General features: G+C 48.2%; 1 protein-coding gene across 1 annotated transcript; it reads left to right on the forward strand.

The window, feature by feature from the left end:
- The first annotated feature begins 7,649 nt into the window (after nucleotides 1-7,649).
- On the forward strand, nucleotides 7,650-50,809 carry LOC143809772 (uncharacterized). The gene is made up of 4 exons (XM_077292781.1): nucleotides 7,650-7,876; nucleotides 48,679-48,814; nucleotides 48,902-49,046; nucleotides 49,154-50,809. Exons 2-4 carry the CDS (start codon nucleotides 48,808-48,810, stop codon nucleotides 49,626-49,628), a joined length of 627 nt encoding a protein of 208 aa, XP_077148896.1. The 5' UTR covers nucleotides 7,650-7,876; nucleotides 48,679-48,807; the 3' UTR covers nucleotides 49,629-50,809.
- The last annotated feature ends 21,280 nt before the right edge of the window (nucleotides 50,810-72,089 follow it).

Raw genomic sequence — 72,089 nt, forward strand, 5'->3', positions numbered from 1 at the left:
GTCATGTGTGCTTTGGAACTGTGATTTATTGTGCTTGGACTGTACTTTATTGCAAAGACTGTGCTGTGCCACTTGCCGCCAAAATCCGCCGCCATTACAGCGCTAAGGGAGCGCAGGAGAAGAAGAGGGGCGTGGAGTGGGCGTAGACAAGCTGGAGAGCGCGAACAGCAATGACCGCCCAGTCTAAATATTGCTGTGTTCTGAGGACGTGTCCGTCAGCAGTCGAGACCCGCCTTCTGATTTTCTATGCTGGGCGGAAACCGAAGAAACGAAACTATGACTCAGGTGAGGTGGAACTGGAGACCAGGGAAGACCTGCAGAAAAGAATGGCCCCGCATCGACCCCCGTCACCAGCGGATTATTCCGATATGCCCCCGCTGGAAGATTTGAATCCTTGGGAGCTGCCGATGGGGCATCCCGTGCCTGAATGGTCCCCGGTTCGTACGCCTTCCACAGGAGAGGGGAGCGGCGCCGGAGGAGCTACCGCAAGTGAAGGTACCCAGTGCCGCGACCCCCGGGGAGGCCACCTCACCTCTGCACACGACCCGGCCACTGCTGCGACCAGTGGCGCCCCGATGTCCCCGCCGTCTGGCACCAATGCACCGGGGGGGCATGACCTCGGACCCTTCCCCTGGGGGGAATATCGGAACCACCTGATCGCGGAGTTCCAGCGAGAAGTGGAGCGGGAGGTGCGAGGAGAACTGCTGGAGGGCTCCCTGCCGAAGTGGGGCGTTGTGATTGTTTACCTGCCCCAGACGGGAAAAGGCTTCGTGCAGGAGATTGGGACCGCCCTGAGAGTCCGCATCACTCGGGATGAAGTGGAACCTTGCTTGTGCGGAGACGGCGCCAAGTCCTTCCTGAAGCCGGGGGATGTGGTCACATACCGCCGGCACCTAAAGGGGAACAGCTGGTGGGCCCGGGATATGCAGCGCTGCACCGCCGTTCTGGCGGTATCCCGAACCGAGGGGGAGGAGCTGGCCGCTGAAGCCGCTGCTGCTGCTGCCGCCGCTGCCAGCATGATCCATCGACCCACGCAGACACTCATCGCAGCGCACGACCTGGTCGTGCAGGAGACCCGAACCCACAGGGTGCACCTGGCCGCGGGAGTGAACTTGGAGTCCGACCTGTCTGGGCCGCAGAGGGCCACCTGCCAGGTGAAGCCTCGGTGGGGGCTACCGAAAAATGAGTAAGATACTGCATTATTTGTAAATAGTTCTTCAAACTGTTTGTTTCCCTGCTTTTTGCTGCTAAACCCGTTTAGGGTTAACTCTTTAAGGGATCCCTTTGCTGACCCGGGATCCCTATTGCTTTTTGGTTATTTTCTATTTTCTTCTTTGTTATCAAGAACTGCCGCAATCATGAACAGTGCATGATACAAACTGCTTGTAAATAGTTTGCACCTTCTTAAAGGTGCTCCCTACTGGTTTTACTTAAAGAAGGACTCTTTGTGAAGATACCGCACCGGAGCCTTTGTTGAGTACGGACTGGTAGCTTGAGAAGATGTGCTACCTCATAAAGACTTGGTCCCCTCTTAAAGGGGATGTTCACTTGTTGTACTTAAAGAATGGTATTGCTTTAAGACCGATAGAAAGCAATAATGTCTTGACCAAAAGAAAGTGATGATGATGCTTACATGAAAAAGTTATGTGTATCCAACCAGTTGATTGTAAGAAATGATTGATAATGTTGATAAAAAAAAAAAAAAATGAGGACAGAGAGTGAACCCGTACGGGGTTAGTCAGTGAGTCCTCTTGGGAGCTATGTAAGGATGGCTCAGTAATTTCAAACTGAAAGTAAATGTTATGTTCTATACTGTGTATAGTAGTTGAAAAGGCAGAAGGCCCGGGCTGAAAGGGGCGGCAGTAGGCCTGGAGCAGTTAGGACAGGCGGTCCTGCAGATTTAATGAAGGAGAATGAAAGAGAGAGTTAATTAATATCATAATGTTTTATAAGTAAAGTCTTTAGTGGATAGGAAGTGTACGTCCTTAAAGGCAATGTTAACTTATTCTTCAAAAGTTTGCACTGAGTAGAATACCCGGTTGGGTAACAGGAGTTATTTATAGCCTGTAATTTATAATGTTTAACCATGTTTGTAACGTTCAAGTGTCCTCACCTCCCATAAAGGGAAGCTCTGTTCAAGCTTACTTATTGTTATTGCATTTTCAAAATTGTATGTCTTTTTGCTAACCTGTATTGTTGTTTTCTTCCCAGTCCAGGAGTACTGGATTTAACCGGGGGGGAGTGCAGCGCCCCAGAGTCCTGGTCATTGCAGTACTGTGGCTCCGCCACTAAGGGGCGCTATGGTACGTCTGATGGCACTGAAGGAGTTCATCTGACCAGGTATCACAGACACCAATACATTTCACAGCCGGGCCACCAGGGGGAGCTAAGGGTTCTATTCATTAGGCCACTCCTCACATACTGGTAAAACTGGGGGTCAGGCAGGAAGTTAGAACAGAAAGCCGACTGGGTTGGAACCAGGCAACACCTTGTGGCAGAGGGTGTTGTGGGAGAAGATTCGGTAGGGTCCCTGTCAGGGGTGGGATCCTGACAGAGGCCTGGCAACTTGAGCGAACGTAACGGGACCGTGCCTGCTCAGCATAGCGGCGGTGCCCAAGGAGGGATTGGAAGCGAGATAGATTGTGCTGAGTGAGAAACGAGATCAAAGCGAGAAGGAGAATACCAGTAGGAGTCGTGCTGTGAGACCGAGGCAACATCCTACTGAGGCGCACAACCGGCGGCCGGAACGCCGAGGGAGTATTACAATATTCAGCTTCAGGCAATACTCTAAACCAACGGCAGGACAGTCAGTCTAAGGCGGGCTGTCTCACCTAAATCACCTATGCAGTCTTGGGGGGCAACTTGTGGAGAGGGGCGACTCTAGGGTCCCGGAAGAGCTCCGAGCCTACCCGTCATACGGGTGCCGTCCTAACCGTAACATCAGGGAGGGACGGAGGATTAGCAGAACATCATCTAATCGAGTTGTGAGGGAACTTAAGAAATGGACACAATAGTTGTGGGGACTTTCCGTAAGCACAGCAGGGAAGGACCGCAACACCTAGCGCTAGAAGGAAGGCACAGATTTCCACCTGCTAAGAGAACTCTAGAGGTGCCATTGATTATCCGGATTCCGGACTGAGGACCCAGAGATCTTCAGTAAAGAGGTAAAGAGACTGCAACCTGGTGTCCTCGTTATTTATTACAACCTACACTGCACCGCAACATCACCATCTACATCTATCACTGTACGCCCCTCAGCAGGGTCACGGACCGGGCCTAGCCACCGTGACAACCCCGGAGCAGAGACTCAGAGGCCCGGTACCGGGTACCCCTCGGCCCTGCGGCAGTGGGGGCGCTACACTATACCAACCCAGTCACAGGTCAGAGACAGACATGTAAGAATACTGTCCGACAATGTGACAGCAGTGGCATTTCTAAGACACCAAGGAGGTCCAAGACATCCACCGCTGCAACACCTAGCAGACCAGATCTTCAGATGGGCGGAGAGATCTGTCAAATCCATCTCGGCAGTTCACCTGGAAGGCGCCAAAAATCAGGTAGCAGACTTCTTGAGCAGAATGCCTGTGTTACAGAACCCCCCAGCACCAAGAATGTTATGCAGTATATGTATGTATAATAGGTTCCATGTGAAATGCATCAGTTCAGCAGTGCTTCCACTCCTTCCGGGTGTTCTCTTGTGTTACGGAACCCCTCAGTACCCAGAATATGTTGTGCAGTTATATGTATGTATAATAGTTTCAATGTGAGAGGCATGTCCCTAATGCATCAGCCCACAGGCTGCACCCCTGGGCAGAGGGGACAAGATATTCTCCTTCTGACCTTCCCCACCTTTGTAATTCCCACAGTAAATATCGGCAGGCTCCGGCAACCCTGCGGCTATTGTAATGTATGTCTGGCCTGCTGTTTTTCTATTGGCCTGCCCTCTGTATCTGTGCTATATATTCTGTGTGCTGTGAATAAAGTGGGGTTAGACTGGAAATACGTGGAGAAGCAGTGAGATTTTATATGCACCCATGTAACCAAGGAATTCCAGCCAGCGTCCTTCATTCAGAATCCGGCCAAGGCAGAGTGGACCTCCTGAAACACGGGGTGGTACCTAAAGAGGTACTACAGCACAGTAGACCCCGTTACAGCCTGTACATCCCGGAGAATGGGAACTAAATCCAGAAATATTCAGCAGTCTGTGCCAGCAGTGGGGAACACCTCAGGTGGATCTTTTTGCCACCAGGCCAAATGTGAAGACCAGAGCATTTTTCTCTCTCAGTCCTCTAGATGGAACCACAGGAGTAGACGCCTTGTCTCAGTATTGGGGAGAAGGTCTCCTATACGCATTTCTGCCTCTTCCTCTGATGCCGAAGACAGTCAGGAAGATACGGGACGAGAGAGCACCCGTAATCCTGGTGGTTCCTTTTTGGTCAAAAAGGAGCTGGTTCTCTCTACTATCCAGAATGTCAAGAGAAACCAATCTTACTACCGAACAGGCAAGACCTTCTACTACAGGGGCCGGTGTTCCACAGAGACCCAGACTCTCTACACCTATCTGCTTGAATCCTGAACGGCGCACCCTAAGATCCAGAGGCCTGTCAGAGGATGTCAATACCACACTTCAGGCAAGGAGGAAGCCGGTGACCTCAGCGATCTATAACAAAATCTGGAAGCGTTATTGTTCCTTCCCAGGAGAGGTTCCTGCGGATACTTCAAAACCCGACATTCCCAGAATCCTCGACTTCCTACAACTCGGTTTTGAGAAGGGCCTCTGGCCTAGTACTTTATAAGTACAGATTGCAGCACTTAGCGTCTTTTTTGATAGGTCTCTAGCCTCCCATCCTTGGATAGCAAGATTTTCCAGGGCCACACAGAGAATGTGACCACTTGTAAGGAAATCAACTCCTCCTTGGGACCTAAACTTGGTCCTTAATTCCCTGTGTAAAACCCCGTACTTGTTATCAGAAGATATGGGCATAGCCAATCTCTCCTTTAAAACCGCATTCCTGATTGCCATCATGTCAGCTAAAAGATTGGGGGAGATGCAGGCTCTATCCATTCAGGATCCATATCTTCAGATCTTTGACGACAGAATAGTATTAAGACTTAACCCAGCCTTCCTCCCCAAGGTAGTGTCCTCAACAAATTATAAATCAGGAGATAATCCTTCCCTCATTCTGCCAACACCCTAGAAACACAAAGGAAGGGGTCTACCATAACCTTGACGTTAGGGAGACTGTTCTAAAATACCTGGGGGCGACGGAAGGTTGGAGATGGGACACTAACTTGTTCATACAGTATGGGGGTCCAAATAGAGGTTGTAAGGCAGCAAAATCAACCATTGCTAGGTGGATCAAAACCATGATAAACCTAGCGTATACAGACCAAGGGAAAGATCCCCCGGATATTCTTAGAGCCCACTCAACTCGAGCTATCTCTACATCATGGGTAGAGAAGGGGGGAGCCTCAGCAGAGCAAATTTGTAGGGCGGCGATTTGGACCAGTCTTTCTACCTTTGCCAGACACTATAAATTAGATGTCTCATCAGATCAGTTAGCTTTTGGTAGAAAAGTATTATATGCAGTAGTCCCACCCTAGTTTACCATCCTTTGGTATTCCTCCAATGGTGCTGTCAGGTGGTGAACTGGAAAACGGTAATTAGACCTACCGGTAATTGTATTTCCAGGAATCCATCCTGACATCCTGGAAATACAATTACCGGTAGGTCTAATTACCATTTTATATTGCCCATACCTGTTACTTGCCACAAGTGAGTGTGAACGAGCATCACATGTTGGAAACAAAGTTGTTTACCCACAATTTTGGAAAGGTGGCAACAATTCGTCCTGCCCATTTTGGTTGTTTTGTGTGAAATGTCCAATTTGCTTTTTTTCTCTTTTTGTGTTGTCATAATACACACAAAGGAAATAAACATGTATAATTGCTATAATTCTCTGGGAGAAATATTTTATTTTCTGGAACACGTGAAATGGTGCAGATGCTTCCAGATTATATTATATTTGCCCTTTTCAGCTCACACTGTTGATTTTCCACATTGGTCGGCCCTTCTGCTGTATGGGCAGATAATACGATACATGGCAGTGAGCACGCGTGAGTGACTACATATTTTCCATGTCGTTTGGCTGTGCACATATCTCAATGGGTAAGAGTGAGTTACATTATATTTAGCCGGCTGCGACACATTGCCAGCTATAAGCAGCGAGCCTTTCTAATCACAGCCTCGCTGCTCATTGAACTTTCTAGTCTGTGTTCCAAAAATAGTGGCAGTTCAATACCTCCCAACCGAGGGGCGGCTATTAACAGGCCCTACTTAGCCCGCAGAGTCTTCTCATTGTTCGCTGCATTGGGTGCTTTTTTCCGTTTTACTGCTCGAGGTGTTGACTGCCGCCACTTACATACCAGGCAGATAGATCTACAGGCGGCTTTGTTGTTCCACCGAAGGCTGTGTGTCAAATCTGTCAAAATCCAAACACAGATGTAACTAAATCGATAAGACAAACACACGCTCAGCGGCCATAAAGCAGAACGGTAATCTGCAATTGTAAAACAAAAGCCAAAACACAAGTACGGTATATTATTTTATTTCTTTTTTCCACAAACAAGAGATGAGGTAATTAATTTAGTTCTTGTTCTTGTGAAATGTTAATGAATTATGCAATATGAAGGTATACCATTGTTTTTATTATACTGTGGCCACTGCTTTATCGTAGCCCTGCCCTTGGCTTTACTTTTTGTAGAGGCTATGTATGGAACAGCAGCACAAAGGATTTAAGGTGATCAGTTGTGTAGAGCAGATCTGGGCAAACTGCTGCCCGTGGGCCACATCCGGCCCTCTTGCAGTACCAGACTTGCGGACTGAAACAGCTGCAGGGCTGACAGTGGCCCATGGACTGCTCCATACCCTCACCCGCTGTCCTTTTGCCGACGACGACTGTCACCGCAAGATGCAGACGGCAGTGAATAAATTAATGGAGGATGGAGCCACCGGATCTTTTTTTTCCACCAATAACCATGTGCAACTGAGCCAGCAGACATCATTTCATTGTGTCTGTTGTGCAGAGAGCCAGGGGAACACGGTTAAGTGTAGTATGTGATGTTTTTTTTCCATATGTATATGGGATGTTTGCATGCATATATAAGGCTATGTGGAGCTCAAACTGTATATAGGGTGCTATGTGGAGCTCAAACTGTGTATATAGGGGGCTATGTGGGGGGCTCCTTAATTAAGTGATTCAATTAACATTAATATTGAGCAGAATTAATTTGAGCCTATTGGTTCTGCCTCCATAAGTCAGTCTCATGTGGCCCCTATGGGAAAATGTACTGCCCACCCCTGGTGTAAAGGATAATAACCTGTCATTGCTGATAATTGGGGCATTAAACAGAGGGGCAGCAGGGAAAATATCTAATTATTGGAAGTATAAGGATATATTAACGTCTGTGTCTAGGGCTCCATTGGGTCATCTTGGATCGCACTGAACACCTCTTAGTTTGTTATAAGTTGTCACGACTTATGCTGCACTTTAACTTTTTTATTTTTTTACTCATTTGGCAATTCTTGGTCAGACCAAGAGTATACATTGACTCCAGGCCATTGTAAGCACCAGGATAATCTGAACAGCTGCCAAGGCCAACTTGACCTTGGTTTCACCATGGCATCAGGGGCAAATATGCTTTGTTCTGGCCAAACCAAGGCTAGGATATTTTTTGTCACTAAAGTGTTATTTATTTTTGTATTTTAGATGCAGTCACACAATGAACATATATTGGAATATTCTAAGATCGTGTTCAGATCTGCATCGCAACCTCAGTCACAGATTCTGTCAAAACGATGGACAGACCCCCAAATGTAAGTCAACTGTGTCTGTTATGTGGTGGATCAATTGTTTTACTTTTTTGTGATATTACAGTGATGCTGTAATGTTTGTGAACCCTTCAGAATGTTCCCTTTTTTTGTATACTACAAGTAATTCAGAATTTCACAAAAGTCCTAAAAGTCAAAAATATTAGACTTTGTAGTTTTTCATTGATGAAAATAAATATATATATATAAAAAAAAATTTTTTTTTCATCAATGAAAAAGTACAAATATATATATTTCAGTATCTCGGGCGACAGCCTTGTGCAGCAATAACTGCAGGTAAATGGTCCCAGTAATTGCTCATTAGTCCTGCACATCGACTTGGGAAGTTTTGCCCATTCCTCTACACCTTTATTATGTTGGTGGGTTTTCTCCTATGAATTGCTCAATCTAGGTCCTTGCTCCACATTTGTACAGGACTTTTAATTGGCTATTCCAAACCTGTAAACCGGAGCTGTTTTAGCGATATTGGTGTCGGGTCTCCAGTGGCGTATCTAGGGGGGGGGGGCAGCCGGGGCATGTGCCCCGGGCGCAGCCGGCAGGGGGGGCAGTCGGGCCGCCTAAAGCGGCGGTCCGCAGTGTCTCCCCCGGCGGCTGCATTCTGCCGCCCCCCGCACTTGGATTCAGCTGTTCTCTGTGCCGACTGTCAAGCTGACAGCCGGCACAGAGAAGCTGCGGCGCGCCGGCTCCCAGTGTTCAATTGTACTGCATCTGAGATGCGAGTACAATTGAAGCTCTGACTGCCGGGTCAGAGCGACGCCAGCAGCGTGACAGGTCATGTGATCACGCTGCTGACGTCACTCACCTGCGCGGCAGAGCAGGAGATGCAGATCGAGCAGGAGATGCAGATCGAACAGGAGATACAGAGCGGTGGTAAGTGCTCCAGTGGAGCTGAAGACACCGAAGGTGCAGGGGGGGGATTTACTGTGAGTGGGGATGGGGGGCATATATTGTAGGGGGGATTTACTGTGAGTGGGGATGGGGGGCATATATTGTGGGGGGATTTAATGTGAGTGGGGATGGGGGTTATACTGTGGGGGGTTAATGTGAGTGGGGGTGGGGGGGATTTAATGTGAGTGGGGGGGATTTAATGTGAGTGGGGATGGTGGGATATATTATTGGATGGGGGATATTTAATATGAGTGGAGATGGGGGGATTTTTTGTGGGGAAGAGATTTAATGTGAGTGGAGATGGGGGTATTTATTGTGTGTGGGGAGAATTGGAGTGGGGATGGGGGATTGAATGTGTGTGGGGGGAGATTTGTCATGGGGATGGGGGGATTTAATGTGTGGGGGAGATCTAAGGACACAAAATGAAGAGCAAGGGGGAGATGGGCATATATGAGGAAACAGTATGGGGGATGGGTGCAGACAGTTTGGGGAGCAAACGGGGGAATGTATGCAGACACAATATGAGTAGCGATGTGAAAAACGTATGTGGACAGAGTACGGGGAGTGAGGGTGTTGGGATGTGTGCATGCGTAGCATGGAGGGACAGTGTAAGGGCACAGCCAGGAGGGGACAGTATACCAAGGAGGGGGAGTGTGATGAGAGAGTACAGTATAAATACTGGGCCCTATATGGGGGACACAGTGTGAGAGGACAGTATGAAGAGGGGGGGCCGGTATGGAAAGGGGAGGTCCGTGTAAAGAGCGTGTACCATAAGAGAGACAGTCTGGGGGTCATATTTTATGCAGACAATATAGTGAGGGGCAATTTTTTATTCAGGAGCATTTTAATGACACTTGTATCTTTAAGGGCGTCATGTGGAGATTTTCTGCAAAAGAGCGGAGAAGATGGAAGTCTGCAGAGACGGCTGTGGATGAGAAAACTCATCATGGGATCTGGACAAGATGAAGAAATGAAGGAGAACAACTCCAGAGGCGACGTCATCTATAAGGTACCTGGATGTAAATGTTATTTGCGATACTGACTAACTCTCATGTTTTTATTTATGTTAGGAGCATTAAAGGGGATGTCCAGGTTTGTGATGAGTCTGCAGTCATTCTTTGTGACTGCAGACTTCTGAATTCTCACAGTGCGCCCTGCACGCTGTCAGGATTCTCTCGTGCTGGCGATTTACATACATGCGGTCACATGCTGACTAGACATGTGTGGCCTCCGTCAATGAAAATGAACTGAGTGAGGCCGGGCACGTCTAGTCGGAATGTGGTCAGAAGTATACAAATCGCATACTTGAGTTGACCTGACTGTCCACCGGCAAGGGAGGATCCTAAAAGTGTGCAGTGCATGTGTTGTGAGAATTCAGAAGCTGCGATGTCAGGATTCAGCTCTGCAGGTTCCAGTGGTCGTCACATGGACACTTCACTCATATGCGACTTTCATACTCATGGTCCTGTAACAACAAGATTCTCTTCTGCTTCTCTCAGTTTTTCACTGAACATTGGGAGCTTAAGGGAGAAGAGCTCATCGGTACATGACTAAGTGTGCAAATCGCATACGTTCGGGGGGGGGGGGGGGGGGATGGGCGCCAAACTGAATTCTTGCCCCGGGTGCCAGAAACCCTAGATACATCTCTGCGGGTCTCCCAGGGCTTGCTTGACATTGTCACGTGAGCACTGCGGCCAATCACCGCCTGATAATGGGATGCAATTCTCACACATCCAAGGTTCGTCCGAAGGATGTGTGTGTGACCGCTGATTGTTACGCTATGTAAGTACTGCAGCCAATGTCACACAAGCCCTGGGAGACCTGGTATGGGAGGAGAGTATGTTTTCATTTTACACTGCAAAATACAGTATTTAAGGGAAACATGTGTGGCACCCCTAGGGGTATTTGCCACAAAAATAGTTATTGACACCAAATACAAATACTAAAATAGCAAGACTGCACTACCATCTCCGGCCAGAATGGGGAGCTCCAGAGACTCCCCTTGATCTATTCTGGTCTGAGAAAAGGACTGGCAGTTGGGTTGAGGAGCTGAAAGTGAGAGGTCGTATAACTGAACTCCTAACAGCCCTATAACGGATTATAGGCCCGTAATACCCACAGTAGGAAAAGAGGAATAGAGAAAAAGGACATTGTGAGAACCGGGTAGCAATAACCTCTACCCAGAATAGGCGCAGAGATGGATACCGGATCCGTGGCCATGTTCATTATATATAATACAGCAACCGGAAGGACGTGAGGTGATATCAGCTTCACTAGGGTAAGACGCAGCAACAGACACAGAGTTCAGCGGTACTCCCAGAGGGGGTAAGCCGACAAAAAGGACTCGGGTTGTCCGTCGAACCAGAGTACAGAAGAGACAGATTGGGTCGGCAGCCAGTTCACAAACAGCAGCAGGGCCATACAGAAACTACGCATAATAAGAGGTGGAAATCCTGACAGGGTCAAAGTAATTCAGAGTTCTTAAACAGACTCCGGTGACAGTATTGGTTGCAAATCCCTCTTTGTTGAAGTAAACTGGTTAAACGTTTCAGTGCCTCAGTCTTTCATTTGGACAATAGCCATCGATCCAGGATCGGGGTCATCACAGCTGAGAGGACCTGCTGCTGATCAAGTAAGTGTCTGTTCCTTCATGATACCCCTTATACTGTGCATTGCCTGAGGCCACAGCACCGGGTCAAGCCACTAGTGACATCCCCCTCAAGAGACGGACCTCATTGATCTGGTGCTGGGTACCTCGGTCTCCCGGGCGTCACAACTGGCGTCACGAACAGGATTGGGCCAGCCCGTACACCGGGTATTGTGTGCCGTAATTGGAGTCTGAAACTGTGAAAATTTGGATGAACAATCTTGGAAATTGACTTTATTAAAGAAAATCCCGTTCCCCATTGAAAACTATTGAAAGTGACTTTTCTCCATTGGTTATAATGGGGTAAAAATGGCCGCCATCCCCTGATGTAATCATCTCATAACCGTTAGGCACAAAACTGTTAATCGAGCTACGTCATTACCCAAGCCCCAGTCTAACTGAAAAACTTCAAAATCCACCATCACAGAGCGTGCGGCAGTTAGAGGCAGCAGGGGGCGTGTCATTGTCATCCTGCTGCACAGAGGAACGAATCTACATTATCTAGACGGAAGCTGGGACCGGAGGGGCCTGGATTAACTAAGGGGGTACAGTATGTCGCAGCACGGAGACGCCGCAGCACCCGGCGACGCTAATGCAGCTGAACGACAGAGTGTCGATAGAGAGCCTGGCAGCGCAGCAGTGCAAGGAGTGGCGCCCATCATGCCGGTGTTGATGCCATATACCCCGGGTGGCCCGTGGCTTCCAATGTATGAAGGTGAACCTAATACCCTTAACGGTTTCAGGGAAAAGATGCTGGCTCATTTTGATATGTTCCCCGTGGGTGAAGCTCAGCGTGTTAGTCTCCTGATGATGCAGTTAAGTGGCCATGCTAAGCGAGAAGTCACAGCATGGGCAACTGATCTAAAAGGTACTGTTGAACGCATATTTGCTGGATTAAAAGCTACATTTGAAACCACTACCAGCAGCAAAGCTAAAGTACGAATCTTTAATTGCAAACAAAAAGCTAATGAGGGCGTGAGAGATTTTGCCTTAAACCTGCAGGAAGCCCTTAAATCACTTACACTGGCTGAACCCATTTTTAACACAGGAGCCGATAAACTGCTAAGAGACCAATATATTGAGGGACTCTACACCCCTTCTCACCGGGGGCATGTGAGCATGCTTGTTTTTAAGAACCCTGAATTGACATTTGCCCAATTAAAGGAGAGCGCTATACGTCTCCAGCTGGCAGAGGCACCTCGGGATCAGGATCTCACACAACCCATGGCAGATGTACTTCAGCAACGGGGAATGCCAGTGACATCAGCTACGTCCGGTGCCAGTGCTAAGTCCCTGGGGCCCATTACTAATGAGGCTCTTCAGCAAAAGCTTGACTCTTTAACTGATGTTGTTGCTTCAATGGCTAAAACCATGCAGGAGATGAGAGAACCCAAGATGGAGTTGGCAAACCGTAGAGAGGATGTTCCATGGATGAGGTCCCGGAGATACCCGACATGGAGAGGACGACCCCGTGACCGCTACCAACCGGATGGACAGCCCATTTGCCGCCGTTGCCAGCAGCCAGGCCACTTTGCACGAAATTGTGATTTAAACGGGAATCCCCTGGGAATGCGGGCCGCTTCACAGGAATGAATTTTCAAGGCCCAACACCCTGGCACGACAGGTACATCGGAAGACGACCCATCATCCCTATCGTGCTGGACGGAATTCCCCTCAACGCTTTGCTGGATACAGGTTCCCAGATTTCATCCATACCATATATCCTTTATAAGAGGTACTGGGCTGAGGTAGATATTGATAAAGGACCCTCTGATGTTGAACTAGATATATGGGCCAGTAATGGTAAGTTGGTACCGAAACTAGGATTCAGGGAGATGACCATAAAGATTGGTAAAGCAGAATTGAAGAAACAGGGTATAATTGTCGTTGATGTTGACCGACAGAACTGTGAACCAACTGTATTGATAGGAATGAATGTGTTAGAGAACTGCTTTTCCGAAGTTATCTCTGTCTTACAACAAATTGCTGAAACTGCCCGATCCTGCCAGCAGAGAGTTCTCTGGAGGGAAATAAAAGTATTAATGTTAAGGCAACAGATAGAAGTTGCAGGTGGAGAAATCGGCAGTGTGAGGGCGAGTGATCCAACGTCTATTGTAATCCCACCAAAAACAGAAATGCTGGTATGGTGTAGAGCGGCCATTGGTACTAAAGGACGAGACTATCAAGCCTTAATAGAACCAGCGTACACCGACAGCAGGCCCACTATACTCACGGCACGAGGGGTGGTCGAGGTACACCGGGGACGGGTGCCGGTACGACTTTTGAACTGTGGAGAGGAAGAGGTCACTTTGCCAAGGTACGCTACAGTGGCAAAGTTATATACTGTTGACAACAATGCCATCACAACTGTTGAGCCCTTAGAATCGACCTGTCAGGTGGAAAATAACGGCTCAGATGGAGAATCGGAGGATTGGTGTCAACAGCTAGACGTGGGTGTAGATTCAACACCTACCCATCAAAGACAAGGGGTGTATAGATTAGTGACGGAATATGAACAGGTCTTCAGTAAACACCCATTGGACTTCGGACGGATAGAAGGGGTGGAACATACAATCCCCACCGGTGACCATCCCCCGATAAAAGAAAGATATAGACCCATACCGCCCGCTCACTATCAATGCGCGAAGGACATACTGAGAGAGATGAAACAGGCCGGGGTAATAAGAGATAGTTGTAGCCCTTGGGCGGCCCCTCTGGTGATTGTCAAAAAAAAGGACGGAACCATGAGAATGTGCGTAGACTACCGGCGGATTAATAACATCACCCACAAAGACGCCTATCCCTTGCCTAGGATAGAAGAGTCCTTGACTGCTTTGAAATCTGCTAATTATTTTTCCACCTTAGACTTAACAAGCGGGTATTGGCAAGTCCCTGTGGCTGAGAGAGATAAAGAAAAAACGGCATTCACCACACCAATGGGTCTAAGCGAATTTAATCGCATGCCGTTCGGACTCTGCAACGCATCCGGTACTTTCCAGCGACTGATGGAATGTTGCCTCGGACACAAGAACTGCGAGACCGTCCTCCTGTACCTAGATGATGTGATCGTCTACTCAAAGACTTACGAACAGCACTTAACAGACCTGGCAGAGGTGTTCGAAGCCTTATCCAAGTATGGTATGAAAATCAAACCATCCAAATGTCACCTTCTCAAGCCAAAGGTACAATACTTAGGGCACATCGTGAGTTCGGAGGGAGTAGCACCGGATCCCGAGAAAATAACTGCCATAAGGGATTGGCCAAGACCTACCAACGCAAAAGTGAGGCAATTCTTGGGATTAGTGGGTTACTATCATAGATTTATAAAAGGATTTACCAAATTGGCAGCACCCTTGCAAGATGCTTTGATAGGGCAGACGAAGAAACCTTCAAACCGAAACCCTCCTTTTCAGTGGAACGACGAAAGAGAAGACTCCTTTGAACAACTAAAGAAGGCACTAACCGGAGAAGAAGTTCTGGCGTATCCGGATTACCATCAACCTTTCATCCTCTACACCGATGCCAGTAATGTGGGATTGGGAGCGGTGCTGTCACAAAAGCAAGAAGGTCGGGAGAAAGTCATCGCCTTTGCAAGTAGAAAACTCCGGCCTACTGAAAGAAATTCTGAAAATTATAGCTCCTTCAAATTGGAGCTACTGGCAGTAGTTTGGGCTGTGACTGAACGTTTCAAACACTATTTGACCGGTGCAGAATTTATTGTCTATACTGACAACAATCCATTGACCCACCTAGACACGGCTAAATTAGGTGCGTTAGAACAGCGATGGATAGCCCGGTTATCTAATTACAACTTCGTGATCAAGTATCGAGCAGGTCGCAAGAATGGAAATGCCGATGCCCTATCCCGGATGCCACACTTGAGAGATGTAGAAGAAGAAACAGGGGAGCTTGAAGAAATTGAACTACCAGCCTTTCATCAGCCCAAGGTAAAACATCGTCAGTCAAATACCTATCAGAAACAACAAGAAGTGAATTTTAATCCGTTAGCACACCATAGATGGGCTGACACCCAAGATAGCAATCCGGCTGTGAAGCTAGTGAAGGAACTATTGACTGAGCAAAGTGCATATCCCGATGAGGATGCCCCAGAAGAGACACATCAACTCTGGAAAGAGAGAGGCAAAATGTTCCTGTATCAAGGGAAACTCTGTAGAAGATACACCAATCCGAAAACGCATGAATTGGTTTGGCAGATTATCGTGCCTAAACAAGATGTGAGGATGGTCCTCGAGGCTTACCACAATGGTGCTGGTCACTTTGGTTGGAAAAAGCTAGAAGTACTTCTGAGAGAAAGATTTTATTGGGTCGAGATGAGAAAATCAATCGAACAGTGGTGTAGAAACTGTGGCCCGTGCAACCTCAGAAGGAACGATCAAAAGAGCCAAAGAGCACCACTGCAGCCCATAATCACCAGACAACCACTTGAACTGGTAGCCATGGACCACGTGAAGTTGACACCGATGCCTTGACCATCGTGGATCATTATCCGCGCTTCTTGGTAGTAGTACCTGTAAAAGATCTGACTGCAAAAACAGCAGCCAAAGCGTTCCAAACGTACTTTTGTAGACCCCATGGATATCCGGAACAGGTTCTCACTGACCAGGGTACAGCCTTCGAATCAGAGATCTTCAGAGAATTCTGTAATATGTATGGTTGCAAAAAGATCCGGACGACGGCCTATCATCCGCAAACAAACGGCTTATGTGAGAAGATGAACCATATTGTGATAGACCTACTAAAGACTTTACCTGAAACGGAAAGGAATCAATGGCCAGAGAAATTGCCTGACTTGGTGGATCTGTATAATCATGTCCCGGTGAGCTCTACCAACTGCACCCCAGCTTATCTTATGCGTGCAAGACCCGGCCAATTGCCAATCGATCTAGAAATGGGAATTCTGAAACCAGACGCAGAAGTTCAAGACTCCAATTGGGATGTCGTACGACAAAAGCAGTATCGCCAAGTGCAAGAGAGTGTGGAAAGAAGCCTCCAGCAAACCAGAGAAAGACAAGAGCGAACTTTCAACCAGAATGCTCTAGCAACTCCATTAAGACCGGGTGACCAAGTACTCAAGAGGAATCATCGAACCAATAAACTGGATAATCAATGGGAAGCCGTACCCTACACAGTTTTACCAACAAGAATGGATAATCCTAAAATGTGTCTCATTAATAAAAACAGAGGTTTAACATCTGTACTAGTGTCAAGAGACAATCTTAAATTATGTCCGGAAACGTTGAAAGAGCCAGAAGTTGTCCAGCCAGAATCAGAAGTTATTCAACCTATACAGGTTCAACCAGTAAAGGAAAAAGAGGAGGAAATGTATCACACCTGTATAGGAGACTTTCCCCAAACCCTACTAACATACCATGGTGCAGTAGTGGTTCCCATGGTGGCCTTTTATCCAACACCGAATCCAATATTAGAAGTCCCAAGACAGGAAGAGGCTGACCCTGTACTACAAGAGGTTCCAGGTCAGGAAGAACAGATTCCTGATCAGAGTGATCCCATTCACGGTGGACTTGCCAACCCCATAGTGGTGGAATTATCTTTAGCAGAGAGGGCAGATACTATATCCGCAGTAGACAATAGTACACCACATAAAGAGACACCGCTATTACGTAGATCCCAGCGTAGTACCCAGGGTCAATTACCGGCCAGGTATGCGGATTACCAACTATAAGACTATAGTCATTGTTATCGTTCTGTAACGTTTAAGCCCAGTACCTACAGAGACTTACCTGTATGAACTTTTTGCATATTCTTGAACTTTTTATCAGCCCAGAAACACTAAATCAAAGCTCCGGAAAGACTGCTTTGTGAACTTTGCTTCCTAGTACCTTCAAGGATAGAACTGTATTAATGGACGCTATTTGAAGTGACTTTTTACAGAATTCCATTTTTTTTTTGTTTCTTTGAGTGGTTTTTGTAACTTTTCATTTTTAAGACTCTGTACATACCAATTGTTATTTCAAAATGTTATCGTCCCACAGTCCCGGAGTACTGTTCTTAACTAAGGGGGAATGTGGCGCCCCTAGGGGTATTTGCCACAAAAATAGTTATTGACACCAAATACTAAAATAGCAAGACTGCACTACCATCTCCGGCCAGAAGGGGGAGCTCCAGAGACTCCCCTTGATCTATTCTGGTCTGAGAAAAGGACTGGCAGTTGGGTTGAGGAGCTGAAAGTGAGAGGTCGTATAACTGAACTCCTAACAGCCCTATAACGGATTATAGGCCCGTAATACCCACGTAGGAAAAGAGGAATAGAGAAAAAGGACATTGTGAGAACCGGGTAGCAATAACCTCTACCCAGAATAGGCGCAGAGACGGATACCGGATCCGTGGCTATGTTCATTATATATAACTAGATGGCAGCCCGATTCTAAAGAATCGGGAGTCTAGAATCCATATATACTTTATTTATTCAAATGTAAGAATAATACAATTAATAAATAATAGTAAGAAAGAACAAAAAATGGCTGCACTCACCAGCTCTTGACAATTCTTGACAGTACGGCACATTTCTGATTGGTCGCTCGCGGCAGGCGGCAACCAATCAGAAAAGTGCCGCGCACCATGAAGGCATATATCTTTGTCCACCCTGAGCGGGTGTAGGACGCTGGTGACGTCACTTATCTCCAGACATTATCTCCGGACAAAGCCACGGAAGTTGGCACAAATTGCCGGAAGTAGTATTCTAGGCAATTATATATTAGATTTTAATGTTATCAGTGTTTACCTTTGAACGTTTATATTGTATTGTCCTGTCACCAGCCATGTGTACGATTATCGGCCGAAAGCCTCTCTGGAACCAATAATCACCCCATGTAAAGGTATCTTTATAAGTTAAAGATTCAGAATACTATGACTTATCATATCCTGAACAGTCAAGTTTTTTATGAACCGTTAAGGTTTTCTGGTTGAAGTAAAAAAAACTCTGAGTGTTTACAGTTTGAAACCATAAAATGTTGAAAAATTATGTCATTCTTGAGTATATCACTCAATGGTGCTCATAAACGTGTCAAATTTGATCTATAATATACTTTAATATACGTTACTTTAATCTTTAATATACTTAAGAACAGGGCCCCAGACATCACACAGGGGGTCTGAAACACCGCACAGTGGTCCAAAATATCGCTGTGCTCTGCCTGGGGCCCCATATGCTGCCTGGGGCCCCTGTGCTCTGCCTGGGGCCCCATATGCTGCCTGGGGCCCCTGTGCTCTGCCTGGGGCCCCTGTGCTCTGCCTGGGGCCACTGTGCTCTGCCTGGGGCCCCATATGCTGCCTGGGGCCCCTGTGCTCTGCCTGGGGCCCCATATGCTGCCTGGGGCCCCTGTGCTCTGCCTGGGGCCCCATAGGCTGCCTGGGGCCCCTGTGCTCTACCTGGGACCACTGTGCTCTGCCTGGGGCCCCATATGCTGCCTGGGGCCCCTGTGCTCTGCCTGGGGCCCCTGTGCTCTGCCTGGGGCCCCTGTGCTCTGCCTGGGGCCCCTGTGCTCTGCCTGGGGCCCCTGTGCTCTGCCTGGGGCCCCATGTTCTGCCTGGGGCCACTGTGCTCTGCCTGGGGCCCCATAGGCTGCCTGGGGCCCCTGTGCTCTGCCTGGGACCACTGTGCTCTGCCTGGGGCCCCATATGCTGCCTGGGGCCCCTGTGCTCTGCCTGGGGCCACTGTGCTCTGCCTGGGGCCCCATATGCTGCCTGGGGCCCCTGTGCTCTGCCTGGGGCCCCATATGCTGCCTGGGGCCCCTGTGCTCTGCCTGGGGCCCCTGTGCTCTGCCTGGGGCCCCATGTTCTGCCTGGGGCCCCTGTGCTCTGCCTGGGGCCACTGTGCTCTGCCTGGGGCCCCATGTTCTACCTGGGGCCACTGTGCTCTGCCTGGGGCCCCATAAGCTGCCTGGGGCCCCTGTGCTCTGCCTGGGACCACTGTGCTCTGCCTGGGGCCCCATATGCTGCCTGGGGCCCCTGTGCTCTGCCTGGGGCCACTGTGCTCTGCCTGGGGCCCCATATGCTGCCTGGGGCCACTGTGCTCTGCCTGGGGCCCCATATGCTGCCTGGGGCCCCTGTGCTCTGCCTGGGGCCCCATATGCTGCCTGGGGCCCCTGTGCTCTGCCTGGGGCCCCTGTGCTCTGCCTGGGGACCCATGTTCTGCCTGGGGCCCCTGTGCTCTGCCTGGGGCCACTGTGCTCTGGCTGGGGCCCCATATGCTTCCTGGGGCCCCTGTGCTCTGCCTGGGGCCCCATATGCTGCCTGGGGCCCCTGTGCTCTGCCTGGGGCCCCATATGCTGCCTGGGGCCCCTGTGCTCTGCCTGGGGCCCCTGTGCTCTGCCTGGGGCCCCATGTTCTGCCTGGGGCCCCTGTGCTCTGCCTGGGGCCACTGTGCTCTGCCTGGGGCCCCATATGCTGCCTGGGGCCCCTGTGCTCTGCCTGGGGCCCCATATGCTGCCTGGGGCCCCTGTGCTCTGCCTGGGGCCACTGTGCTCTGCCTGGGGCCCCATAGGCTGCCTGGGGCCCCTGTGCTCTGCCTGGGACCACTGTGCTCTGCCTGGGGCCCCATATGCTGCCTGGGGCCCCTGTGCTCTGCCTGGGGCCACTGTGCTCTGCCTGGGGCCCCATATGCTGCCTGGGGCCCCTGTGCTCTGCCTGGGTGTAGGACACTGGTGACGTCACTTATCTCCGGACATTAGCTCCGGACATTATCTCCGGACATTAGCTCCGGACATTAGCTCCGGACATTATCTCCGGACATTAGCTCCGGACAAAGCCACGGAAGTTGGCACAAATTGCAGGAAGTAGTATTCTAGGCAATTATATATTAGATGGGCATTTCCTGAAGGAAATACATGGTGCTTGAACAGCGTTACCAGCTTTACAGCAGCACTTTTCACACACGGGACTGGGGGGCGCGCTTACTTTTGCACCCGGGGCCGGGGGCGCGCTTACTTTTGCACCCGGGGGCGCACTTACTTTTGCACCCGGGGACGCACTTACTTTTGCACCCGGGGGCGCACTTACTTTTGCACCCGGGGGCGCACTTACTTTTGCACCCGGGGGCGCACTTACTTTTGCACCCGGGGGCGCACTTACTTTTGCACCCGGGGGCGCACTTACTTTTGCACCCGGGGGCGCACTTACTTTTGCACCCAGGGGCGCACTTACTTTTGGGGCCGCACTTACTTTTGGTGGGCGGGGCTCCTCGGCCTCCGATTTGGTTGCTGGGGCCCCTCGTCCTCCGATTTCGTGGGTGGGGACCCTCGGCCTCCGATTTGGTGGGCGGGGACCGGCCTCTGATTTGGTGGGCGGGGACCCTCGGCCTCCGATTTGGTGGGCAGGGACCCTCGACCTCCGATTTGGTGGGCGGGGACCCTCGGCCTCCGCTTTGGTGGGCGGGGTCCCTCTGCCTCCGATTTGGTGGGCGGGGACCCTCGGCCTCCGCTTTGGTTGGCGGGGCCCCACGGCCTCCGATTTGGTGGGCGGGGTCCCCCTGCCTCCGCTTTGGTGGGCGGGGCCGCTCGGCCTTCGATTTGGTGGGCGGGGCTCGTCGGCCTCCGATTTGGTTGATGGGGCCCCTCGGCCTCCGATTTGGTGGGCGGGGCCCCTTATCCTCCGATTTGGTGGGCGGGGACCCTCGGCCTCCGATTTGGTGGGCGGGGCCCCTCGGCCTCCGATTTGGTGGGCGGGGCCCCTCGGCCTCCGATTTGGTGGGCGGGGCCCCTCGGCCTCCGATTTGGTGGGCGGGGCCCCTCGGCCTCCGATTTGGTGGGCGGGGACCCTCGGCCTCCGATGTGGTGGGCGGGGACCCTTCGGCCTCCGATTTGGTGGGCGGGGACCCTCGGCCTCCGATTTGGTGGTCGGGGACCCTCGGCCTCCGCTTTGGTGGGCGGGGCCCCTCGGCCTCCGATTTGGTGGGCGGGGTCCCTCTGCCTCCGATTTGGTGTGCGGGGACCCTCGGCCTCCGATTTGGTGGGCGGGGCCCCTCGGCCTTCGATTTGGTGGGCGGGGCCCCTCGGCCTCCGATTTGGTTGGTGTGGACCCTCGGCCTCCGATTTGGTGGGCGGGGACCCTCGGCCTCCGATTTGGTGGGCGGGGCCCCTCGGCCTCCGATTTGGTGGGCGGGGCCCCTCGGGCTCCGATTTGGTGGGCGGGGCCCATCGGCCTCCGATGTGGTGGGCGGGGCCCCTCGGCCTCCGATTTGGTGGGCGGGGACCCCTGGCCTCCGATTTGGTGGGCGGGGCCCCTCGGCCTCCGATTTGGTGGGCGGGGACCCTCGGCCTCCGATTTGGTGGGCGGGGACCCTCGGCCTCCGATTTGGTAGGCGGGGCCCCTCGGCCTCCGATTTGGTGGGCGGTGACCCTCGGCCTCCGATTTGGTGGGCGGGGACCCTCGGCCTCCGATTTGGTGGGCGGGGACCCTCGGCCTCCGATTTGGTGGGCGGGGACCCTCGGCCTCCGATTTGGTGGGCGGGGACCCTCGGCCTCCGATTTGGTGGGCGGGGACCCTCGGCCTCCGATTTGGTGGGCGGGGACCCTCGGCCTCCGATTTGGTAGGCGGGGCCCCTCGGCCTCCGCTTTGGTGGGCGGGGCCGGGCCCCTCGGCCTCCGCTTTGGTGGGCGGGGCCGCTCGGCCTTCGATTTGTTGTGCGGGGCTCCTCGGCCTTCGATTTGGTTGGCGGGGCCCCTCGGCCTCCGATTTGGTGGGCGGGGACCCTCGGCCTCCGATTTGGTGGGCGGGGACCCTCGGCCTCCGATTTGGTGGGCGGGGACCCTCGGCCTCCGATTTGGTGGGCGGGGACCCTCGGCCTCCGATGTGGTGGGCGGGGCCCCTCGGCCTCCGCTTTGGTGGGCGGGGCCAGGCCCCTCGGCCTCCGCTTTGGTGGGCGGGGCCGCTCGGCCTTCGATTTGGTGGGCGGGGCTCCTTGGCCTCCGATTTGGTTGGCGAAGCCCCTCGGCCTCCGATTTGGTTGGCGGGGCCCCTCGGACTCCGATTTGGTGGGCGGGAACTCTCGGCCTCCGATTTGGTGGGCGGGGACCCTCGGCCTCTGATTTGGTGGGCGGGGACCCTCGGCCTCCGATTTGGTGGGCAGGGACCCTCGGCCTCCGATTTGGTGGTCGGGGACCCTCGGCCTCCGCTTTGGTGGGCGGGGCCCCTCGGCCTCAGATTTGGTGGGCGGGGTCCCTCTGCCTCCGATTTGGTGTGCGGGGACCCTCGGCCTCCGCTTTGGTGGGTGGGGCCCGTCGGCCTCCGATTTGGTGGACGGGGCCCCTCGGCCTCCGATTTGGATGGTGTGGACCCTCGGCCTCCGATTTGGTGGGCGGGGACCCTCGGCCTCCAATTTGGTGGGCGGGGACCCTCGGCCTCCGATTTGGTGGGCGGGGACCCTCGGCCTCCGATTTGGTGGGCGGGGACCCTCGGCCTCCGATTTGGTGGGCGGGGACCCTCGGCCTCCGATTTGGTGGGCGGGGACCCTCGGCCTCCGATTTGGTGGGCGGGGACCCTCGGCCTCCGATGTGGTGGTCGGGGCCCCTCGGCCTCCGCTTTGGTGGGCGGGGCTGGGCCCCTCGGCCTCCGCTTTGGTGGGCGGGGCCGCTCGGCCTTCGATTTGGTGGGCGGGGCTCCTCGGCCTCCGATTTGGTTGGCGGGGCCCCTCGGCCTCCGATTTGGTGTGTGCTCTGCCTGGGGCCACTGTGCTCTGCCTGGGGCCCCATATGCTGCCTGGGGCCCCTGTGCTCTGCCTGGGGCCCCATATGCTGCCTGGGGCCCCTGTGCTCTGCCTGGGGCCCTGTGCTCTGCCTGGGGCCCCATGTTCTGCCTAGGGCCCCTGTGCTCTGCCTGGGGCCACTGTGCTCTGCCTGGGTGTAGGACACTGGTGACGTCACTTATCTCCGGACATTAGCTCCGGACATTAGCTCCGAACATTAGCTCCGGACAATAGCTCCGGACAATAGCTCCGGACAATAGCTCCGGACAAAGCCACGGAAGTTGGCACAAATTGCAGGAAGTAGTATTCTAGGCAATTATATATTAGATACAGCAACCGGAAGGACGTGAGGTGATATCAGCTTCACCAGGGTAAGACGCAGCAACAGACACAGAGTTCAGCGGTACTCCCAGAGGGGGTAAGCCGACAAAAAGGACTCGGGTTGTCCGTCGAACCAGAGTACAGAAGAGACAGATTGGGTCGGCAGCCAGTTCACAAACAGCAGCAGGGCCATACAGAAACTGCGCATAATAAGAGGTGGAAATCCTGACAGGGTCAAAGTAATTCAGAGTTCTTAAACAGACTCCGGTGACAGTATTGGTTGCAAATCCCTCTTTGTTGAAGTAAACTGGTTAAACGTTTCAGTGCCTCAGTCTTTCATTTGGACAATAGCCATCGATCCAGGATCGGGGTCATCACAGCTGAGAGGACCTGCTGCTGATCAAGTAAGTGTCTGTTCCTTCATGATACCCCTTATACTGTGCATCGCCTGAGGCCACAGCACCGGGTCAAGCCACTAGTGACATCCCCCTCAAGAGACGGACCTCATTGATCTGGTGCTGGGTACCTCGGTCTCCCGGGCGTCACACATGTCATGTGAAATAATGTTGTTATCCTGCAGATATGGGGTTAATCTGCAGGTAATCTGAAAGCCCGGCTGCCAGGAGGAAATTAACGTTAATCCTCATGGCAACTTTGGACTTTCAGTCATAGAGGTGCAGCTAATGTGGCTTCATTCACCACTCTGTGCATAATGAGCGGCGGATTAATCCACTCCCCGTCACTGACAGCCGGTTTCACACTGAAGCACTTTAGAGCCGGCTGTCTGTCTTTGGAGGACCCTTGGATTTGTGGGAACTGTAGCCCATTAGAAGTCCAAACATAATGCTTCTCATTTAACTCTTTAATGAGGCAGATGGGAGGCACTGTGGACGCAGTCTGGTCTATGATTGGACTTTTCTCTAGCACTTGGGGGCTTTGTATTTGGAGTCTGCAAACTATCCTAAGCAAATCACATGCCATTCCTCCCAAGTCTCACCTAGTGGCTAAGCAGTACTGTACAACCATAATTTGATTAACCCCTTAAGGTACCGTTACACTAAGCGACGATCCAGTGATATAGACAATGATCCGACCTAAACTAGATCGCTGGAGCGTCGCTGTTAGGTCGCTGTAGAGACGTCAAACACAGCAACTCCAGAACGATGCAGGAGCGATCCAGTGACGGCGTCTCACTTATCGTTCACGCTCCATGTAAAAACATTGCTGACATCGTTGCTTTTGCTGTCAAACATGACGATACACGCCGATCTAGCGACCAAATAAAGTTCCAGACTTCTAGCGCCGACCAGCGATGGCACAGCAGGATCCAGATCGCGGCTGCGTGTCAAACACAACGAGATCGCTATCCAGGACGCTGCAACGTCATGGATCGTTGTCCTCGTTGGAAAGTTGTTTAGTGTGAAGGTACCTTTAGTGACAGAGCCAATTTGGTACTTAATGACCGAGCCAATTTTTACAATTCTGACCACTGTCACTTTGAGGTTATAACTCTGGAATGCTTTAGCAGATCCTGCTGATTCTGAGACTGTTTTTTCGTGACATATTGTACTTCATGTTAGTGGTAACATTTCTTCGATATTACTTGCGATTATTTATGAAAAAATGGAAATATGGCGAAAATGTTTAAAATTTTGCAATTTTCAAAATTTGTATTTTTATGCCCTTAAATCAGAGAGATATGTCACAAAAAAATAGTTAATAAATAACATTTCCCACATGTCTACTTTAGGCTACGTTCACATTTGCGTTGTGCGCCGCAGCGTCGGCGCCGCAGCGCACAACGCAAACAAAAACGCGGCAAAACGCACGCTAAAACGCTGCGTTTTGCGCCGCATGCGTCGTTTTTGGCCGCAAGTTGGACGCAAAAAAAATGCAACTTGATGCGTTTCTTGCGTCCAACGCTTGCGGCCATGCGGCGCTAAACGCAGCACAACGCATGTCCATGCGCCCCCATGTTAAATATAGGGGCGCATGACGCATGCGGCGCCGCTGCGGCGCCCGACGCTGCGGCGCTGACCGCAAATGTGAACGTAGCCTTACAACAGCACAATTTTGGAAACAAAATTTTTTTTGTTAGGGAGTTATAAGGGTTAAAAGTTGACCAGCAATTTCTCATTTTTACAACACCATTTGTTTAAGGGAGCACATCACATTTGAAGTAATTTTGAGGGGTCTATATGATAGAAAATAACCAAGTGTGACACCATTCTAAAACCTGCACCCCTCAAGGTGCTCAAAACCACATTCAAGAAGTTTATTAACCCTTTACGTGCTTCACAGGAACTGAAACAATGTGGAAGGAAAAAATGAACATTTAACTTTTTTTTTGCAAACATTTTACTTCAGAACCATTTTTTTTATTTTCACAAGTGTAAAAACAAATTTAACCATAAATTTTGTTGCGCAATTTCTCCTGAATACGCCGATACCCCATATGTGGGGGTAAACCACTGTTTGGGCGCACCGCAGAGCTTGGAAGAGAAGGAGCGCCGTTTGACTTTTTCAATGCAGAATTGGCTGGAATTGAGATCGGACGCCATGTCGCGTTTGGAGAGCCCCTGATGTGCCTAAACAGTGCAAACCCCCCCACAAGTGACACCATTTTGGAAACTAGACCCTATAAGGAACTTATCTAGATGTGTGGTGAGCACTTTAAACCCCCAGGTGCTTCACGGAAGTTTATAACGTAGAGCCGTGAAAATAGAAAATCCTTTTTTTTTCCTCAAAAATGATTTTTTAGCCTGCAATTTTATTTTCTCAAGGGTAACAGGAGACATTGGACCCCAAAATCTGTTGACCAGTTTGTCCTGAGTACGCTGATACCCCATATGTGTGTGGGGGGGGGCACTGTTTGGGCACTCATCGGGGCTCGGAAGGGAAGGAGCGCGCGCCGCTTGGAAAGCAGACATTGATGGGATGGTCTGCGGGCGTCATGTTGCATTTGCAGAGCTCCTGATGTACCTAAACAGTAGAAACCCCCGACAAGTGACACGATTTTGGAAACTAGACCCCCCAAAGAGCTTATTTAGATGTGTGGTGAGCACTATGAACCTCCCAACTGCTTCACAGAAGTTTATAATGTAGAGCCATGAAAATAAAAAAAAATCATATTTTTTCCACAAAAATGATCTTTTCACCCCCAAATTTTTACTTTCACAAGGGTAGCAGGAGAAATTGGACTCCAAAATTTATTGTGCAATTTATGCTGAGTAGGCTGATAACCCATATGTGGGGGTAAACCACTGTTTGGGCGCATGGCAGAGCTCGGAAGGGAAGGAGCGCTGTTTTGGAATGCAGACTTTGATAGAATGGTCTGCGGGTGTCATGTTGCATTTGCAGAGCCCCTGATGTACCTAAACAGTAGAAACCCCCCACAAGTGACCCCGTTTTGGAAACTAGACCCCCCAAGGAACTTATCTAGATGTGTGGTGAGAACTTTGAATGCCCAAGTGCTTCACAGAAGTTTATAATGCAGAGTCGTGAAAATAAAATACATATATTTTTTCCCACAAAAAAGATTTTTTAGCCCCCAAGTTTTTATTTTCAGGGTAACAAGAGAAATTGGACCCCAAAAGTTGTTGTCCAATTTATCCTGAGTACGCTGATGCCCCATATGTGGGGGTAAATCACTGTTTGGGCGCACGGCAGAGCTTAGAAGAGAGGGAGCACCATTTGACTTTTTGAGCGCAAAATTGGCTGTGGCGTTTAGAGACCCCCTGATGTACCTAAACAGTGGAAACCCCCCAATTCTAACTTTAACCCTAACGCCAACACACCCCTAACCCTAATCCCAACCGATCCATAATCCTAATCACAACCCTAACCCCAAAACAACCATAACCCTAATCAGAACCCTAAATCCAACACACCCCTAATCCTAATCTCAACCCTAACCTCAAACCTAACCCTAATCCCAATACACCCCTAACCCTAATCCCATCCCTAATCTTAACCCTAATCCCAAACGTAACCCTAATGCCAACCCTAATCCAAACCCTAACCCTAATGCCAACCCTAATCCAAACCCTAACCCTAATCCCAACCCTAGCCCTAACTTTAGCCCCAACCCTAACCCTAATTTTAGCCCCAACTCCTCTAGCTGCCGGCCGGCAGATCATGGCGGGTGCACTTCGCATGCGCCCGCCATTTTCTTACCGGAGGAAGAAGCCGGCGGCCAGGAGAGGACACAGGAGGACCCAGGGACACCGGTAAGTATAACAGGGTCCCCGAATCCCCCTATTTCTCTGTCCTCTGATGTGCGATCACATCAGAGGACAGAGAATTACAGATCGCTTTTTTTTTTTTTGCGGTCGCCGGTAAACAGTTAATTACCGGCGATCGCAAAACAGGGGTCGGTAAAAACCGACCCCCGATCATGTTCTTTGGGGTCTCGGCTACCCCCGGCAGCCGAGACCCCAAAGATCTTCCGGGTGCCGGCCGGCGGGCGCACTGCGCATGCCCCCGCCATTTTTTTGGCCGGAACAAGATGACGGCGCCCATCTGGAGCCACGAGGAGCACCGGGGGAGACAGGTGAGTATCGGGGGGCGATTGGGGACCCTATTTCTCTGTCCTCTGATGTGCGATCACATCGGAGGACAGAGAAATTAAATGGGAAATCGCGTTTTGGTTTTTTTGCGACCGCCGGTAAAAGGTTAATTACCGGCAATCGCAACTCGGGGTCGGTAAAAACCCCCCGAATCATGTTCTCTGGGGTCTCGGCTACCCCCGGTAACCGAGACCCCAGAGAAAATCTGACTCTGGGGGGCGCTATTCACTTTTTCCACAGCGCCATTAATTAACGGCTCTGTGGTTTAAGTACCCTTATTTGCCGCCGTTAAAAGGCGTATCGGCGGTCGTTAAGGGGTTAAGACCCACACATGGGTCGAAATGCGTAAAGTTTTCCTCTCATGTGGGATTAGCTATCCCTTTGTCTTGATCTCTAACAATGTTTTTAAGAGGATTTGAATAAAAGTTTTTTGTTTTTTTTTATAATAAAGATGTGCTGGATTATCATGGATTAATTTTGCATGCGGGCTTGAACGCTATTCCATGCACCTTCGTGGATAAATGCACCTGCTGTGAACAATTCAAAGGTGATCTGATGACCTTTTCCTTATATATTTATGTACAGTCATATAGGGTATTTCTACATTCGGCAAAAATTGTGGGGCAAATTTTGGTGCAATGTTTACCCATTTCCCAATATGAAAATGTAACATTTGGGGCAAACATACAATCTTGGTGGTAAAAATGTAATTTTTTTTTCACTATCCAATGATATAAAATTCTGACACACCTGTGGTGTCAATATGATCACTGCACCCCTAGATGAATTTATTGAGGTCTAGTTTGTAAAATAGGGTCACTTATGGGGGGAGGTTCTGCTGCACTTACATCTCAGGGGCACTGCCAATGTGACATGGCACACTCAAACCAGTGCAGCAAAATCTGCAAGGTAATATGATGCTCCTTCCCTTCTGAGCATTGCACTGCGCCTCAAAAGTAGTTTTCGACCACAAACATTGGTGAACTCAGGAGAAATTGCACAACAAATTTTGGGGCCTATTTTCTCCTGTTACCCTTGTGGAAAAAATGAACTTTGGGGCTAAAAAAAAACATTTTTTGTGGGGAAAAATGTGTTGTTTTTATTTGTTTGTTTAACCCCTTAACGACCGCCGATAAGCCTTTTAACGGCGGCCGCTAAGGGTACTTAAACCACAGCGCCGTTAATTAACGGCGCTGTGGAAAAAGTGAATAGCGCCCCCCAGAGTCGGATTTTCTCTGGGGTCTCGGTTGCCGAGGGTAGCCGAGACCCCAGAGAACATGATTCGGGGGGTTTTTACCGACCCCCGAGTTGCGATCGCCGGTAATTAACCGTTTACCGGCGGTCGCAACAAAAAAAAAAAACGCGATTTGCCGTTTAATTTCTCAGTCCTCTGATGTGATCGCACATCGGAGGACAGAGAAATGTGGTCCCCGATGGCCCCCAATAGCCCCCCGATACTTACCTACCTCCCCTGGTGCTCCTCGTGGCTCCCGATGGGCGCCGCCATCTTTTTCCGGGAAAAAATGGCGGGCGCACGCGCAGTACGCCCGCCGCCCGGCACCCGGAAGATCTTTGGGGTCTCGGCTGCCGGGGGTAGCCGAGACCCCAAAGAACATGATCGGGGTCGGTGCAAACCTGCTTTGCGATCGCCGGTAATTAACAGTTTACCGGCGACCGCAAAAAAAAAAAAAAAGCGATCAGTTATTTCTCTGTCCTCTGATGTGATCGCACATCAGAGGACAGAGAAATAGGCGGATTCGGGGACCCTAACATACTCACCCGGTGTCCCTGGGTCCTCTTCTGTCTTCTCCTGCCAGCCGGCTTTTTCATCATGGCGGGCGCATGCGCAGTGCGCCCGCCATCTGCTGCCATCTGCCGGCCGGCAGGAGAAGACGAGTTGGGGCTAAAATTAGGGTTAGGGTTAGAGTTAGGGTTAGAGTTAGGGTTAGGGTTAGAGTTAGGGTTAGGGTTAGAGTTAGAGTTAGAGTTAGACTTAGAGTTAGAGTTAGGGTTAGGGTTAGGGTTGGGGCTAAATTTAGGGTTAGGGTTAGGGTTAGGCTACTTTCACACTAGCGTTTTTTGGCTTCCGTCGCAATGCGTCGTTGGAGAAAAAACGCATCCTGCAAAAGTGCTTGCAGGATGTGTTTTTTCTCCATTGGCTTGCATTAGCGACGCATTGCGACGGATTGCCACATGTCGCATCCGTCGTGCGACGGATGCGTCGTGCTTTGGCGGACCGTCGACACAAAAAAAAATACATGTAACTTTTTTGTGCGACGTGTCCGCCATTTCCGACCGCGCATGCGTGGCCGGAACTCCGCCCCCCCCTCCCCGCACCTCACAATGGGGCAGCGGATGCGTTGAAAAAACAGCATCCGCTGCACCCGTTGTGCGGCGCTTACAACGCTAGCGTCGGTAAGTCGGCCCGACACACTGCGATGGGCCGAGTACGACGCTAGTGTGAAAGTAGCCTTAGGCTTCTTTCACACTTGCGTCGGTACGGGGCGGTCGCAATGCGTCAGCCCGACGTACCGACGCACATTGTGAAAATTGTGCACAACGTGGGCAGCGGATGCAGTTTTTCAACGCATCCGCTGCCCAGTCTATGTCCTGGGGAGGAGGGGGCAGAGTTACGGCCACGCATGCGCGGAAATGGCGGACGCGACGTACAAAAAAAAGGTTACATTGAACTTTTTTTGTGACGACGGGGGCTAAAGTTATGGTTAGGGTTGGGGCTAAAGTTAGGGTTGGGGCTAAAGTTAGGGTAAGGGTACCGTCACACAGTGCCATTTTGATCGCTACGACGGCACGATCCGTGACGTCGCAGCGATCGTATGATTATCGCTCCAGCGTCGTAGACTGCGGTCACACGTTGCAATCACGGCGCTGGAGCGATGCCGAAGTCCCCGGGTAACCAGGGTAAACATCGGGTTACTAAGCGCAGGGCCGCGCTTAGTAACCCGATGTTTACCCTGGTTACCAGCGTAAACGTAAAAAAAACAAACAGTACATACTTACATTCCGGTGTGTGTCCTCCGGCGTCTCAGCTTCTCTGCACTGTGTAAGCACAGCGGCCGGAAAGCACAGCGGTGACGTCACCGCGTCACCGCTGTGCTCGCTTTCTGGCTGGCCGGCGCTCACAGTGCAGAGAAGCTGAGACGCCGGAGGACAGACACCGGAATGTAAGTATGTACTGTTTGTTTTTTTTACGTTTACGCTGGTAACCACGGTAAACATCGGGTTACTAAGCGCGGCCCTGCGCTTAGTTACCCGATGTTTACCCTGGTTACAAGCGAACACATCGCTGGATCGCTGTCACACACAACGATCCAGCGATGTCAGCGGGTGATCAAGCGACGAAAGAAAGTTCCATACGATCTGCTACGACGTACGATTCTCAGCAGGGTCCCTGATCGCTGCTGCGTGTCAGACACTGCGATATCGTAACGATATCGCTAGAACGTCACGAATCGTACCGTCGTAGCGATCAAAATGGCACTGTGTGACGGTACCCTTAGAGTTGGGATTAGGGTTAGGGTTTGGATTAGGGTTGGGATTAGTGTTACGTTTGGGATTAGGGTTGGGATTAGGGTTAGGGTTGGGATTAGGGTTAGGGGTGTGTTGGATTTAGGGTTTTGATTAGGGTTATGGTTAGGGTTGAGATTAGGGCTGTTTTGGGGTTAGGGTTGTGATTATCGTTAGGGTTGTGATTAGGATTATGGATCGGGTTGAGATTAGGGTTAGGGGTGTGTTGGAGTTAGGGTTGGAGTTATAATTTGGGGGTTTCCACTGTTTAGGTACATCAGGGGGTCTCCAAACACGACAGCCAATTTTGCGCTAAAAAAGTCAAATGGTACTCCCTCCCTTCTGAGCTCTGCCGTGCGCCCAAACAGTGGTTTACCCCCACATATGGGGCATCAGCGTACTCGGGATAAATTGGACAACAACTTTTGGGGTCCAATTTCTCCTGTTACCCTTGTGAAAATAAAAACTTGGGGGCTAAAAATCTTTTTTGTTGGAAAAAAAAATATTTTTTTATTTTCACTACTCTGCATTATAAACTTCTGTGAAGCACTTGAGCTTTCAAAGTTCTCACTACATATGTAGATAAGTTCCTTAGGGGGTCTAGTTTCCAAAATTTGGTCACTTGTGGGGGTTTCTACTGTTTAGGTACATCAGGGGCTCTGCAAACGCAACATAACACCCACAGACAATTCTATCAAAGTCTGAATTCCAAAATGGTGCTCCTTCTCTTCCGAGCTCTGCCGTGTGCCAAAACAGTGGTTTACCCCCACATATGGGGTACCAGAATACTCAGGACAAATTGGAGAACAAATATTGGCATCCAATTTCTCTTGTTACCTTTGTGAAAATAAAAATTTGGAGGCTAAAAAAATCTTTTTTGTGGGAAAAAAAATATTTTTTATTTTTACTACTCTGCATTATAAACTTCTGTGAAGCACTTGGGCATTCAAAGTTCTCACCACATATCTAGATAAGTTCCTTGGGGGGTCTATTTTCCAAAATGGGGTCACTTGTTGGGGGTTTCTACTGTTTAGGTACATTAGGGGTCTGCAAACGCAACATAACGCCCGCAGACAATTCTATCAAAGTCTGCATTCCAAAATGGCGCTCCTTCCCTTCCGAGCTCTGCCGTGCGCCAAAACAGTGGTTTACCCCCACATATGGGGTACCAGCATACTCAGGACAAATTGGACAACAACTTTTGGGGTCCAATTTCTCTTGTTACCCTTGTGAAAATAAAAACTTGGGGGCTAAAAAATCTTTATTGTTAAAAAATATATATTTTTTATTTTCACGACTCTGCATTATAAACTTCTGTGATGCACTTGGGCATTCAAAGTTCTCACTACACATCTAGATAAGTTCCATGGGGGGTCTAGTTTCTAAAATGGGGTCACTTTTGGGGGGTTTCTACTGTTTAGGCACATCAGGGGCTCTCCAAACGCGACATGGCGTCCGATCTCAATTCCAGTCAATTTTGCATTGAAAAGTCAAATGGCGCTCCTTTGCTTCCGAGCTCAGCCATGCGCCCAAACAGTGGTTTACCCCCACATATGGGGTGTCAGCGTACTCAAGACAAATTGTACAACAACTTCTGGGGTCCATTTTCTCCTGTTACCCTTGGTAAAATAAAAATTTGGAGGCAAAAAGATCATTTTTGTAGAAAAAATGTGATTTTTTTATTTTCACGGCTCTACGTTATAAACTTCTGTGAAGCACCTGGGGGTTTAAAGTGCTCACCACACATCTAGATAAGTTCCTTAAGGGGTCTAGTTTCCAAAATGGTGTCATATGTGGGGGGTCTCCACTGTTTAGGCACATCAGCGGCTCTCCAAACGTGACATGGCGTCCGATCTCAATTCCAGCCAATTCTACATTGAAAAAGTAAAACGACACTCCTTCTCTTCCAAGCTCTGCGGTGCGCCCAAACAGTGGTTTACCCCCATATATGGGGTATCGACGTACTCAGGAGAAATTGCACAACAACTTTTGTGGTCTAATTTCTCCTGTTACCCTTGTGAAAATAAAAATTTGGGGGCAAAAAGATCATTTTTGTAGAAAAAATGAGATTTTTTATTTTCACGGCTCTACGTTATAAACTTCTGTGAAGCACTTGGGGGTTCAAAGTGCTCACCACACATCTAGATAAGTTCCTTAAGGGGTCTAGTTTCCAAAATGGTATCACTTGTGGGGGGTTTCCACTGTTTAGGCACATCAGGGACTCTCCAAACGCGACATGGCATCCGATCTCAATTCCAGCCAATTCTGCATTGAAAAAGTCAAACGGTGCTCCTTCACTTCCAAGCTCTGCGGTGCGCCCAAACAGTGGTCTACCTCCACATATGGGGTATCGGCGTACTCAGGAAAAATTGCACAACAACATTTGTGGTTAAATTTCTGTTTTTACACTTGTGAAAATTAAAAAAAATGGTTCTGAAGTAAAATGTTTGCAAAAAAAAGTTAAATGTTCATTTTTTTCTTCCACATTGTTTTAGTTCCTGTGAAGTACGTAAAGGGTTAATAAACTTCTTGAATGTGGTTTTGAGCAGCTTGAGGGGTGCAGTTTTTAGAATGGTGTCACACTTGGTTATTTTCTATCATATAGACCCCTCAAAATCACTTCAAAGGTGATGTGGTCCCTAAAAAAAACATGGTGTTGTAAAAATGAGAAATTGCTGGTCAACTTTTAACCCTTATAACTCCCTAACAAAAAAAAAAATTGTTTCCAAAATTGTGCTGATGTAAAGTAGACATGTGAGAAATGTTATTTATTAACTATTTTTTGTGACATATCTCTCTGATTTAAGGGCATAAAAATACAAAGTTTGAAAATTGCAAAATTTTAAAAATTTTCGCCATATTTCCATTTTTTTCATAAATAATTGCAAGTAATATCGAAGAAATGTTACCACTAACTTGAAGTACAACATGTCACGAAAAAACAATCTCAGAATCAGCGGGATCCGATAAAGCGTTCCAGAGTTATAACCTCTTAAAGTGACACTGGTCAGAATTGTAAAAATTGGCTCGGTCATTAAGTACCAAATTGGCTCTGTCACTAAGGGGTTAAAATTATTTTCATGGCTCAACGTTATAAACTTCGGTGAAGCACCTGGGGGTGCGGTGTGCTCATTAAACATCTAGATAAGTTCCCTAAGGGCTGTCCCACACGTCCAGATAATTCCGGTACCGGAATAAATCGGTACCGGAGTTATCCGTGTCCGTGTGCCTGGGAACTCACGGAGGCCATACGTGCGGCACACGTGTGCCGCCCGTATGGCGAGTGGGTACCACACGGAGCGTGTGGTACCCACTCTGCATGGTGCTGAAGCTGCTGAAGCTGCGATTCATATCCTCTCTGCAGTAGCGTTTGCTGCAGAGAAAATATGAAGAATAGTGTTAAAAATAAAGATTTAGGTGTCCGCCGCCCCCCCACCCCCTGTGCGCCCCCCCGCTGGTCAGAAAATACTTACCCGGGTCCCCCGTCGGCTGTCGCTCCTTCCTGGTCTGGCCGCGGCTTCTCCTGCATGCGGTCACGTGGGGCCGATCATTTACAGTCATGAATATGTGGCTCCACCTCCCATAGGGGCGGAGCCGACTATTCATGATTGTAAATGATCGGCCCCACGTGACCACATACAGTAAGCCGCGGCCAGACCAGGAAGGAGCGAGGGAGCGGGTAAGTATTTTCTGACCAGCGGGGGGGCGCACAGGGGGTGGGGGGGCATTGGACACATGGATCTTTATTTTTAACACTATTCTTCATATTTTCTCTATAGCAAACGCTGCTACAGGGAAGATATGAATACCGGCTTCAGCACCATGTGGGGGGGACAGCGCTTACTGTAGCGCTGTCTCCTGCACGCACACGGACCCCAGACGGAGAATGTCCGTGTGAGGTCCGTGTTTTACGCGGACCCATTGACTCTATTGGGTCCGTGTAATACGTGCGCTCCCACGAACACTGACATGTCTCCGTGTTTGGCACACGGAGACACGGTCCGCAAAAAATCAATGACATCTGAACAGATGCATTGATTTTTATGGGTCTACGTGTGTCAGTGTCTCCAGTACGTGAGGAAACTGTCACCTCACGTACCGGAGCCACTGACGTGTGAAACCGGCCTCAGGGATCTAGTTTCCAAAATGGTGTAACTCAAGGTTGGTTTCCACTATTTTTTCCTTCCACATTCCATTAATTCCTATGAAGCACCTGACAGGTTAATAAACTACTAGAATGTGGTTTTGAGCACCTTGAGGGCTGCAGTTTTTAGAATGGTATCACTTTTGGGTATTTTCTGTCAAATAGGCCCCTCAAAGTCACATCAAATATGTATGATCCCTAAAAAATGGTTTTGTAAATTGTGTTGTAAAAAATTTAAAATTGCTGGTCAACTTTTAACCCTTATAACTTAAGAAAATGTTTCAAAAATTGTGCTGATATAGATTTGCCATGTGTGAAATGTTAACATTTTGTGTGACATGACTGATTTAAGGGCATAAAAATTAAAGGTTTGTAAATTGCTAAGTTTTCAACATGTACAGCACCATGGAATTAATGGTGCTATATAAATTAAAAATTCACCAAATTTGCATTTTTTTTTTTTGTTCCCCACAAATAAATATACGTTATATCAAAGAAATGTTGCCACTGTGTCATGAAAAGAAATAATCTCAGAATCAGTGAAAACCATTGAAGCGTTCCAGTGTTGTCAATTCATAAAGTGACAGTGGTCAGAACTGAAAAAAATTGGCTTTGTCAGGAAGGTGAAAACGGGCTTCTGGGTGAAGGGGTTAAACCATAAAGCCTTATTTTGGTCTCATCCACCCACTGGAGAGGAATGGCTTTATCCTTGCAATCCTACCATGCAGACCATTGTTGTTTAGTGTCCTTCTAGTGGTCTCATAGAATGTTAGAGTTGGAAGGGACCTCCGGATCATCGTGTCCGATCCCCTTCTTAATGTAAAATTCACTAAATCATCTTAGACAGATGTCTGTCCAGCCTCTGCTTGAAGATTTCCAGTGAAGGATAATTTACCACGTCTCCTGATAGAACTCCCCACCTTTCATGGTAGAACATTAAGGGTATGTTTCCACGGTCAGGAAACGCTGCTTTTTTGACGCTGCGCAGAGCTGCAGCGTCAAAAAAGCAGCGTCCAGATGTTCCTGCATAGTGGAGGGGATTTTATGAAATCCCGTCTCCACTATGCGTGGAAACCCGCACGCGGCGGCCCTGCGACTACGGACATGCTGCGCGTCTTTTCAGATCGCAGCATGTCTGTATACCTTGCGGGGACGCAGCGTCCCCGCAAGGCATATCACAGGGCCCTATGGGAGCGAGCGATCATCCCGGATGTGAAGAGTTAACACATCCGGCATGATCGCGTCCCAGAAAGGGGGCGGGGCTTAGCGCCGAGCGGCTTCGCCGCTGCGGCGATACCGCCGCCCATCTGTACCGTGGAGACATACCCTAAAGCTATGTGCACACGTTCAGTATTTTTTGCGGTTTTTTTTGCCATAAAAACGCGATAAAAACGTGAAAAAAATGCTTACATATGGTTCCAAATCGTTTCTATGTATTTCGCGAAACTTGTGCAAATGTTGTGTTTTTTTCCGTGAAAAAAAAGAATCGCGGAAAAAAAAGCAACATGTTCATTAATTTTGCGGAATCGCTGATTTCCCGCACACATAGGCTTGCATTGAAACGCTAGAAATCCGCAAACATATAAAAACATATAAAAATTTGCGGATTTCTAGCGTTATTTTTGCGGTAAAAATGGGGTAAAACAGGAAGTGACAACACAATGTCTATCCCATAATGGCTATCCCATCATGCCATGCATGCACATCCCATAATCCAGGAAGAGGAAACTCCCAGATCATTCCCATCTTCCTGTATTATGTCTCTCTCTCTCTCTCTCTCTCTCCCCTCCGTCCCAGCATAGAAAATCTCGTGTTACACATTGCAAATCCCTACTGCGCACAAGCGATAAAATGATGATAGCCGTGCACGCCCCTAACCCCTATGTCATCACTCTGCCCACACTCCTTCATTGGCTGAAAAAATGGCGCTAAACGCGTCATACGAAACGCGACTTTGGCGCCAAGATCGCGTACCGCATGGCCGACCCCACACAGGGATCGGGTCGGGTTTCATGAGACGCCGACTTTGCCAAAAGTCGGCAACTTATGAAAATGAACGATCCGTTTCGCTCAACCCTAGTGGCCAGTGGTAAAAATAAATAAATTCTGTCCCCAATAAAATTCATTTTCATTGGTGGCCAGTGGAAAAAAAATAAAAATAATTTTTTCCCCATTCCATAATATTCCTCGTCATTGGTGGCCAGTGGTTACCTGTGGAAATAAATTATAAATACCTGTCCCCGGCGATCGCCACCTAAAATAAATATAAAACAAGAACAAACAAACCCATACTCACTAAACACCCAATTCCATGAATCCCTCATCAGAAAAAAGCTAAAAAAACAAACCACAATGTATACCTACCCTCGGCAGCATCCAATTACCGTATATACTCGAGTATAAGCCGAGATTTTCAGCCCAAATTTTTGGGCTGAAAATGCCCCTCTTGGCTTATACTCGAGTCTTGATCGGTGGTGGGGTCGGCGGGTGAGGACTGTCATATACTCACCTAGTCCCGGCGTTCCTGGCGCTCCCTCTGCCTGTCACACTGTCTTCGGTGCCGCAGCTCTTCCCCTGAGCGGTCACATGGGACCGCTCATTAGAGAAATGAATAGGCTGCTCCACCTCCCATAGGGGTGGAGCCGCCTATTCATTTCTCTAATGAAGCGGTGCCGGTGACCGCTGATAGAGGAAGAGGCTGCGGCACCGAAGACCAGCTGTCCGGGGGAAGGAGCGGGACGCCGGGAGCAGGTAAGTATTACATATTTACCTTCCCTCGTTCCACCCGCCGGGCGTCGCGCCATCTTCCCGGCGTCTCTCCTCACTGACTGTGCAGGTCAGAGGGCGCGATGACGCATATAGTGTGCGCGCCGCCCTCTGCCTGATCAGTCAGTGCGGAGAGACGCCGGGACGGGACGTGAGGAGCTGCAAGCAAGAGAGGTGAGTATGTGTTTTATTTTTACCCTTCGCCACGACAGCACCCCACATGAGAGAGAGGGATCCGCCCATAAGAACAGGAAACCTACAGAATAAAAGGAGGCGGTCCCCTCTCCTCCTCAGTTTAGGTTTCCTGTTTCTATGGGAACCCGAAGTACCTGCAGTTCAAGAGGATTCCTGGGCCATGCACCCGCCTGCGTCGGTCTCTGTGGGAACGGCAGGGGCTGCGGTACCAGAGGCAGCGGCGGGGGAGCCACTGTTTGCAGCCTCCCCCCTCGTCTGATCGTCGCCATGGTCCGGGTTCGGTGCCGCTGGTCCGCCCGGCTCCATGAGGACGCGCGCGCTCAGCGGCCGGCTTCTTATCCAGCAGCCGCCGCATGGTAAGGAGGAGCGGCGCGTCTAACCCGGAAGTCGCTGGAGCACTTCCAGGTTGGGTCCGGGGAGGCAGGAGATTCGGCGCCAGATTTAAAAGTGCAGCACTAGCGTCGGCCGGTGTGTGTAAGTATGGCTTCACCGGCCGATGTAGCGCACTTGTCTGCAACAGAGCAGTCTCCCAGTAAGGAGACAAGTGCCAGGAGCAGCACCAAAAGTGGAGATCGATCCCAGGAAAAGCGATCTGCCACCAAACAGAAAGGTCTTTCAGCTAAGAATCCGCCTCCAGAACCGGTACCTGTCAGCTTCACTGGGTGAGTTTTAAAAGAGTCTCTTCCCATATGCTGATATATGTTCCTCCTATATCCCCTTCCTCTAGACTAAGGGTACCGTCACACATTGAAATTTCCATCGCTACGACGTTACGATTCGTGACGTTCTAGCGATATCGTTACGATATCGCAGTGTCTGACACGCAGCAGCGATCAGGGATCCTGCTGAGAATCGTACGTCGTAGCAGATCGTATGGAACTTTCTTTCGTCGCTTGATCACCCGCTGACATCGCTGGATCGTTGTGTGTGACAGCGATCCAGCGATGTCTTCGCTTGTAACCAGGGTAAACATCGGGTAACTAAGCGCAGGGCCGCGCTTAGTAACCCGATGTTTACCCTGGTTACAAGCGTAAACGTAAAAAAACAAACCGTACATGCTCACCCGTCGGTGTCCTTCAGGTCCCTTGCCGTCTGCTTCCTGCTCTGAGTGCCGGCCGGAAAGTGAGAGCAGATCACAGCGGTGCTGCGATCTGCTCTCACTGTACGGCTGCACTCAGAGCAGGAAGCAGACGGCAAGGGACCTGAAGGACACCAACGGGTGAGTATGCACGGTTTGTTTTTTTACGTTTACGCTGGTAACCAGGGTAAACATCGGGTTACTAAGCGCGGCCCTGCGCTTAGTTACCCGATGTTTACCCTGGTTACCCGGGGACTTCGGCATCGCTCCAGCGCCGTGATTGCAACGTGTGACCGCAGTCTACGACGCTGGAGCGATATTCATACGATCGCTGCGACGTCACGGATCGTGCCGTCGCAGCGATGAAAATTTCAATGTGTGACGGTACCCTAAGAAAAGGACACATAAAACCAAACACAGAGAATGTGCCTTATGTTTGCAACCCCTCCCGGACTCATATACTAAGAGATTGTGTGCAGACTGCATCATATTGACTTTACGACAAGAAAACGTAATGACTCCGTCTGACGTTAGAGCCATAATTCGCGAAGAGATGCAGGGTCTGGCGCATACAAGTAGCACCAGTACCCGTCAGCCTAGCAGGTCCCGATCTCCAGTAAGCTCGGAGTCAGAGGTAGTACAAAAATCCTCTGATGAAGAGGAGTCCCAGCCAAGTTCATCGGAATATGAAGGAGGGCTTTGTCTACCAAATAGTAGTGTAGACAGTTTAATTAAAGCCGTCAGGAGCACGATGGGGTGCCCAGATGAGAAGGGAAAGAAGTCAGCGCAGGACATCATGTTTGCGGGGTTAGGACAAAGAAAACGAAGGTCCTTCCCCGCCATACCCACAATTAAGGAGCTGGTTAAAAAAGAGTGGGAGAAACAACATACAAGAGGATTCTTACCATCCTCTGCTAAAAGACGCTACCCCTTCAGTGATGAAGAACTTAATTCCTGGCAAAAGATACCAAAAGTTGATGCTGCAGTGGCTTCAACTTCTAAACAGTCGGTCTTGCCTGTGGAGGACTCAGGGACTCTAACTGATCTGTTAGACCGAAAAGCAGAAGCCTTACTTAAGAGGTCATGGGAGGCTAATACGGGGGCATTCAGACCAGCCATCTCTAGCACCTGTACTGCAAGGTCACTGCTAGTATGGACAGAGCAGCTGGAGGAACAAATTAGAAGTGGAGCTTCGAGAAATACAATTCTGTCGAAAATCCCTCTAATGAAAGATGCAGTAGCATTTCTAGCCGATGCGTCGGTGGATTCGCTACGCCTAACAGCCAGGTCAGCCGGCCTAGTAAACACAGCCCGGCGAGCACTCTGGTTGAAAAATTGGAAAGGGGACGCACAGGCCAAAGCAAAACTTTGTGCGATCCCCTGCCAGGGTGAGTTCCTATTTGGGAAAACTCTGGACGAGCTCTTAAATAAGGCAGGAGAGCGGAAGAAAGGCTTCCCTAACCAGTACCTTCCCTCTTACAGGAGAGCTTTCAGGAGACGCCCCTTCACCAGGAACAAACCTACTGGACAAAGGATCCAAAACAAAGAGGTGCTCTGTTTTCCGGATCCTATAACCAAAAACGTAATAAGTACCGTTAATTATGAAGTGGGCGGTAGATTGAAATATTTCTTTTCTAAATGGAAGTTGATAACATCTAGTCTTTGGATTCTGGACATTATTGGAAACGGATTAAAATTAGAATTTGATAGGATCCCTTGGGATTCTTTTATTGTAACATCTCCGAGAGGTCAACAACAACAAGAAGCTCTGGAATCAGAGATCCTGTCGCTTCTATCTAAAAAAGTATTGATAGAGGTTCCCCGAGATCAAGAAGGGAGGGGGTTCTATTCCCCTTTATTCTTGATCAATAAACCAGATGGTTCATTCAGAACCATCATAAACCTCAAAAAACTAAATTCCTTTTTACGTAACCACACTTTCAAAATGGAATCCATTAGTTTTACTATCAAGCTTTTGTTCCCTAGGTGTGTCATGGCCGGGATAGACCTAAAAGATGCTTACTATCACCTTCCTATACATGCCGAACACCAGCAGTATCTAAGAGTAGCGGCCATCCTGGAGGGACAGGTTCGTCACTTCCAATATGTAGCAATGCCATTTGGGCTTTCTATGGCCCCCCGCATTTTTACAAAAGTGATGTTAGAGGTAATGGCTCATCTACGCCAACGGGACACTTTAATAATACCCTACCTGGATGACTTTTTAGTGATAGGAAATTCTGTGGCTCAATGTAAATTGCGGTTGTCTAACACAATCTCATCCCTGCAGGAGTTGGGTTGGATTATCAACTTCGAAAAGTCCAGACTGAATCCAGACACTACTCAAATGTTTCTAGGGATCCAGCTAGACTCCGTAAGTCAAAAAAGCTTCCTCCCGCATTCAAAGAAAGTGACTATACAGTCAAAGGTGTCAGAAGCAATAAAAAAAACCCTACATGACACTAAGAAAGGCTATGTCCTTATTAGGATCATTGTCCTCCCATTGTATCCCGGCTGTACCATGGGCTCAATTCCATACCCGCCAATTACAGTACGAAGTACTGTCAGCCCAGGGACGGAAAGGACACCTAGAGAGTAAACTAACTCTCTCTAGAGATGTCATAGAATCTCTATCCTGGTGGCTAGATATGGGACACCTTTCAGGGAAGGAACGTGCAAGGGTGATCCTCATTGCACCCTTCTGGCCAAAGAGGCGGTGGTTCTCCTGCCTCCAGAGCATGTGTCTATGCGATCCATGGATTCTTCCATTAAACAGGGAGCTACTGTTCCAGGGGCCGTTTTTCCACCCGCAAGTGAAAGGGCTTCACTTGACGGCGTGGAACTTGAGCGGCAGTTACTAAGCTCAAGGGGTTTTTCAGAACAGCTAGTAAAAACCCTGCTACTAAGTAGAAAAAGATCTACTACCCTGATATATAGCAGGGTATGGAAAAAATTCTTAGACTTTCATACAATACCATTCACTAAACAGGTTCCGATAACACCTATTCTAGAGTTCCTACAAAAAGGTAGAGAATTAGGATTATCAGTGAACACCTTAAGAGTCCAGATATCAGCGTTAGGAGCCCTATATGGATATAATATAGCCGCTGATAGATGGGTCTCCAGATTCATTAAGTTTTGTGAACGAAGTAACCCGGTACATATTCCCCGTCTACCTCCGTGGGATTTAAATCTAGTGCTAGAAGCCTTAACCAGCTCCCCATTTGAGCCTCTAGATTCTATACCTCTAAATGTCCTCACATATAAAGTAGCCCTCTTGGTAGCCCTGACCTCAGCCAGACGTGTTAGCGACATCCAGGCCCTATCAGTAGACCCACCATTCTTACTGATATTCCATGATCGAATAGTCCTAAAACCAGACCCCTCATACCTCCCTAAGGTAGCATCCATCTACCACAGGTCACAGGAAATATTTCTCCCTTTTTTGATTCTGCTGTAACCCCTGAACAACATAAGTTCCACACCTTAGATGTCAGAAGAGCCATCCTGACTAAGGGCCCCTTCACACTGTGCAATCAAAGTCTGAACGAGCGTTCGATTTGTGACGTTTATCCGTCCTCGTTCCGAGGTTGCAAAGTGTGACATGGCGTTACGATTTGCGACGCAGCCCAGCATCGTACGATGTGAAAGAAAGAGCAGAACTTTCTTTCGTCGTAAATGTCCCGCTGTGGCGGTCGAAATCGTAGTATGTGACGGCGGTCATACGAGCTCGTAATGCGACTACGTGGGTTGGGCTTCCGCATACCTGTCTCCTGATTGGGCGTGACGTTTTAGCACGCCCATGCTGGTAATACGTCACGCTCGGAGTCGTAGGACTATGGCGGTGTGAAGGGTAGCGTACGATTGCGACGCGTGACGTTCACATCGCAACTACGTCAGAAAAAGCGTTAACATCGTAGAGTGTGACCGCTGGCTACGAGCTCGTACTGCGATGTCGAATATGACGCAAATGCGTCGTAATCGTAGCAGAATCGACCAGTGTGAAGGTACCCTTATATAGAAAGGTGTCAAACATGGAGGGAGAGTAGGGCTCTGTTTATCTCCTTTCAGGGCCATAAGAAAGGACATGGGGTCACGAGAGCTACCATATCTCGATGGATCAGAGATGCTATCTGCTTGGCCTATACATCGAAAGGCAAGATTCCTCCAGTGGGTATTAAAGCGCACTCAACACGAGCCATGGCTTCCTCCTGGGCGGAACAAGCGGATGTCCCGATCCATTTAATATGTAAGGCCGCAACTTGGTCTACACCTTCTACCTTTTACAACCATTATAGACTTGATCTATCTTCATCTTCTGATTTGACCTTTGGTAGAGCTGTTCTTAGTACAGTAATCCCACCCGAATAATGACTCTCTGAAAGTCTCTCATGTGGGGTGCTGTCATGGCGAAGGGTAAAAAGCCGGATTACTCACCGGTAATGCTCTTTTAATGAGTCCACGACAGCACCCATTTGCAACCCTCCCTGATTATGCACAGCTCTTTCTTTAATTCACAAATAATGGTTGTATAGAGTTTTTAAGATATTTTGCTGAATAAGAATTAATACTAAAGCTTTTGCGGTTCCCTTTTTATACTCTGTAAACTAAACTGAGGAGGAGAGGGGACCGCCTCCTTTTATTCTGTAGGTTTCCTGTTCCTATGGGCGGATCCCTCTCTCTCATGTGGGGTGCTGTCGTGGACTCATTAAAAGAGCATTACCGGTGAGTAATCCGGCTTATTTTATTGCAGCAGCAGCAATGGCACAGATTTATGTGGAGTATCTATGGGGCAACGGTGCAGAGCACTATATGGCACAGCTATGGGGCAATGGTGCAGAGCACTATATATATGGCACAGCTATGGGGCAACGGTGCAGAGCACTATATATATGGCACAGCTATGGGGCAACGGTGCAGAGCACTATATATATATGGCACAGCTATGGGGCAACGGTGCAGAGCACTATATATATGGCACAGCTATGGGGCAACGGTGCAGAGCACTATATATATGGCACAGCTATGGGGCAACGGTGCAGAGCACTATATGGCACAGCTATGGGGCAATGGTGCAGAGCACTATATGGCACAGCTATGGGGCAATGGTGCAGAGCACTATATGGCACAGCTATGGGGCAACGGTGCAGAGCACTATATGGCACAGCTATGGGGCAATGGTGCAGAGCACTATATGGCACAGCTATGGGGCAACGGTGCAGAGCACTATATGGCACAGCTATGGGGCAACGGTGCAGAGCATTATATATATGGCACAGCTATGGGGCAACGGTGCTGAGCATTATATATATGGCACAGCTATCTATGGGGCAACGGTGCAGAGCACTATATATATGGCACAGCTATGGGGCAACGGTGCAGAGCATTATATATATGGCACAGCTATGGGGCAATGGTGCAGAGCACTATATGGCACAGCTATGGGGCAATGGTGCAGAGCACTATATGGCACAGCTATGGGGCAACGGTGCAGAGCACTATATGGCACAGCTATGGGGCAATGGTGCAGAGGACTATATGGCACAGCTATGGGGCAACGGTGCAGAGCACTATATGGCACAGCTATGGGGCAACGGTGCAGAGCATTATATATATGGCACAGCTATGGGGCAACGGTGCTGAGCATTATATATATGGCACAGCTATCTATGGGGCAACGGTGCAGAGCACTATATATATGGCACAGCTATGGGGCAACGGTGCAGAGCATTATATATATGGCACAGCTATGGGGCAACGGTGCAGAGCATTATATATATGGCACAGCTATCTATGGGGCAACGGTGCAGAGCATTGTATATATGGCACAGCTTTATGTGGAGCATCTATGGGGCCATAATGAACGGTGCAGAGCATTATATATGGCACAGCTTTATGTGGAGCATCTATGGGGCCATAATGAACGGTGCAGAGCATTATATGTGGCACAGCTTTATGTCGAGCATCTATGGGGCCATAATGAACGGTGCAGAGCATTATATGTGGCACAGCTTTATGTGGAGCATCTATGGGGCCATAATGAACGGTATGGAGTATCTATTTTTAATTTTGAAATTCACCGGTACCTGCTGCATTTTCCACCCTAGGCTTATACTCGAGTCAATAAGTTTTCCCAGTTTTTTTGTGGCAAAATTAGGGGGGTCGGCTTATACTCGGGTCGGCTTATACTCGAGTATATACGGTAAACGAGTGTCCCACGATGATCTTGAGTTTAGAGCAGCCACATAACATGTGGCTGCTCTAAACCGCGGCCGCCGATACAATGAACGGGATTGTAAAGCGATCCCGTTCACTGTATACCGAGTTCTCCCGTAGGCAGCTTGCGCTGTTAGGGGGAACTCGTTTGGTACTCACTGCAGCTGCGCGGACTCACCGGCTGACCGGAGGTGAACTCTGGAGTGTGGGAAATTTTTCCCATGCTATCAGTTCATGTCCGGTCAGCCGGTGAGGCTGCGCAGAGATGATATATATCATCTGCAGTAATGTTTACAATGGGGCTGGTGCATTTGCACCGGTTCCATTGTAAACCAATGTTAATTTTTTTTTTTTTTGTAACCCTTGGATTACCAGTGCAATAAAATGTGGTCAAAACCTAGGTGTCATTATTTAATTAAAATATTTAAATCATGTGTGTCTGTCTTTATTAACCCTTTATATGTGCAAGGGTTAACAATGGATAGGTGTCTTATTGACGCCTCTCCATTATTAACCTGGCTTAATGTCACCTTACAATCGCAAGGTGACATTAACCCTTCATTACCCCATATCCCACCACTACACGGGAGTGGGAAGAGAGGCTAAGTGCCAGAATAGGCGCATCTTCCAGATGTGCCTTTTCTGGGGTGGCTGGGGAAGATGTTTTTAGCCAGGTGGGTCCATAACCATGGACCCTCTCTAGGCTATTAATATCTGCCCTCAGTCACTGGCTTTCCCACTATGGCGGAGAAAATTGCGCGGGAGCCCACACCATTTTTTTTTCCGTGATTTAACCCTTTAATAGCTAGAGCGCCCAAATTTTGCACATACACACTACTAACATTAGTAGTGTGGAATATGCAAAAAAAAATTGATATGAGATGGTTTACTGTATGTAAACCATGTCGGGTTTGTGAAGGAGATGGCAAAAGCCGGGAATTTAATTACCAGCTTTTCTGCTATCTAGCGCTGTATGGAAAAAAAAAAAAAAATTATATATATATATATACACTCACCGGCCACTTTATTAGGTACACCATGCTAGTAACGGGTTGGACCCCTTTTGCCTTCAGAACTGCCTCAATTCTTCGTGGCATAGATTCAACAAGGTGCTGGAAGCATTCCTCAGAGATTTTGGTCCATATTGACATGATGGCATCACACAGTTGCCGCAGATTTGTCGGCTGCACATCCCAAAGATGCTCCATACAAGGCAGGATGGATCCATGCTTTCATGTTGTTTACGCCAAATTCTGACCCTACCATCCGAATGTCGCAGCAGAAATCGAGACTCATCAGACCAAGCAACGTTTTTCCAATCTTCTACTGTCCAATTTCGATGAGCTTGTACAAATTGTAGCCTCAGTTTCCTGTTCTTAGCTGAAAGGAGTGGTACCCGGTGTGGTCTTCTGCTGCTGTAGCCCATCTGCCTCAAAGTTCGACGCACTGTGCGTTCAGAGATGCTCTTAGGCCTACCTTGGTTGTAACGGGTGGCGATTTGAGTCACTGTTGCCTTTCTATCAGCTCGAACCAGTCTGCCCATTCTCCTCTGACCTCTGGCATCAACAAGGCATTTCCGCCCACAGAACTGCCGCTCACTGGATTTTTTTTCTTTTTCGGACCATTCTCTGTAAACCCTAGAGATGGTTGTGCGTGAAAATCCCAGTAGATCAGCAGTTTCTGAAATACTCAGACCAGCCCTTCTGGCACCAACAACCATGCCACGTTCAAAGGCACTCAAATCACCTTTCTTCCCCATACTGATGCTCGGTTTGAACTGCAGGAGATTGTCTTGACGATGTCTACATGCCTAAATGCACTGAGTTGCCGCCATGTGATTGGCTGATTAGAAATTAAGTGTTAACAAGAAGTTGGACAGGTGTACCTAATAAAGTGGCCAGTGAGTGTATATATATATATATATTATAGATACGGTATATCACCCCTATACTATGTGTAGACATTAATTTTAGCTATTCTATTCTAACCTGTCAGTGTGATTTTACTGTACACCGCACTGAATTGCCGGATTTTCTAGAGAACACCGGTGCGTATTTCTCGCAAGTCACACTGCTGGTCCATGTGTAATCTGTATTTTTCTCGCCCCCATAGACTTTCATTGGCGATTTTTTTGCGCAATACGGTGACAAACTCAGCATACTGCGATTTTTCTACGGCCGTACAAGACCGTATAATACGGATCAGTAAAATACGGCAGATAATAGCTGGGCCATAGAGAATCATTGGGCCGTGTGCAATCAGTATTTTCTGCACCTCTCATATGTCCGTAAAACTCGCTAGTGTGACGCCAGCCTTAGGGTTATATCAATGGTTAGGGTTAGGGTTGTATGTGGGGTTAAGGTTGTGTCTATGGTTGTGTATTGGGTTAGGAAAATTTAACACTTGTGTTGGTACGGGTCCGTAGCTATGCTGCGGGTCGACGTACCGACGCAAGTTGTCAACCTAGTGCACGGCATGGGCAGCGGATGCAGTATTTCAACGCATCCGCTACCCTTAATGAAGTCCGGTGAGGAGGGGGAATAGTTTCGGCTGCGCATGCACAGTGGAAAATGTCGAACGCGAAGGGCAAAAAAACTTTCACTTGAATGTTTTTTTTTTCTTGCACACGGTCTTTGTGCTAGTGTAGATAACCATATATTTTTTAGTCCACAATTAATTTTAATACAATTTTTCCCTTGTAATCTGATATATTTTAGATTGAAAAACACCCTGAGGTCTGGGACCGGTCAAGTGATCAATACAAGGGGTCCAAGCGTGATGCCTGGCCAAAAATTGTTACCGCTCTATTTCCTTAGTGGCCAAATCTACCGAAACAGGGGCAAACAATGATTTGTAAGTATTGATTTTTTTTTAAATTATTTGGAAAATGTAAGAAAAAAGGATTTTTAATGTGTTTTTTTTTTTATTCTTTCATTTCAGTGGGCGATGTTAGGAAGAGATGGCGGTCTGTGACAGACCGATTCATCAAATCCCTCAAGACTCCCAGTGGCAGCTCGCCGCCAAGGAAGAGGGTGCCATTTGCAGACCAGCTGCAGTCCATATTGGGAAGCCGGAGTTTGAGGAGGTAGAATATATATATATATATATATATATATATATATATATATATATATATATATATATATATATATATATATATAAAATATATATGCTTTTTTCTTTGGTCTGCAGAACAGAAAGCAACGTCTACGCCCAAACACCACCGGACCTTGAAGGTGACACCTCGGAGGACAATATTGGAGAGGACGTTGAAGAATGCAGGATGGGCAGCCAAGATTCTCCGGGGAACATGTCTTTGTCTGGAAGGTCACAAGATTTGACAGATACCTTTGGAGAAATTGACATTCCAGCTAATACGGGCGAAGTGTTGGACTCTAACAATGCTTCTACTTCCTCGGATGCTGCATCCAACTCTGGTGGTGGTGTGTCGAGGCGCATGGGGATGGGGGCTGCTTATGCCCGTTCTGTGGCTTTGAGAAGGGCGGCACCAAAGAAGTCAAAACAAGCGCAAGTTATTGAAAATGTAACTAGCAGAACGCTCAATCTGCTTGACAATTCGGGCAAGCAAGATGAGCATGACAAATTTGGGTCACTTTTGGCAGACCGCCTTAGGACACTGCCACGGTTAGTTACCCATCCGATCTGAGATTACCTTGACGTTTGGTGGATGGGCTCACAATTTTTGGACAAATCTTGTGCTAAGCATCTCATGTGTTTTTTTCATAGATTTCACAAGCCAGTATGCTATTCACATTTCATGTATCGCACATTTCCTTGTTTTAGCACAGTAAAATTGAGTGCAGCCATTATCTATTTGCTATGTAAGACATTTTTGGTTATGCACCAGTTCAGACTAGATTGCTGTTCAGTCAGTTTTCCTATATTTACTATGTACTGTTTTTTCTGACTTGAACGCCCCGCCCTTCACCATGCTGTGATTTTAATTACATCCATACACAGTTGGTTCTGAGCTTCCTATAAATGCAAGCTTTACCATGTTATTAGCCATAGGTAAGTGTTCACACTAGGCAGACAGGTTAGTTACCCATCCGATCTGAGATTACCTTGACGTTTGGTGGATGGGCTCACAACTTTTGGCCAAATCTTGTGCTAAGCATCTCGTGTGTTTTTTCATAGGTTTCACAAGCCAGTATGCTATTCACATTTCATATATTGCACATTTCCTTGCTTTAGCACAGTAAAATTGAGTGCAGCCATTATCTATTTGATACTGCCACGGGACAAGCAGCAAATATACATGACAGCAACCAATTGTCAACGGCAATTGATGGCACATCCACCCTACCCCCTGCACAACATATAATGATGGGTATTTTTAACATTTTTAATAACCCCATTGTGCCTCCACCACCACCACCAGCAGCTGCATCGCAGCGTTATGGGCAGGCAGCAACATACAGGCCCAACCATGTTGACGCCTACAGTTATGGCCATACACCTGTACCTACTGCAACTGGCCATCGTACAAGTACGCCAAATACCAGTCTCTCCTCCCAACATGACTTATTTCCGGGTTATGGATATGAACCAGAATATCACCACTGTTGAGATTAGATGTTTCCTCTTTTTTGAGTCGAGATGGGAGTTTAGACAATGTTTTACCGTGTGAGTTCCAGACCAAATATGAAAAAGTTATTTAAATTTTGTTAAAAAAGGTCAGTTTATGGAAAAAATTGTTTTATACCGTATACACTCACCGGCCACTTTATTAGGTACACCATGCTAGTAACGGGTTGGACCCCCTTTTGCCTTCAGAACTGCCTCAATTCTTCGTGGCATAGATTCAACAAGGTGCTGGAAGCATTCCTCAGAGATTTTGGTCCATATTGACATGATGGCATCACACAGTTGCCGCAGATTTGTCGGCTGCACATCCCAAAGATGCTCCATACAAGGCAGGATGGATCCATGCTTTCATGTTGTTTACGCCAAATTCTGACCCTACCATCCGAATGTCGCAGCAGAAATCGAGACTCATCAGACCAAGCAACGTTTTTCCAATCTTCTACTGTCCAATTTCGATGAGCTTGTACAAATTGTAGCCTCAGTTTCCTGTTCTTAGCTGAAAGGAGTGGTACCCGGTGTGGTCTTCTGCTGCTGTAGCCCATCTGCCTCAAAGTTCGACGCACTGTGCGTTCAGAGATGCTCTTAGGCCTACCTTGGTTGTAACGGGTGGCGATTTGAGTCACTGTTGCCTTTCTATCAGCTCGAACCAGTCTGCCCATTCTCCTCTGACCTCTGGCATCAACAAGGCATTTCCGCCCACAGAACTGCCGCTCACTGGATTTTTTTTCTTTTTCGGACCATTCTCTGTAAACCCTAGAGATGGTTGTGCGTGAAAATCCCAGTAGATCAGCAGTTTCTGAAATACTCAGACCAGCCCTTCTGGCACCAACAACCATGCCACGTTCAAAGGCACTCAAATCACCTTTCTTCCCCATACTGATGCTCGGTTTGAACTGCAGGAGATTGTCTTGACCATGTCTACATGCCTAAATGCACTGAGTTGCCGCCATGTGATTGGCTGATTAGAAATTAAGTGTTAACAAGAAGTTGGACAGGTGTACCTAATAAAGTGGCCGGTGAGTGTATACTCGAGTATAAGCCGAGATTTTCAGCCCACTTTTTTGGGCTGAAATTGCCCCTGTCGGCTTATACTCGAGTCATACCAGGGGTCGGCAGGGGAGGGGGAGCGGGGGCTGTCTAAAAATACTCAACTAGTCCAGGCGCAGTCCCTGCTTCCCCGGCGCCGGCAGCAGCAGCTTCAGCTTCTTCCTGTACTCAGCGGTCACATGGTCCCGCTCATTACAGTAAATGAATATTCGGCTCCACCTCCCATAGGGGTGGAGCCGCCTATTCATTACTGTAATCAGCGGGATCATGTGACCGCTGAGTACAGGATGAAGCGCTGCGGCGTCGGGGAAGCAGGATCTACACAGCGGCAGGACCAGGTGAGTATACGGGGAGGGGAGCGCTGCGCTGCGCTGCGCGATAGTCACCTGCTCCTCGTTCCGGGCGCCGATCTGTCTCCAGCAGTGACGCTGAGGTCAGAGGGCGCGGTGACATGGTCAGTGCGCGCCCTCTGCTGAACGTCAGTGCTGGAGACAGATCGGCGCCCGGAACAAGGAGCAGGTGACTATTGAAAGTGCGGGGGCCTGAGCGACGGAGAGGTGAGTATGTGATTTTTTTTTTTTTATCGCAGCAAATGGAGCAAGTGTCTGTATGGAGCATCTATGGGGCCATAACGTTCCTGCAGCACTATATGGGGCCATAACGTTCCTGCAGCACTATATGGGGCCATAACATTCCTGCGGCACTATATGGGGGCCATAACGTTCCTGCAGCACTATATGGGGCCATAACATTCCTGCAGCACTATATGGGGGCCATAACGTTGCTGCAGCACTATATGGGGGCCATAACGTTCCTGCAGCACTATATGGGGCCATAACATTCCTGCAGCACTATATGGGGACATAACATTCCTGCAGCACTATATGGGGCCATAACATTCCTGCAGCACTATATAGGGCCATTACATTCCTGCAGCACTATATGGGGGCCATAACATTCCTGCAGCACTATATGGGGCCATAACATTCCTGCAGCACTATATGGGGCCATAACATTGCTGCAGCACTATATGGGGCCATAACATTCCTGCAGCACTATATGGGGCCATAACGTTTGTGCAGCACTATATGAGGCCATAACGTTTGTGCAGCACTATATGGGGCCATAACATTCCTGCAGCACTATATGGGGCCATAACATTTGTGCAGCACTATATGGGGCCATAACATTCCTGCAGCACTATATGGGGCCATAACGTTTGTGCAGCACTATATGGGGCCATAACGTTTCTGCAGCACTATATGGGGCCATAACGTTTCTGCAGCACTATATAGGGGCATAATGTTTGTGCAGCACTATATGGGGCAAGTGTCTGTATGGGGCCATAATTAACGTTTGTAGGGCACTACGGCATATGGGGCAAGTGTCTGTATGGAGCATCTTATAGGGCCATAACGTTTGTGCAGCACTATAAGGGGCAAATATCTTTATAGAGCATCTTATGGGGCCATAATCAGCATTTGTGCAGCATTATATTGGGCAAATGTGTCTATGGAGCATCTTATGGGGCCTTTATTAACCTTTATGCAGGATTATATGGGGCATATTTTAATATGGAACATCTTATGGGGCCATAATGAACAGTATGGGGCTCCTGATTCAATATGGATATTCAAAGACACTTAACCTACTGATGTCTCAATTAATTTTACTTTTATTGGTATCTATTATTACTTTTGACATTTACCGGTATGTTGTGTATCCGCTTTTTGGGCTCCCCTGGTGGTTGCTGGTGGTACTGGTGACTTGTTTGCACTTTGCTGCTTCTGTGCACCTGCTTCCATCAGCGTTTGGGAGTTTCCTATTTAGCCTTGCTCTCCAGTCATTTCCTTGCCGGTCATCATTGTAACCAGAGCCTTCGGTTGCATGTTCCTGCTACTAGTCTGCTGATCAGCTAAGTGGACTTTGTCCTTTTGTTTTGTATCTTTAGTCCAGTTTGCAGTTTTTGTAATTCTCTGTAGCTGGAAGCTCTTGCGGGCTGAAATTGCCACTCCTGTGTCATGAGTTGACACAGGAGTCTTAAAGTAATTTCAGGATGGTTTTTTGAAAGGGTTTTCAGTTGACCGTGAAGTCCTCTTTTGTATCCTTCTGCTATCTAGTAAGTGGACCTCTCTTTGCTAAATCTACTTTCATACTGTGTATGTATTTTCCTCTTATTTCACCGTTATTACATGTGGGGGGCTGCTATCATCTTTTGGGGTATTTCCCTAGAGGTAAGCCAGGTCTGTTTCTTCCTCTACCAGGCTTAGTTAGTCCTCCGGCTGGCGCGTGGCATTTAGGAAGCCGTAGGTATGCTCCCTGGCTACTATTAGTTGTGTGGTAGATTTAGCTCACGGTCAACTCGAGTTTCCATCACCCGAGAGCTCGTTCGTTATTTATATGTTTCTTACGTTCCCTTGCCATTGGGAACCATGACAGTATGACCGGCCATGTGTTAAACTTATTGGCAGAAGAAAGGAGAGAAAAAGGAAGTCTGTAAATTTTTATTTTTTTTCTTTTTCCCTATGCTTGCTCCATAGTTGGATCAGTTGTATTTCAGCTCTAATTACTGCCTTTGCCTTTCTCTCCTTATAATCCTTGAATGGCTCTGAGCTCACCTGTTTAAAGATGGATCCTCAGAGTTTGGCTGCAGGTTTAAATAATCTTGCTACGAAGGTTCAAAATTTACAAGATTTTGTTATGCATACTCCTATTTCTGAACCTAAAATCCCTACACCAGAGGTGTTTTCCGGAGATAGATCTCGGTTTCTGAATTTCAAATATAATTGTAAATTATTCCTTTCTCTCAGACCTCACTCCTCAGGAGATCCTGTCCAGCAGGTTAAGATTGTAATTTCTTTGCTGCGAGGTGACCCTCAAAATTGGGCATTTTCATTGGCACCAGGGGATCCTGCGTTGCTCAATGTGGATGCGTTTTTCCTGGCTTTAGGGTTGCTTTATGAGGAACCTAATTTGGAGATTCAAGCTGAAAAAGCTTTGATAGCCCTATCTCAAGGGCAAGATGAAGCTGAGATATACTGCCAAAAATTTCGTAAATGGTCTGTGCTTACTCAGTGGAATGAGTGCGCCTTAGCGGCAAATTTCAGAGAGGGCCTTTCTGATGCCGTTAAAGATGTTATGGTCGGGTTCCCTGCGCCTACAGGTCTGAATGAGTCCATGACAATGGCTATTCAGATTGATCGGCGTTTGCGGGAGCGCAAACCCGTGCACCATTTGGCGGTATCTTCTGAAGAGACGCCAGAGAAAATGCAATGTGACAGAATTATGTCCAGAAGCGAGCGGCAGAATTATAGGCGTAAAAATGGGTTATGCTTCTATTGTGGTGATTCTGCTCATGTTATATCGGCATGCTCTAAACGTACTAGGAAGGTTGACAAGTCTATTTCAATTGGCACTTTACAGTCCAAATTTATTTTGTCTGTAACCTTGATTTGTTCATTATCAGTTATTACCGTGGATGCCTATGTGGACTCTGGCGCCGCTCTGAGTCTTATGGACTGGTCCTTTGCCAGGCGCTGTGGGTTTGATTTAGAGCCTCTGGAAGTCCCTATACCTCTGAAGGGTATTGATTCTACACCTTTGGCTTGTAATAAACCACAGTTCTGGACGCAAGTGACTATGCGTATGACTCCAGACCATCAGGAGGTGATTCGCTTTCTTGTGTTGTACAATTTACATGATGTTTTGGTGCTTGGATTACCATGGTTACAGTCTCATAACCCAGTCCTTGACTGGAAAGCTATGTCTGTGTTAAGCTGGGGATGTCGGGGGGCTCATGGGGACACTCCTATGGTGCCCATTTCGTCATCTATTCCATCTGAGATTCCGGCATTTTTGTCTGATTATCGTGATATTTTTGAAGAGCCTAAGATTGGTTCACTCCCTCCTCACAGGGATTGTGATTGCGCCATAGATCTGATTCCTGGCAGTAAATTTCCAAAGGGTCGTTTGTTTAACCTGTCTGTACCTGAACATGCTGCTATGCGCGAGTATATTAAGGAGTCCCTGGAAAAGGGACATATTCGTCCTTCTTCATCACCTTTAGGAGCCGGTTTTTTCTTTGTCTCTAAAAAAGATGGCTCTTTGAGGCCATGTATTGATTATCGACTCCCGAATAAAATTACAGTCAAATATCAGTATCCGTTGCCTTTGCTGACTGATTTGTTTGCTCGCATAAGGGGGGCTAAGTGGTTCTCTAAGATTGATCTTCGTGGGGCGTATAATTTGGTGCGAATTAAGCAGGGGGATGAGTGGAAAACCGCATTTAATACGCCTGAGGGCCATTTTGAGTATTTGGTAATGCCTTTCGGCCTTTCTAATGCACCTTCTGTCTTTCAGTCCTTAATGCATGATATTTTCCGTGAATATTTGGATAAATTTATGATAGTGTACTTGGATGATATTTTGTTTTTTTCTGATGACTGGGAGTCTCATGTTCAGCAGGTCAGGAGGGTTTTTCAGGTTTTGCGGGAGAATTCTTTGTGTGTAAAGGGTTCAAAGTGTGTTTTTGGGGTTCAAAAAATTTCCTTTTTGGGGTACATTTTTTCCCCTTCTTCTATTGAGATGGACCCTGTCAAGGTTCGGGCTATTTACGACTGGACGCAGCCTACTTCTCTGAAGAGTCTCCAGAAATTCTTGGGCTTTGCTAATTTTTATCGTCGATTTATAGCTGGTTTTTCTGGCGTTGCTAAACCTCTGACGGATTTGACTAAAAAGGGTGCTGATGTTGCCAATTGGTCCCCTGCTGCCGTGGAGGCCTTTCGGGAGCTTAAGCGCCGCTTTTTGTCTGCCCCTGTGTTGCGCCAGCCTGATGTTTCCCTTCCCTTTCAGGTTGAGGTCGATGCTTCCGAGATTGGAGCGGGGGCGGTTTTGTCGCAGAAAAGTCCCGACTGCTCAGTGATGAGACCTTGTGCGTTCTTTTCGCCAAAATTTTCGGCCGCCGAGCGAAACTATGATGTTGGTAATCGGGAGCTTTTGGCCATGAAGTGGGCATTTGAGGAGTGGCGTCATTGGCTTGAGGGTGCCAAACATCAGGTGGTAGTTTTGACTGATCACAAGAATTTAATTTATTTGGAGTCTGCCAGGCGCCTGAATCCTAGACAGGCACGTTGGTTGTTGTTCTTTTCCCGGTTTAATTTTGTGGTGTCGTACTTACCGGGTTCTAGGAATGTGAAGGCAGATGCTCTTTCTAGGAGTTTTGAGCCTGACTCTCCTGGGAATTCTGAACCTGCTGGTGTCCTTAAGGATGGAGTGGTTTTGTCTGCTGTCTCTCCTGATTTGCGACGTGCTTTGCAAGAATTTCAGGCGGATAGACCTGATCGTTGTCCGTCTGGTAGACTGTTTGTTCCTGACGAGTGGACCACTAGAGTCATCTCGGAAGTTCATTCTTCTACTCTGGCAGGTCATCCGGGAATTTTTGGCACCAGAGATTTGGTGGCTAGATCCTTCTGGTGGCCTTCCCTGTCTCGAGATGTGCGTGTTTTTGTGCAGTCTTGTGATGTGTGTGCTCGGGCCAAGCCTTGTTGTTCTAGGGCTAGTGGGTTGTTGTTGCCCTTGCCTATTCCGAAGAGGCCTTGGACGCACATCTCTATGGACTTTATCTCGGACCTCCCTGTTTCTCAGAAGATGTCTGTCATCTGGGTGGTGTGTGACCGTTTTTCTAAAATGGTTCATTTGGTGCCATTGCCTAAGTTGCCTTCCTCATCTGAGTTGGTCCCTCTGTTTTTTCAAAATGTGGTTCGCCTGCATGGTATTCCGGAAAACATCGTTTCTGACAGGGGTACCCAGTTCGTGTCTAGATTTTGGCGGGCAGTCTGTGCCAGGTTGGGCATTGATTTGTCTTTTTCGTCTGCATTCCATCCTCAGACCAATGGCCAGACGGAACGAACTAATCAAACTTTGGAGACTTATTTGAGGTGTTTTGTGTCTGCGGATCAGGATGATTGGGTTGCCTTTCTGCCGTTGGCGGAGTTTGCTCTTAATAATCGGGCTAGTTCTGCCACTTTGGTTTCTCCTTTCTTTTGCAATTCAGGGTTTCATCCGCATTTTTCATCTGGTCAGGTTGAATCTTCGGATTGTCCTGGAGTGGATGCGGTAGTGGATCGGTTGCATCAGATTTGGGGACAAGTGGTGGATAATTTGGAATTGTCCCAGGAGAGGACTCAGCAGTTTGCTAACCGCCGTCGTCGTGTTGGCCCCCACCTTCGTGTTGGGGACTTGGTGTGGTTGTCTTCCCGTTTTGTCCCTATGAGGGTTTCTTCTCCTAAATTTAAGCCTCGGTTCATCGGTCCTTATAGGATTTTGGAGATTCTTAACCCTGTCTCCTTTCGTTTGGACCTCCCGGCATCTTTCGCTATCCATAATGTGTTCCATCGGTCGCTGTTGCGGAGATTGTTGTGAAATTGGATTTTGGGCTCCCCCGGTGGCCACTGGTGGAATTGAACTTGTGTGCATCATCCCCTCTGTTCACCTGTTCCCATCAGGATGTGGGAGTCGCTATTTAACCTTGCTCCTCTGTCACTTCCATGCCGGTCAACATTGTAATCAGAAGCCTTTCTGTGCATGTTCCTGCTACCAGACAACTTCCAGCTAAGTCGGACTTTTGTCCTTGTTTGTTTTTTGCATTTTGTTCCAGTTCACAGCTGCAGTTTCGTTTCTGTGTCTGGAAAGCTCTTGTGATCTGAAATTGCCACTCTGATGTTATGAGTTAATACTAGAGTCTTAAAGTAATTTCAGGATGGTGTATTGATAGGGTTTTCAGCTGACCATGAAAGTACCCTTTCTGTCTTCCTGCTATCTAGTAAGCGGACCTCGATTTTGCTAAACCTATTTTTCATACTACGTTTGTCATTTTCATCTTAAATCACCGCCAATATATGTGGGGGCCTCTGTCTGCCTTTCGGGGAAATTTCTCTAGAGGTGAGCCAGGACTATATTTTCCTCTGCCAGGATTAGTTAGTCCTCCGGCCGGCGCTGGGCGTCTAGGGATAAAACGCAGGCTACGCTACCCGGCTACTGTTAGTTGTGCGGCAGGTTTAGTTCATGGTCAGTTTAAGTTTCCATCCTTCCAAGAGCTAGTTCCTATGTATGCTGGGCTATGTTCTCTTGCCATTGAGAACCATAACAGGAGATATGAGATACCGGTGGTTCCTTCTACTGAACCTCCTGCTCCTGTGCTGGTGGAGGGTGAATTGGAGTACGTGGTAGAAAAGATCTTGGACTCCCGTATTTCCAGACGGAGACTTCAATATCTGGTTAAATGGAAGGGCTATGGTCAGGAAGATAATTCTTGGGTAACTGCCTCTGATGTTCATGCCTCGGATTTGGTTCGTGCCTTTCATAGGGCTCATCCAGATCGCCCTGGCGGTTCTTGTGAGGGTTCGGTGCCCCCTCCTTAAGGGGAGGGTACTGTTGTGTATCCGCTTTTTGGGCTCCCCTGGTGGTTGCTGGTGGTACTGCTGACTTGTTTGCACTTTGCTGCTTCTGTGCACCTGCTTCCATCAGCGTTTGGGAGTTTCCTATTTAGCCTTGCTCTCCAGTCATTTCCTTGCCGGTCATCATTGTAACCAGAGCCTTCGGTTGCATGTTCCTGCTACTAGTCTGCTGATCAGCTAAGTGGACTTTGTCCTTTTGTTTTGTATCTTTAGTCCAGTTTGCAGTTTTTGTAATTCTCTGTAGCTGGAAGCTCTTGCGGGCTGAAATTGCCACTCCTGTGTCATGAGTTGACACAGGAGTCTTAAAGTAATTTCAGGATGGTTTTTTGAAAGGGTTTTCAGTTGACCGTGAAGTCCTCTTTTGTATCCTTCTGCTATCTAGTAAGTGGACCTCTCTTTGCTAAATCTACTTTCATACTGTGTATGTCTTTTCCTCTTATTTCACCGTTATTACATGTGGGGGGCTGCTATCATCTTTTGGGGTATTTCCCTAGAGGTAAGCCAGGTCTGTTTCTTCCTCTACCAGGCTTAGTTAGTCCTCCGGCTGGCGCGTGGCATTTAGGAAGCCGTAGGTATGCTCCCTGGCTACTATTAGTTGTGTGGTAGATTTAGCTCACGGTCAACTCGAGTTTCCATCACCCGAGAGCTCGTTCGTTATTTATATGTTTCTTACGTTCCCTTGCCATTGGGAACCATGACACCGGTAGCTGCTGCATTTTCCCCCCTAGGCTTATACTCGAGTCAATAAGTTTTCCCAGTTTTTTGTGGCAAAATTAGGGGGGTCGGCTTATACTCGGGTCGGCTTATACTCGAGTATATACGGTAATTAAATTTTTGATATTACATCTGCTTATGTATCTTCCTGAAATAATCTTCAAACCAGTTTCTTTTATGTAATAAAATTATATTTTACTTTATTAAAAAGTGTTTATTTCAACTACTCTGAGTTTGGATTATTAAAAACGTGAAGACTGGGTAATGGGATCTGATGAATCAACAGTGAAAATAAAAGCCATGGAAACGAAAATTTAAACAATCAAAATTTGTATTAATTAACAATTATTTGCTTTCATATTGATGATTAAAAACGGGCCTTGGTAGATAGGGATTAGGTTTCGGTAGATGGGGATTAGGCGCCGCATGTTCTCTGGTGTTTCTCTGGTGTTATCATCTCTGCCGTACAGGCTGGTTCCTTAGTTGATAGGGTTTAGCCGTCATATGTTCTCTGCTGTTCTCTGACGTCCAGGCTTGGGCCTTGATTCTGTTTAGGCATCCGATCTTCTCTGGAGTTCAGGCTGCTCAACACCGGCACAAGAGTATTGCCAGTGCACGGCTCCTTCAGTACTCATGAAGTAGTCTGCGAAGGTTTCTCTCACACGCACACCCGAGTTACATTGCCTTCCTTGACCAAAGTTGTCCACTGCAACTAATTCCGACACCTGTGGCTCCTCAACTACCTCTGTGCTGTATTCCCGAGCATAGTTGTGGAGCACACAGCATGCCTTTAACACAGTGTCCACGGTCTCCGGATCTAACTGGATGGCAGTGGGAAAGATCCTCCACCGACTACACATGATCCCGAAGGTACATTCCACATATCTTCGTGAACGGCTCAGCCTATAATTAAAAATCCTCCGCCGGTCATCCAGTGCTCTTCGTGGGTATGGGCGCAGCAGGTGGGGCTTTAAGGGAAATGCCTCATCCAATACCATCACAAAGGGCACTGTATGTGTGGAACTCGGCAAAGGTCTTGGGTCTGGGAGCGTTCCGCCATCTCGAAGAATTTGAAGTCCAATCTGTGATGATTGCAGCACCCGAGAGTCCCCAGAACTGCCATAAGCACCGACGTTGATGGCAACAAACTTGTAATGTGCGTCAGCCACTGCCATCAGGACCACTGAAAAATACTTCTTATAATTAAAGAAGCGTGATCCTGATCGTGGTGGCTTCAGCACTCTCACATGTTTGCCATTGACAGCACCTACGCAGTTGGGGAAATTGGCCACAGTTTGAAAGCCTCCTGCAACCTGCAGCCAAGTCTCCTCAGTTGGGCAAGGCATCACGATGGGCTGCAACTTCTGCCAGATGACGGTACATGTGCACCTCACAATTTGAGAGATGGTGGATTTGCCAACCCAAAATTGGAGGTGCAGGGATGTGTAGCTCTCTCCTGTGGCTAAAAACCTGAAGAAAGAAAAAAAAATTAAAATTGGAATACCTAAGAACACTAAATGTATGTATTGCAAGATAAAACATACAAATCATGGCCACTAGCATTATGGGGGCACTGGCAGCATTGTGGCAGCATTATGGGGGCACTGGCAGCATTGTGGCAGCATTATGGGGGCACTGGCAGCATTGTGGCAGCATTATGGGGGCACTGGCAGCATTGTGGCAGCATTATGGGGGCACTAGCAGCATTGTGGCAGCATTGTGGCAGCATTATGTGGGCGCACTGGCAGCATTGTGCCAGCATTATGGGGGCACTGGCAGCATTGTGCCAGCATTATGGGGGCACTGGCAGCATTGTGGCAGCATTATGTGGGCGTACTGCCAGCATTGTGGCAGCATTATGGGGGCACTGGCAGCATTATGGCACATTGTGGCAGCATTATGGGGGCACTGGCAGCATTATGGGGGCACTAGCAGCATTGTGGCAGCATTATGTGGGCACTGGAAGCATTGTGGCAGCATTATGTGGACGTACTGCCGACATTGTGGCAGCATTATGTGGGCACTGGCAGCATTATGGGGGGCACTAGCAGCATTGTGGCAGCATTATGTGGGCGTACTGCCAGCATTGTGGCAGCATTATGGGGGCACTGGCAGCATTGTGCCAGCATTATGGGGGCACTGGAAGCATTGTGGCAGCATTATGTGGGCATACTGCCAGCATTGTGGCAGCATTATGGGGGCACTGGCAGCATTATGGCGCATTGTGGCAGCATTATGGGGGCACTGGCAGCATTATGGCACATTGTGCCAGCATTATGTGGGCACTGGCCGCATTGTGGCAGCATTATGTGGGCGTACTGCCAGCATTGTGGCAGCATTATGGGAGCACTGGCAGCATTATGGTGCATTGTGGCAGCATTATGGGGGCACTAGCAGCATTATGTGGGCACTGGAAGCATTGTGGCAGCATTATGTGGGGGTACTACCGACATTGTGGCAGCATTATGTGGGCACTGGCAGCATTATGGGGGCACTAGCAGCATTGTGGCAGCATTATGTGGGCGTACTGCCAGCATTGTGGCAGCATTATTGGGGCACTGGCAGCATTGTGCCAGGATTATGGGGGCACTGGCAGCATTGTGGCAGCATTATGTGGGCATACTGCCAGCATTGTGGCAGCATTATGTGGGCACTGGCAGCATTATGGCACATTGTGGCAGCATTATGTGGGCACTGGCAGCATTGTGGCAGCATTATGTGGGCGTACTGCCAGCATTGTGGCAGCATTATGGGGGCACTGGCAACATTGTGCCAGCATTATGGGGGCACTGGCAGCATTATGTGGGCGTACTGCCAGCATTGTGGCTGCATTATGGGGTCACTGGAAGCATTATGGCGCATTGTGGCAGCATTATGGGGGCACTGGCAGCATTATGGGGGCACTAGCAGCATTGTGGCAGCATTATGTGGGCACTGGCAGCATTATGGGGGCGCTAGCAGCATTGTGGCAGCATTATGTGGGCGTACTGCCAACATTGTGGCAGCATTATGGAGGCACTGGCAGCATTATGGCGCATTGTGCAAGCATTATGGGGGCACTAGCAGCATTAATTATGGGGGCAATGTGTCTGGGAGTATGTATCCAAAAAAAATGGCCTTACCGCAAGTTGATGAGCAGCCTTTACTCTGCAGAGATTGCTCTTCGCATGACCGTATCTTCATAACTGAGGTGTGGACCAAGAAGAATTAGAAGACTATCAAATGCCTCAATGGAAAGCCGGCAAAACAGAGTAAATTTATCTGGAAAGCTGAAAATTTTAATTTTTTTTTTTTTTTATTATTTTAAACACACATAATGTACGTTGTATACAGCAATAAAAAATAACAAAAATCTCAGCTGTCAATATACCATTTCTCCCTATATCTTACCTCCTTAAATCCCGGTAAAGGACATGGAAGTGTCCCTTTTCCTCCCGTTCCTGAATAATGGGATGAACCCACATCCTTTTGTCGTCTGCTATTCCATCTACTCCGAGATTGCTCCTATGGGAGAATATAGTCTTTATTATTACATGGAACTGTACAACGCATGGAAAACTGCTGCCAATCCGCAGCGTCAGAAACGCGGCATATCCGCAGCCTAAGGCTGGGTTCATATTGCGTTCCCCCAGTCCGTTAGATGGACTTCGTTACACCGCGGCATAACGCGGTGGAACGTAGTCCGCTAGCGCCGCCATTGACTCCAGTGTCGGACACATCGCTAGCCATGTGCCGTCATTGAGTGACGGACGCCGAGACGCGGGCTGCATCGTTGCCGGGTCCGTCACTGCTAGCGCAGATAGAGCTAGCAGATGCTCCATCTGCGCTAGCGATGTGCCAAAGTCGGCACTTGCGTTACAGCAGCCCGTTAACGTATGTGTTGAACGGGCTGCTGTACGCAGTGTGAACCCAGCCTAATACGCAAAGTGTTCACATCTAATGACATTATCTTACCAGATCGCTGTGGTGGTGCAGCAAAAGCAGTGCCGTATGCAACAGTAGCCGAGTCTGTTGTGGAGTAAGACGATGGTGTGGCATGTTGAATCCAACAAGAAAGCAAAATGGAGAAGAGGGGTTGGACCAGGAAATGACCTCATGGGAGCCTTTTCTTTTCAACCAACTTTATGTGTTTGATAAAACGCAGAAAAAATGCTAAAAAAAACCGCACCAAAAACGCACAAAAAAACGCATACGGATTTCCTGGGAGTGGGGTCAGGTTTTTCTCAGGAAAATCTCAGGAAAATTCTGCACACAATCCTGAACGTGTGCACATACCCTTAAATCAATTAATGTGAGAGGCCTTTAGTAGCTTTGAAGTTACCTTGCGTTCCTTTGTGAACTTGATGACTATTTATTTTACGTCATGCTCTTAACCCCTTAATCCCATATGACGTACTATCCGGTCAAGGTGACCTGGGACTTAATTCCCAGGGATGGGATAGTACGTCATAGCGATCGGCCGCGCTCACCGGGGGAGCGCGGCCGGGTATCAGCTGACTATCGCAGCTGACATCCGGCACTATGTGCCAGGAGCGGTCACGGACCGCCCCCGGCACATTAACCCCCGGCACACTGCGATCAAACATGATCGCAGCGTTCCGGCGGTATGTGCTCACCTTGTACCGAGCGTCTCCTCCCTGCAGGCCCCGTATCCAAAATGGCTGCGGGGCTACATCCGGGTCCTGCAGGGAGGTGGCTTACCAGCGCCTGCTTAGAGCAAGCGCTGTTAAGCCTGCAGCCCTGCATGTCAGTTCACTGATCTGACACAGTGCTGTGCAAAGTGTCAGATCAGCCATCTGTCACTATAACATGATGGGGCAATGTTATAAGGTAAAAAAAAAAAAAAAAAAAATCCTTAATAAAGAAAAAAAAATATTGTTCCCATAAATACATTCCTTTATCTAAATAAAAAAACAAACAAGTACACATATTTAGTATCGCTGTGTCCGTAATGACCCGACCTATAAATATCCTGCTAGTTAACCCATTCAATGAACATGTAAAAATAACCTAAAAAAAAAACGTGGCAAAAAACAACCCTTTATTATCATATCGCCGAACAAAAAGTGGAATAGCACGCGATCAAAAAGACAGATATAAATAACCATGGTACCGCTGAAAACGTCATCTTGTCCCGCAAAAAAAACAAGCCGCCATACAGCGTCATCAGCGAATAAGTTAGTCCTCCAGAATAAAGTGATGCAAAAATAATTTTTTTCTCTAAAATAGTTTTTATCATATAAAAGCGCCAAAACATAAAAAAAGATATAAATGAGGTATCGCTGTAATCGTACTGACCCGAAGAATAAAACTGCTTTGTCCATTTTACCAAACGCGGAACAGTATATACCCCTCCCCCCCCCCCCCCCCTCAAAACAAAAAAAAAGAAAACGAAATTCATGAATAGCTGGTTTTTGGTCATACTACCCCACAAAAATCGGAATAAAGAACGATCAAAAACTTTCACATGCCCGAAAATGTTACCAATAAAAACGTCAACTCGTCCTGCAAAAAACAAGACCTCACATGACTCTGTGGACCAAAATATGGAAAAATGATAGCTCTCAAAATGTGGTAACTAGTGTTGAGCATTCCGATACCGCAAGTATCGGGTATCGGCCGATACTTGCGGGTATCGGAATTTCGATACCGAGATCCGATACTTTTGTGGTATCGGGTATCGGTATCGAAACAACATTTGTTGTGAATTTGGATTCTGGGCTCCCCCGGTGGCTACTGGTGGAATTGAACTTGTGTCATCATCTTCCCTGTTCACCTGTTCTCATCAGATCTGGGTGTCGCTATATAACCTGGCTTCTCTGTTAGTTGCTTGCCGGTCAACAATGTTATCAGAAGCCTCTCTGTGCTTGTTCCTGCTCCCAGACATCTACTAGATAAGTTGGACTTTCGTCCTTGTTTGTTTTTGTTTTTTGGTTCCAGTTCACAGCTGCAGTTTCGTTACTGTGTCTGGAAAGCTCTTGTTGATCAGGAATTGCCACTCTGGTATTATGAGTTAATGCCAGAGTTCTAAAGTAATTTCTGGATGGTGTTTTGTTAGGGTTTTCTACTGACCATGAAAGTGTGCTTTCTGTCTTCTGCTATCTAGAAAGCGGACCTCAAATTTGCTAAAACTATTTTCCTGCTGCGTTTGTTATTTCATCTAAAATCACCGCCAATATATGTGGGGGGCCTCTGTCTCCTTTTTGGGCATTTCTCTAGAGGTGAGTCAGGTCTTATATTTCCCTCTGCTAGCATTATTTAGTTCTCCGGCCGGCGCTGGGCATATAGGGATAAAAAGTAGGACATGCTACCTGGCTACTTCTAGTTGTGCGGTAGGTTTAGTTCATGGTCAGTACAGTTACCATCTTTCAAGAGCTTGTTCCTATATAGGCTTATGCTAGTTCTCTGGCCATGGAAATCATGACAGTTTGACCGGCCTACTAAAGGGTTAAAATCCTTGGCTGAGAAAGGAGAGAAATAAGAAGTCTGCTGAGAGTTTTTTTTTTTTTTTTTTTTTTGTGCTCTTAATTGGATCACTTGCCAGTCTGTCTATGCTGCAGTCTTTCTTTTTTTTCTCTCTCCTTCTAATCTTTGAATGGCTCTGTGTGCACCTGTCTATAATGGATCTTCAGAGTGTAACTGCAGGTTTGAATAATCTCGCCACGAAAGTACAAAGTTTGCAAGATTTTGTTGTTCATGCTCCGGTATCAGAGCCGAGAATTCCTTTGCCGGAATTCTTCTCAGGGAATAGATCTGGCTTTCAGAATTTTAGAAATAATTGCAAGTTATTTTTGTCCCTGAAATCTCGTTCTGCTGGAGACCCTGCACAGCAGGTTGGGATTGTGATTTCCTTGCTCCGCGGCGACCCTCAAGACTGGGCTTTTTCATTGGCACCCGGGGATCCTGCGTTGCGCAATGTGGATGCGTTTTTTCTGGCCTTGGGGTTGCTCTATGAGGAACCTCATTTGGAACTTCAGGCAGAAAAAACTTTGATGTCCCTATCGCAGGGGCAAGATGAAGCTGAAATTTACTGCCAAAGATTCCGTAAATGGTCTGTGCTTACTCAGTGGAATGAGTGTGCCTTGGCGGCTACTTTCAGAGAGGGTCTCTCTGATGCCATTAAGGATGTTATGGTGGGGTTCCCTGTGCCTGCGGGTCTGAATGAGTCCATGACAATGGCCATTCAGATCGATAGGCGTCTGCGGGAGCGCAAACCAGTGCACCATCTGGCGGTGTCCACTGAGAAGACGCCAGAAAGCATGCAGTGTGATAGAATTCTGTCCAGAAGCGAGCGGCAGAATTTTAGACGGAAAAATGGGTTGTGTTTCTATTGTGGGGATTCTACTCATGTTATATCAGCATGCTCTAAGCGTACTAAAAAGCTTGATAAATCCGTTTCCATTGGCACTTTACAGTCTAAATTTATTTTGTCTGTGACCCTGATTTGCTCTTTGTCATCTATTACCACGGACGCCTATATCGACTCTGGCGCCGCTTTGAGTCTTATGGATTGGTCCTTTGCCAATCGTTGTGGGTATGATTTAGAGCCTTTGGAGACTCTTATTCCTCTGAAGGGGATTGACTCCACCCCATTGGCTAATAATAAACCACAATACTGGACACAAGTAACTATGCGTATTAATCCGGATCACCAGGAGACTATTCGTTTTCTGGTGCTTTATAATCTACATGATGATTTGGTGCTAGGATTGCCATGGCTGCAGTCTCACAACCCAGTCCTTGACTGGAGAGCTATGTCTGTGTTGAGCTGGGGATGTAGGGGGACTCATGGGGACGTACCTTTGGTTTCCATTTCATCATCTATTCCCTCTGAAATCCCTGAGTTCCTGTCTGATTATCGTGACGTCTTTGAAGAACCCAAGCTGGGTTCACTACCTCCGCACCGTGAGTGCGATTGTGCTATAGATTTAATTCCGGGTAGTAAATACCCAAAGGGTCGTTTATTTAATCTGTCTGTGCCTGAACATGCTGCTATGCGAGAATATATAAAGGAGTCCTTGGAAAAGGGACATATTCGTCCATCGTCATCTCCCTTAGGAGCCGGTTTTTTCTTTGTGTCAAAAAAAGACGGCTCTTTGAGACCATGTATTGATTATCGGCTTTTGAATAAAATCACGGTTAAATATCAATACCCATTGCCGTTGCTGACTGATTTGTTTGCTCGCATAAAGGGGGCCAAGTGGTTCTCTAAGATTGATCTCCGTGGGGCGTATAATTTGGTGCGGATCAGGCAGGGGGATGAGTGGAAAACCGCATTTAATACGCCCGAGGGCCACTTTGAGTATTTGGTGATGCCTTTTGGTCTTTCTAATGCCCCTTCAGTCTTCCAGTCCTTTATGCATGATATTTTCCGCGATTTTTTGGATAAATTTATGATAGTGTATCTGGATGATATTCTGATTTTTTCGGATGACTGGGACTCTCATGTCCAGCAAGTTAAGAGGGTTTTTCAGGTTTTGCGGTCTAATTCTCTGTGTGTCAAGGGTTCTAAGTGCGTATTTGGGGTTCAGAGAATTTCCTTTTTGGGATATATTTTTTCTCCCTCTTCCATTGAGATGGATCCTGTCAAGGTTCAAGCTATTTGTGATTGGACGCAGCCCTCTTCTCTTAAAAGTCTTCAGAAATTTTTGGGCTTTGCCAACTTTTATCGTCGATTTATTTCTGGTTTTTCGGATGTCGTTAAGCCATTGACCGATTTGACTAGACAGGGTGCTGATGTTGCTAATTGGTCCCCTGATGCTGTGGAGGCCTTTCAGGAGCTTAAGCGCCGTTTTTCTTCTGCCCCTGTGTTGCGTCAGCCTGATGTGGCTCTTCCTTTTCAGGTTGAGGTCGACGCTTCTGAGATCGGAGCTGGGGCAGTGTTGTCGCAGAAAAGTTCTGACTGCTCCGTGATGAGGCCTTGTGCCTTCTTTTCCCGTAAATTTTCGCCCGCTGAGCGGAATTATGATGTTGGGAATCGGGAGCTTTTGGCCATGAAGTGGGCGTTTGAGGAGTGGCGCCATTGGCTTGAGGGGGCCAGACATCAGGTGGTGGTATTGACTGACCACAAAAATTTGATTTATCTTGAGACCGCCAGGCGCCTGAATCCTAGACAGGCGCGCTGGTCATTATTTTTTTCTCGGTTTAATTTTGTGGTGTCATACCTACCGGGTTCTAAGAATGTTAAGGCGGATGCCCTTTCTAGGAGTTTTGAGCCTGATTCACCCGGCAACTCTGAGCCCACAGGTATCCTTAAGGATGGAGTTATTTTGTCAGCCGTTTCTCCAGACCTGCGGCGGGCCTTGCAGGAGTTTCAGGCGGATAGACCGGATCGTTGTCCGCCTGATAGGCTGTTTGTTCCTGATGATTGGACCAGTAGAGTCATCTCTGAGGTGCATTCTTCTGCATTGGCAGGTCATCCTGGAATTTTTGGTACCAGGGACTTGGTGGCAAGATCCTTCTGGTGGCCTTCCCTGTCACGAGATGTGCGAGGCTTTGTGCAGTCTTGTGACGTTTGTGCTCGGACCAAGCCTTGTTGTTCTCGGGCTAGTGGATTATTGTTGCCCTTGCCTATTCCTAAGAGGCCTTGGACGCACATCTCGATGGATTTTATTTCAGATCTGCCTGTTTCCCAGAAGATGTCTGTCATCTGGGTGGTGTGTGACCGTTTTTCTAAGATGGTCCATTTGGTTCCCCTGCCCAAATTGCCTTCTTCTTCCGAGTTGGTTCCCCTGTTTTTTCAAAATGTTGTTCGTTTGCATGGTATTCCTGAGAATATCGTTTCTGACAGAGGAACCCAATTTGTGTCTAGATTTTGGCGGGCATTCTGTGCTAGGATGGGCATAGATTTGTCTTTTTCGTCTGCTTTTCACCCTCAGACTAATGGCCAGACCGAGCGGACTAATCAGACCCTGGAGACATATCTGAGGTGTTTTGTGTCTGCTGACCAGGATGATTGGGTTGCTTTTTTGCCATTGGCGGAGTTCGCCCTCAATAATCGGGCCAGCTCTGCCACCTTGGTGTCCCCGTTTTTCTGTAATTCGGGGTTCCATCCTCGATTTTCCTCCGGTCAGGTGGAATCCTCGGATTGTCCTGGAGTGGATGCGGTGGTGGAGAGATTGCATCATATCTGGGGGCAGGTGATGGACAATTTGAAGTTGTCCCAGGAGAAGACTCAGCTTTTTGCCAACCGTCACCGTCGTGTTGGTCCTCGGCTTTGTGTTGGAGATTTGGTGTGGTTGTCTTCTCGTTTTGTCCCTATGAGGGTCTCATCTCCTAAGTTTAAGCCTCGGTTCATCGGTCCGTATAAAATATTGGAGATTCTTAACCCTGTTTCCTTCCGTTTAGACCTCCCTGCATCCTTTTCTATTCATAACGTTTTTCATCGGTCGTTATTGCGCAGGTATGAGGCACCGGTTGTGCCTTCCGTTGAGCCTCCTGCTCCGGTGTTGGTTGAGGGTGAGTTGGAGTACGTTGTGGAGAAAATTCTAGACTCCCGTGTTTCCAGACGGAGACTCCAGTATCTGGTCAAGTGGAAGGGATACGGCCAGGAGGATAATTCTTGGGTCACTGCATCTGATGTTCATGCCTCCGATCTGGTTCGTGCCTTTCATAGGGCCCATCCTGATCGCCCTGGTGGTTCTGGTGAGGGTTCGGTGCCCCCTCCTTGAGGGGGGGGTACTGTTGTGAATTTGGATTCTGGGCTCCCCCGGTGGCTACTGGTGGAATTGAACTTGTGTCATCATCTTCCCTGTTCACCTGTTCTCATCAGATCTGGGTGTCGCTATATAACCTGGCTTCTCTGTTAGTTGCTTGCCGGTCAACAATGTTATCAGAAGCCTCTCTGTGCTTGTTCCTGCTCCCAGACATCTACTAGATAAGTTGGACTTTCGTCCTTGTTTGTTTTTGTTTTTTGGTTCCAGTTCACAGCTGCAGTTTCGTTACTGTGTCTGGAAAGCTCTTGTTGATCAGGAATTGCCACTCTGGTATTATGAGTTAATGCCAGAGTTCTAAAGTAATTTCTGGATGGTGTTTTGTTAGGGTTTTCTACTGACCATGAAAGTGTGCTTTCTGTCTTCTGCTATCTAGAAAGCGGACCTCAAATTTGCTAAAACTATTTTCCTGCTGCGTTTGTTATTTCATCTAAAATCACCGCCAATATATGTGGGGGGCCTCTGTCTCCTTTTTGGGCATTTCTCTAGAGGTGAGTCAGGTCTTATATTTCCCTCTGCTAGCATTATTTAGTTCTCCGGCCGGCGCTGGGCATATAGGGATAAAAAGTAGGACATGCTACCTGGCTACTTCTAGTTGTGCGGTAGGTTTAGTTCATGGTCAGTACAGTTACCATCTTTCAAGAGCTTGTTCCTATATAGGCTTATGCTAGTTCTCTGGCCATGGAAATCATGACAAACATTAATGTGTAAAATAAACAATTAAAATAAAAAATATTGCTATACTCACCTCTCCGACGCAGCCTGGACCTCACCGAGGGAACCGGCAGCGTTCTTTGCTTAAAATGCGCGCGTTTACTTCCTTCCGTGACGTCACGGCTTCTGATTGGTCGCGTGCCGCCCATGTGGCCGCGACGCGACCAATCACAGCAAGCCGTGACGTAATTTTCAGGTCCTCAATGCCTAATTCTAGGCATTGATGATTTTAAAATTACGTTCCGGCTTGTGATTGGTCGCGTCGCGGTCACATAGGCGACGCGACCAATCACAAGCCGTGACGTCACGGGAGGCAGGAAATGCGCGCATTTTAAAATTACGTCACGGCTTGTGATTGGTTGCGTGCCGCCCATGTGACCGCGACGCGACCAATCACAGCAAGCCGTGACGTAATTTCAGGTCCTGTATGCCTAATTCTGCATTCAGGACCTGAAATTACGTCACGGCTTGCTGTGATTGGTCGCGTCGCGGTCACATGGGCGGCACGCAACCAATCACAAGCCGTGACGTAATTTTAAAATGCGCGCGTTTCCTGCCTCCCGTGACGTCACGGCTTGTGATTGGTCGCGTCGCCCATGTGACCGCGACGCGACCAATCACAAGCCGGAACGTAATTTTAAAATCATCAATGCCTAGAATTAGGCATTGAGGACCTGAAAATTACGTCACGGCTTGCTGTGATTGGTCGCGTCGCGGCCACATGGGCGGCACGCAACCAATCAGAAGCCGTGACGTCACGGAAGGAAGTAAACGCGCGCATTTTAAGCAAAGAACGCTGCCGGTTCCCTCGGTGAGGTCCAGGCTGCGTCGGAGAGGTGAGTATAGCAATATTTTTTATTTTAATTCTTTATTTTACAC

The sequence above is a fragment of the Ranitomeya variabilis genome, chromosome 2 (assembly GCF_051348905.1).
Source record: "Ranitomeya variabilis isolate aRanVar5 chromosome 2, aRanVar5.hap1, whole genome shotgun sequence".
Taxonomy (NCBI): domain Eukaryota; kingdom Metazoa; phylum Chordata; class Amphibia; order Anura; family Dendrobatidae; genus Ranitomeya; species Ranitomeya variabilis.

Coding starts and splice junctions, on each gene's coding strand:
- LOC143809772 (XM_077292781.1), top strand. Junction 49,047..49,153: donor GGAAGCCGGAGTTTGAGGAG/GTAGAATATATA, acceptor TTTGGTCTGCAG/AACAGAAAGCAACGTCTACG.